This window comes from Triticum aestivum, chromosome 6D, assembly GCF_018294505.1.
Source record: "Triticum aestivum cultivar Chinese Spring chromosome 6D, IWGSC CS RefSeq v2.1, whole genome shotgun sequence".
Lineage (NCBI taxonomy): Eukaryota > Viridiplantae > Streptophyta > Magnoliopsida > Poales > Poaceae > Triticum > Triticum aestivum.
In genome coordinates, this window is record NC_057811.1 from 123,873,526 (window position 1) to 123,945,614 (window position 72,089).

At 46.6% G+C, this 72,089-nt stretch overlaps 2 protein-coding genes across 3 annotated transcripts; one reads left to right on the forward strand and one right to left on the reverse strand.

Moving 5' to 3' along the window:
- The first annotated feature begins 29,925 nt into the window (after positions 1–29,925).
- LOC123141323 (uncharacterized) lies at positions 29,926–30,932 on the forward strand. The gene is made up of 2 exons (XM_044560499.1): positions 29,926–30,049; positions 30,206–30,932. Exons 1-2 carry the CDS (start codon positions 30,028–30,030, stop codon positions 30,631–30,633), a joined length of 450 nt encoding a protein of 149 aa, XP_044416434.1. The 5' UTR covers positions 29,926–30,027; the 3' UTR covers positions 30,634–30,932.
- Positions 30,933–37,267: 6,335 nt separating this feature from the next.
- LOC123144036 (homeobox protein knotted-1-like 2) lies at positions 37,268–42,498 on the reverse strand. 2 transcript variants are annotated; one of them, XM_044563050.1, is made up of 6 exons: positions 42,106–42,498; positions 41,323–41,443; positions 38,302–38,492; positions 38,060–38,191; positions 37,842–37,978; positions 37,268–37,741 (listed from the first exon to the last, which is right to left on the reverse strand). In XM_044563050.1, the coding sequence occupies exons 1-6, from the start codon at positions 42,409–42,411 to the stop codon at positions 37,738–37,740; spliced, it is 891 nt and encodes a 296-aa protein (XP_044418985.1). In that variant the 5' UTR covers positions 42,412–42,498; the 3' UTR covers positions 37,268–37,737. The 2 variants fall into 2 exon arrangements, with proteins under 2 accessions (XP_044418985.1, XP_044418984.1); XM_044563049.1 differs by having other exon boundaries at positions 37,268–37,752.
- Between the last annotated feature and the right edge of the window lie 29,591 nt (positions 42,499–72,089).

Genomic DNA, 72,089 nt, shown 5'->3' on the forward strand with positions numbered 1-72,089 from the left:
TCTGCCGGTTTTGACACCGACATTGGTGCTTTCATTGAAAGTTCCATTGTCTCGTCGCTAGAAGGCTCGATGGATCTGTCAATCATCTACAAGAATGCTGCCCTGAGGGAGGTCTTTCTCCTCGGCCAGATCTTCGTATTCGGTGGCTTCGCACTGCGTGCCAACTCGCTTGGCCATCTAGAGCAGATCGACAGCTACGCCCCTGGTCATCAGGTCAGGTTTGGAAGCTTGAACTACGTTGCTGATATCCTCGGAGACTTGATCTTAGACGGATTCGAGCCCATGGCAGCCGCTCCCTGCCACCGGGATGAACATGACCTAAATCTGTCATCGGACCATACCCAGGAGATAGCGCCTGTAAGTGCTCCGGCCCTAGATCCGAAGCAGATTGCGCCATCCGAGGACGGGAAGCTCAAGCCCGCCACAGAAGCCGCGGACTCAGCGGCGTTGGAGCCGCACACAAACCCAACCTCGAGCGGGATCTGCATCACCGGAACCTCAGATTCGTCTCCGTCCATAGGTTCCGAACCACGTGCATCTGTGATACGTCTCCAACGTATCTATAATTTATGAAGTATTCATGCTATTATATTATCCATCTTGGATGTTTAATGGGCTTTACTATGCACTTTTATATTATTTTTGGGACTAACTTATTAACCCAGAGCCCAGTGCCAATTTCTGTTTTTCTCCTTGTTTCAGTGTTCCGCAGAAAAGGAATACCAAACGGAGTCCAAACGGAATGAAACCTTCGGGAGAGTTATTTTTGGAACGGAAGCAATCCAGAAGACTTGGAGTGTATGTAAGGGAAGCAACGAGGAAGGCACGACGCAGGGGGGCGCGCCCACCCCCCTGGGCGCGCCCTCCACCCTCGTGGGCCCCTCGTGGCTTCCCTGGCTGACTTCTTTCGCCTATATATGTCCATATACCCTAAAAACCTCGGGGAACATAATAGATCGGGAGTTCCGCCGCCGCAAGCCTCTGTAGCCACCAAAAACCAATCGGGACCCTGTTCCGGCACCCTGCCGGAGGGGGGATCCCTCACCGGTGGCCATCTTCATCATCCCGGCGCTCTCCATGACGAGGAGGGAGTAGTTCACCCTCAGGGCTGAGGGTATGTACCAGTAGCTATGTGTTTGATCTCTCTCTCTCTCTCTCGTGTTCTTGAGGTGATATGATCTTGATGTATCACGAGCTTTGCTACTATTTTTGGATCTTATGATGTTTCTCCCCCTCTACTCTCTTGTAATGGATTGAGTGTTCCCTTTGAAGTTATCTTATCGGATTGAGTCTTTAAGGATTTGAGAACACTTGATGTATGTCTTGCCGTGCTTATCTGTGGTGACAATGGGATATCACGTAACCCACTTGATGTATGTTTTGGTGATCAACTTGCGGGTTCCGCCCATGAACTTATGCATATGGGTTGGCACACGTTTTCGTTTGGACTCTCCCGTAGAAACTTTGGGGCACTCTTTGAAGTTCTTTGTGTTGGTTGAATAGATGAATCTGAGATTGTGTGATGCATATCATATAATCATACCCACGGATACTTGAGGTGACATTGGAGTATCTAGGTGACATTAGGGTTTTGGTTGATTTGTGTCTTAAGGTGTTATTCTAGTATGAACTCTATGATAGATCGAACGGAAAGAATAGCTTCGTGTTATTTTACTACGGACTCTTGAATAGATTGATCAGAAAGAATAACTTTGAGGTGGTTTCGTACCCTACCATAATCTCTTCGTTTGTTCTCCGCTATTAGTGACTTTGGAGTGACTCTTTGTTGCATGTTGAGGGATAGTTATATGATCCAATTATGTTATTATTGTTGAGAGAACTTGCACTAGTGAAAGTATGAACCCTAGGCCTTGTTTCCTAGCATTGCAATATCGTTTACGCTCACTTTTATCATTAGTTACCTTGCTGTTTTTATATTTTTCAGATTACAAAAACCTATATCTACCATCCATATTGCACTTGTATCACCATCTCTTCGCCGAACTAGTGCACCTATACAATTTACCATTGTATTGGGTGTGTTGGCGACACAAGAGACTCTTTGTTATTTGGTTGCAGGGTTGTTTGAGAGAGACCATCTTCAACCTACACCTCCCACGGATTGATAAACCTTAGGTCATCCACTTGAGGGAAATTTGCTACTATCCTACAAACCTCTACACTTGGAGGCCTGACAACGTCTACAAGAAGAAGGTTGCGTAGTAGACATCATGCTCTTTTCTGGCGCCGTTGCCGGGGAGGCTAGGTAAGCGGTACTCACACCCCGTCAACTAAGCTCTTTTCTAGCGCCGTTGCCGGGGAGGTGAGTGCTTGAAGGTATATCTTTAGATCTTGCAATCGAATCTTTTAGTTTCTTGTTTTATCACTAGTTAGTTTATAAAAGAAAACTACAAAAAAATGGAATTGAGTTTGCCTCCTATGCTTCATCTTTTTAATATCTTTCGTGAGTATGATGGAAAGGAAAATTGTGCCAAAGTGTGAAGAAGAATGCATTAAAATGTTTGGCACTAAATCTTTGAATGATGAGCATGATTGCAATGTTGTTAGTACGGACTCTTTGAATATCCATAGTACTAATGATGATTGCACTAGTCATAATGAAAATATCTCTTATAAGCATGTCGATTTTTGTGGAGTGCATAGAGTTTGCAAATACATAGCAAAAAGGGAAGATAGATTTTGTAAGAGGCACAAGTACTTAGAAACTAAATGGTTGCAAGAGAGGCTAAATGTTAGTGCTGAAAATTTAAAATATCTTAGCCATACTTGTGAACTTTGCAATGAACATGGTCATTTAAATATCAAATGCAACTTGTTTCATGATCGAATCGTGTCCAAAAATTGTGATGACTTGATTTCCCTTGCACATCATAATGAACTTAGTCTGCTTTTGGGTTATGAAGAATTGAAACGTCAAACTAAGTTTATTCCAGAATATAACCTCGAGAAATTCCTCGATATTGATCTAGAAGAAATTTATATGTATTGTGCGGTGAATTGCATTGAAAATCCTTATATTGCCAATTACATAAAGAAAAGAAAACAAATAGAAGATGAAGAGAATACTAATGAAACGGAAGAGACTTCCCAATATCCTCCTATTATTTCTTATGATGAATCAGGTAACGAGGAGGAGCTTTCTATTCAACCAATCTCATCAATAAGGAGCTCAAAAAAGAGGGATAAACCCGCACATGATGTGAAGAAGAAAAAGAAAAAACGGAGAAGCAAAGGTAAAAAGGAATCCCTCCCAAATGATGTTGCTCCTACTACTCATTGTGATGACGATAATTGCTATACTATTGGTGCTATCCATACTATTAATAATGAGAGTGATTATGCTTATGATATGAAAAGGCCCAAGCTTGGGGATGCTATGTTTGATGAGGATGACACATTTGAGAATATATTTGCTGAAATTAATGTTTGTCCCAAGCTTGGGGATGCTACGTTTAATGAAGATGATATTTTTAGCCTCCCAAGTTTTGATATGCAAAGTTGTTATGATGATAGCATGCCTTCTACCTATGATGATTATATTGATGAAAGTGGGTTTGGAAGAGTGTCAACTTTAGGAAGTAATGATCCCACTATTTTGGAGGATGTTGAATCTTATTGTGATGAATATGAAAGTGGATTTGGAGAGTTCATGACTTTATTTAGTGATGAGTCCACTATCTTGGAAGAGGTTTCACTCGATTATGATGAGAACAAAGTTGCTACTTATGATGATTATTGTGATGAAACTTATACTATAAAGAGTAGTGATGATTATATTTATAAAACTTGTCATGATTATGATTACCATTTTTCTGAACATTACTCTTTTAATGTGGAAACAATTTATAGTATTCAAGTCTCTTATGATACTCCCACTACTCCGAATGAGAAGAATTTTGCTTATGTGGAGGGTAGTAAAATTTCTATGCAAGTAGATCATGAAAAGAATGTTTTAGGTGCTGGTTATATTGTTGAATTCATTCATGATGCTACTGAAAATTATTATGAGGGAGGAATGTATGCTTGTAGGAATTGCAATAATATCAAGTTTCCTCTCTATGTGCTTAAAATCTTGAAGTTATGCTTGTTTTACCTTCCTATGCAAGTTGATTCTTGTTCCCATAAGTTGTTTGCTCACAAAATCCCTATGCATAGGAAGTGGGTTAGACTTAAATGTGCTAGTCATATTCTTTATGATGCTCTCTTTATGTTTCAATTCTTATCTTTTATGTGAGCATCATTGAAATCATCATGCCTAGCGAGGGGCGCTAAACGATAGCGCTTGTTGGGAGGCAACCCAATTTTATTTTAGTTTCTTGCTTTTTGGTTCTGTTTAGTATTAAATAATCCATCTAGACTCTGGTTAGATGTGGTTTTATGTTTTAATTAGTGTTTGTGCCAAGTAAGACCTACAGGATCTTCTTGGATGATAGTTATTCGATCTTGCTGAAAATTCCACAAACTTCCTGTTCACGAAAAAAATTGTTTAAAATCACCAGAACGTGATAAAATACTGATTCCACCTGCATCAGATCACTAATCAAATTATCTAGGCCGTCCTATTTTGGTAGAATTTTTTGAGTTCCAGAAGTTTCCGTTAGTTACAGATTACTATAGACTGTTCTGTTTTTGATAGATTCTGTTTTTTGTGCGTTGTTTGCTTATTTTATTTTATTTTTGACTGGGAACTGTAGGGGAAACCCCCACAGCATATCATCACTTTATTGAGTAAAAGGGTTACAGTACAAGTACAATTTTTTGCTTATTTTGATGAATCTATGGCTAGTAAAATAGTTTATAAACCATAGAAAAGTGGGAATACAGTAAATTTAACACCAATAAAAATAAAGAATGAGTTCATTACAGTACCTTGAAGTGGTGTTTTGTTTTCTTTCGCTAACGGAGCTCACGAGATCTTCTGTTAAGTTTTGTGTTGTGAAGTTTTCAAGTTTTGGGTAAAGATTCGATGGACTATGGAATAAGGAGTGGAAAGAGCCTAAGCTTGGGGATGCCCAAGGCACCCCAAGGTAATATTCAAGGACAACCAAGAGCCTAAGCTTGGGGATGCCCCGGATGGCATCCCCTCTTTCGTCTTCGTTCATCGGTAACTTTACTTGGAGCTATATTTTTATTCACCACATGATATGTGTTTTGCTTGGAGCGTCGTTTTATTTTTCTTTAGCTTTCCTTGCTGTTTGAATAAAATACCAAGATCTGAAATTCTTAAATGAGAGAGAGTCTTCACATAGCTACATAATTATTTAACTACTCATTGATCTTCACTTATATCTTTTTGGAGTAGTTTGTCATTTACTCGTGTGCTTCACTTATATCCTATGAGTAAATGGTTGAATGATTTGAATATAATAAATCTGAAATTATATATGTTTCATATGCTTATCCCATGGGGAGTAATGACTTCACATATAAGAAGTAGAGGTGGTAAATTTATTGAAGGTTAGCAAACATTGTATTGGTGACTTGAACAATTCATGAAAGAATATTGAAGGAAGAGAGATTTCACATATAAATATACTATCTTGGACATCTTCTATGATTGTCAGCCCCATTAATTAATTTCAAACCTGAGCAAATTAGTTGGAAGTTGGACAAGGAAGACAACATAATGAGCTATTCTTGGGTATATTTGTATAGAAGTTATATTGTTATGGATCCTCTAACATGTGGTGCTTGCTATTTAGAATCCTTTGCTAGCCAAAATGTCTGTACTAAGCGGGAATACTGCTTGTGCATCCAAATTCCTTGAACCAAGTATCTTCCATGAGTGTCCACCAAATCTACCTATATGCGGTATTTACCTGCCGTTCCAAGTAAATTTGCATGTGTCAAACTCTAAACCTTCAAATAATAATCTGTTTTGTATGCCCGAATCGCTCATGTAGCGACTAGGGGCTGTCAGTATCTTCCATGCTAGGTGGGTTATTCTCACAATGAGTGGACTCCGCTCATCATTCACGAGAGAATGGCTGGTAACTAGGATGCCTAGTCCTATGATCAAAAGATCAAAAACAAATTCGCAAATAATTTAAACAAAACTCCCCCGGGAATGTTGATAGTTGGACGGCACCCGTTGTTTTGGACAAGCCATGGAGTGTGAATGTTGGTGGAGGGGGAGTAAAAACTTTACCTTTCTGCGTGGGAACCGCCTATAATGTATGTAGTATGGAAGATATTGGGAACTCTTGGTCGTTATGTTGACAATGAAAGCATACCTCTCAAAATTATTTTCATCTCTGTTTTAGCTTCGAGCTCTGGCACCTCTGCAAATCCCTGCTTCCCTCTGCGAAGGGCCTATCTTTTACTTTTATGCAAGAGTCAGTAGTATTCCTTCTCATTCCAACCTACTCTTTAGTTGGCAAGCATCATGTGATGGAAAGATCTAAGCATATATGGACATTCAAATATATTTGAGCATGAATTATTATTGTTGACATTACCCTTGAGGCAAAAGGTTGGGAGGCGAAACATTAAGCCCCTATCTTTCTCTGTGTTCAATGAATACTATTTGTTCTAAAAATATGCTTTGAGTGGTAGCAATCATGGAAGACTAAATGATAGTTGAGTATGTGAAGTTTGCGGAATCAAAGCTCTGACATAGACTCTTCCTGAAAATAAGATGAATTGTAATTGTTTGATGACTAATAACACGGTTTGTTAGTTTTTCAAGAAAGTTTATGATCTATACTTTAACATGTGAATAGCTTGTTACTTGATCATGAAAAGTTCTATGAGTTGAGCTACTGTTATGACATATGATGATGCTAGAAAAGGCGATTGAAATTATCATTGATCAAACTTGTGCACCTGCTAGCATTCACACTTCATAAATTATTTCTTTTATCATTTACCTACTCGAGGACGAGCAGGAATTAAGCTTGGGGATGCTGATAAGTCTCCAACGTATCTATAATTTATGAAGTATTCATGCTATTATATTATCCATCTTGGATGTTTAATGGGCTTTACTATGCACTTTTATATTATTTTTGGGACTAACTTATTAACCTAGAGCCCAGTGCCAGTTTCTGTTTTTCTCCTTGTTTCAGTGTTTCGCAGAAAAGGAATATCAAACAGAGTCCAAACGGAATGAAACCTTCGGGAGAGTTATTTTTGGAATGGAAGCAATCCAGAAGACTTGGAGTGTACGTAAGCGAAGCAACGAGGAAGGCACGAGGCAGCGCGGTGCGCCCACCCCCCCGGGCGTGCCCTCCACCCTCGTGGGCCCCTCGTGGCTTCCCTGACCGACTTCTTTCGCCTATATATGTCATATACCCTAAAAACATCGGGGAACAAAATAGATCGGGAGTTCCGCCGCCGCAACCCTCTGTAGCCACCAAAAACCAATCGGGACCCTGTTCCGGCACCCTGCTGGAGGGGGGATCCCTCACCGGTGGCCATCTTTATCATCCCGGCGCTCTCCATGATGAGGAGGGAGTAGTTCACCCTCGGGGTTGAGGGTATGTACCAGTAGCTATGTGTTTGATCTCCCTCTCTCGTGTTCTTGAGGTGATATGATCTTGATGTATCGCGAGCTTTGCTACTATTGTTGGATCTTATGATGGTTCTCCCCCTCTACTCTCTTGTAATGATTGAGTTTTCCCTTTGAAGTTATCTTATCAGATTGAGTCTTTAAGGATTTGAGAACACTTGATGTATGTCTTGTCGTGCTTATCTGTGGTGACAATGGGATATCACGTGATCCACTTGATGTATGTTTTGGTGATCAACTTGCGGGTTCCGCCCGTGAACTTATGCATAGGGGTTGGCACATGTTTTCGTCTTGACTCTCCGGTAGAAACTTTGGGGCACTCTTTGAAGTACTTTGTGTTGGTTGAATAGATGAATCTGAGATTGTGTGATGCATATCGTATAATCATACCCACGGATACTTGAGGTGACATTGGAGTATCTAGGTGACATTAGGGTTTTGGTTGATTTGTGTCTTAAGGTGTTATTCTAGTACGAACTCTATGATAGATCGAACGGAAAGAATAGCTTCGTGTTATTTTACTATGGACTCTTGAATAGATTGATCAGAAAGAATAACTTTGAGGTGGTTTCGTACCCTACCATAATCTCTTTGTTTGTTCTCTGCTATTAGTGACTTTGGAGTGACTCTTTGTTGCATGTTGAGGGATAGTTATATGATCCAATTATGTTATTATTGTTGAGAGAACTTGCACTAGTGAAAGTATGAACCCTAGGCCTTGTTTCCTAGCATTGCAATACTGTTTACGCTCACTTTTATCATTAGTTACCTTGCTGTTTTTATATTTTCAGATTACAAAAACCTATATCTACCATCCATATTGCACTTGTATCACCATCTCTTCGCCGAACTAGTGCACCTATACAATTTACCATTGTATTGGGTGTGTTGGGGACACAAGAGACTCTTTGTTATTTGGTTGCAGGGTTGTTTGAGAGAGACCATCTTCAACCTACGCCTCCCACAGATTGATAAACCTTAGGTCATCCACTTGAGAGAAATTTTCTACTGTCCTACAAACCTCTGCACTTGGAGGCCCAACAACGTCTACAAGAAGAAGGTTGCGTAGTAGACATCAATCCGCGTCCGTAGAGCCTGATCAGGCGCCGATCGTCGAATTCAGCTCCGCGGACATCTTCCGGCACTCACCTTTTGGTGATGTGCTAAACTCATTAAATACCCTCTCCTTAGCAGGGACTCACAGCCGAAATATATCCGGTTTGAACTGGGGGCTGATGACGGGGAATTTCGCTTCCCACCCACCTCCCACTTAATAGCCACTATCGAAGACTTAACCGACATGCTCGATTACGGCTCTGAAGGCATCGACGGTACGGACGACGATGCCGAAGAGGAGCAGGACCAAAACCCGCCGTTTACCGGGCGCTGGACGGCCACCTCCTCATACGACGTATACACGGTGGATACACCCAAAGAGAATGACGGTGATAACGAGAAGGGTCCAGTCGAGGATAAACCTCCTGAGATACAGCCAAAGCACCAACATCAGCGGCGCCGCTCTAAATCACGCCGCGGAAAAGATAGCAATACCAGCACGAGAGAAAACAATACTCCGGACGATGCCGGGGACAAAGAAGACCCCGTCGAGCCAACTTCCGAACAGGACGATAGGGAAGATGGGCAAGTCAGCCCTGATGAACAGGCCATAAACGAAGACTCAGAGGACAGTAACTATCTTCCACTCTCCGAGGATGAGGTGAGCCTCGGCGACGAAGACTTTATCATGCCTGAGGAACCCGTCGAGCAGGAGCGCTTTAAGCGCCGGCAAATAGCCACTGCAAGGAGCCTGAAAAAGAAGCAGCAGCAGCAGCTTCAAGCTGATCAGGATCTGCTCAATGACAGGTGGACTAATGTCCTGGCAGCCGAGGAATACGGCCTCGAGCGCCCAATCAAAAGTTAACCGAAGCGCAAATTGTTACCTCAATTCGATGACGAGGTGCTGGAGCCCGTACCATCAGCGCGTAATGCGGCTGACCGACCACCACGTGGCCGGGACAAAGCAGCAACCCAAGCCAAACACCAGCCCATACCCCGCTGTAAAGGCAGGGACATAACAGCTCGGGGTTATACATATGACCTGCAGCAAGACCTGGACAATAGAGCAGGTCAGACCAGATCGATCAATGGATCGCGGGGGCGTGCCCCGACGCACGATGACGGCCATCTAGCCAGACGTGACAAACATAACCACGCCCGGGCCGAAAAACGGAGACGAACTCCATCCGAGCTACGTCGTGACTTAGCCCAATATAGAGGCGCTGCACACCCCCTTTGCTTCACTGATGAAGTAATGGAACACGAATTCCCAAAAGGGTTCAAACCCGTGAACATTGAATCATATGATGGGACAATAGACCCCGCGGTATGGATTGAGGACTTTCTTCTCCATATTCATATGGCCCGCGGTGATGATCTTCATGCCATCAAATACCTCAGGCTAAAACTCAAGGGACCAGCTCGGCACTGGTTGAACAGTCTGCCCGAAAACTCCATTGGCAGCTGGGAGGACTTGGAAGACGCCTTCCTCGACAACTTCCAAGGTACATATGTCCGACCTCCGGATGCCGATGACTTAAGTCACATAGTTCAACAGCCGGAGAGTCAGCCAGGAAATTCTAGACTAGGTTCTTAACTAAAAGAACCAAATCGTCGACTGTCTGGATGCCGAAGCCCTAGCGGTCTTTAAACATAGCATCCGCGACGAATGGCTCGCCCGACACCTCGGCCAAGAAAAGCCGAAGTCCATGGCAGCCCTCACGGCGCTTATGACCCGCTTTTGCGCGGGCTAAGATAGCTGGCTAGCCCGTAGCAATAACAGTACAAGCGAACCTGGCACTTCTAAAGCCAGAAATAGCAACGGCAAGCCCCGACGCTATAGACACAAGCGTCGAAGCAACGATGATAATACCGACGACACGGCGGTCAACGCCGGATTCAGTGGCTCCATGTCCGGCCAGCGGAAGAAGCCATATAAAAGAAACAATCCGGGCTCATCCAGCTTGGACCGCATACTCGATCGCCCATGTCAGATCCACGGCACCCCTGATAAACCAGCCAATCATACCAACAGAGACTGTTGGGTTTTTAAACAGGCCGGCAAGTTAAATGCCGAAAACAAGGAGAAGGGGTCGCAAAGTGAGAACGACGACGAGGAGTCCCGTCCACAGAACACAGGGGGACAGAAGAAGTTTCCCCCTCAGGTCAAATTGGTGAACATGATATATGCCACCCATATCCCCAAGAGGGAGCGCAAGCGCGCGCTCAGGGACGTCTATGCGATAGAGCCAGTCGCCCCAAAATTCAACCCATGGTCGTCCTGCCCGATCACTTTTGATCGCAGGGGCCATCCGACCAGCATCCGCCACGGCGGTTCAGCCGCACTGGTCCTTGACCCAGCAATCGATGGATTCCACCTCACGCGAGTCCTCATTGACGGGGGCAGCAGCCTCAATCTGCTCTATCAGGATACAGTGCGCAAAATGGGCATCGATCCATCAAGGATCAAGCCCACCAAAACTACCTTTAAAGGAGTCATACCAGGTGTAGAGGCCCGTTGTACGGGCTCAATCACACTGGAGGTTGTCTTCAGATCCCCGAACAACTTTCAAAGCAAAGAGTTGATCTTCGATATCGTCCCCTTCCGCAGTGGCTATCACGCACTACTCGGACGAACCGCATTTGATCGATTCAATGTGGTGCCACACTATGCTTATCTCACGCTCAAGATGCCCGGTCCACGCGGTGTCATAAAAGTTAATGGAAACACGAAACGCTCCCTCCGTACCGAGGAGCACACCGCGGCCCTGGCAGCGGAAGTACAGAGCGGCCTTACCAAGCAGAATCTTAATTCAGCGGCCAAGCTCCCGGACACTGTCAAACGAATCCGGACTACTCCGCAGCATAACAGTCCGGCTCGTCAGGAGTTAGACTAGCAATCCGGCCTCTGTCTCTGTCCCGGCCAAATGGCGGCATACGTACCACGCGTGCATAACCATGCACTTAAAATACCATGGGCATAGACGGCGGCATCACTAGATTGTGGTCCATAATACGACTCGACCTCCCCTGGACACACATACTTTCACCTTTTCTTTTTCATCCTTTTCAGGTTTCTTTTCCACAGGCCCTTCCTGACGGCCTGATCATCGGTCCTTTCAAAGGATAGATGTACCAAGACGACAAGAAGCATCGACGTATACGGGAATCTCCAGGTGGTCTTTTTGACGATCACCCTAACTGTTTTCAGGACCCGCACGCAGCTCTCCCTTGGTCGTGGCATGTTAAATAGCCACGTTGCTTATCGCACTACTTGTACAAATACGCTTTGACGTATTAATCAAACTATAATGGAAACAGTTTGCGGCCCAACTTCTGCGGCACTAGCTTACTACTTCATTTTTTCTTGATAATTTTATCAATTGCACCCGTACACTTTGATACGCCTTAATTCGCTAGGGGCTTCATTGCGCCCCATACTACGGCAACAAAGTCCGAACACTTTTTACAGTATAGTTCGGCACCCCCAATTTAGCATTATATGCATTGGCTCCGAATCATGTCTTTGGTCAATAGTTGGGTTGCCTGGCTCCTGTCCTTACTACCTTACGTTCCGCTATATCGGCTAGGGTAGTAAAGGAAGAACTACTGTGATTGTGTCCTGGTTTATCCGGATGAGCACCTCGGTAGAGAAAGCCGAAAACTGACTGTCATGATGCGGCGTGAGCCGGTCAGTTGTTCGGAGGTTACAAATCTTTTGCGATTTTTTCCGCATTATGCGACAAATCGGTCTTTACCCGATCAGGTGTTTACAGCACCCTAGTCCGGATTAAATGCTAACTAGGGGCTGCGCCTACATTTTTATTGTCAAACTCCTCTGGCTAAATGAGGGTGATAAAGCCACATAGTCCGATTGCCTGGTTCGTTGCGCTAAACACCTCCTTCAAGGACCAAATTCTTGGATCAAGAGTGCTTAGATTCCATCCCGAACACCCCCGTACTACCTACGTGGGAGCTGAAGCCGATGACTGGCCAACTCTCAGATTTAATAAAAACGGCCGCACAGGAGGTAAAATTTTAAATAAACAAACATTATATTACATAACGGCTTTGTTTCATCATACAAGACAAGATCACATGAATGTATTCATTCCAAGATAATGTCTTTTGAACACTGGCCCTCTACAATGCGAGATCCCTTGAGGACATCGTCAAAATACCGCTCCGGCATGCGGTGCTCCTTGCCAGCGGGCGGTCCCTCGGTCACGAGCTTGACAGTGTCCATCTTCGTGCACTGTATCTTGACACGGGCGAAGGCCATCCGCGCACCTTCGATGCAGGCCGACCGCTTGATGGCATCAAGCCGAGGGCAGGCATTGACCAGCCGCTTCACGAGGCCGAAGTAGCTGCTGGGTATGGCTTCGGCAGGCCACAAACGGATTATCAAATCCTTCATGGCCAGTTCGGTCACCCTATGCAGTTCGGTCAGCTATTTCAACTGATCGCTAAAGGGCACTGGATGCTCTGGCGCAAGGTATTGCGACCAGAACAGCTTTTCCGTTGAGCTCCCCTCTTCGGCTCGGAAGAATTCCGCAGCGTCAGAAACACTGCGAGGCAGATCCGCAAACACCCCTGGAGAACTCCAAATCCGGGTCAGTAAGAAGTATGTTTTCTCCACATACTTGCTCTACATAATGAAGGCCTTACCCGCCGCGATTTTTCTGACCTCTTGGATTTCCTGGAGGGTGCCCTGGGCTTCAACCCGGGCATCTTGTGCGCTTTGGTGAGCCCTGGCAAGTTCGGTCTCTTGATCCGCAATATTGCGCTCCAAGGGCTCGCATTTCGCCATGGCATCCTGGAGCTCCTGTTGGACCTCATCAACCCTGACCTCGTGTTTTTCATGGGCGGCTTGCTCCTTTGCCGCTTTCTTTTGGGCCTCGGCCAGCGCCTTCTTGGGGGTCTCCACCTCGGTCGCCGCTCCTACAAAGTATCATGGCGCTATGGTCAACATAAATTATTCATCCTTCTTGGATCTCCAAAAGGCCATTACATACCTTGATGGTCCTCCAGCTGCTTTTTCACACGACCGAGCTCTTCCTCGGTCCGCTCTAGACTCTGCTTCAGTCCGGAGACTTCGGCAATTGAGAGGTTGCAGCAAGCAACGACGCCTGCTTATTCACATAAGACATATCCGGTTAGTCTCTTGCGAAAATTACTTGATCCTCTATCCGGCTTTTCTTTCCGAACACCGGACAGAGTCTCAGGGGCTACTGTCTATACTATGACATTCCTTTTGCATAAATTGTGTTTCATACCTCAAAGCCCGTTAGAAGGCTTGTGCAGGCTTCGGTCAGTCTGCTCTTCGCAGACTGAATCCTCTCAATTACCGTACCCATGAGGGTACGGTGTTCCTCAACAATGGAAGCACTTCGTAGCGCTTCCAGTAGAGTATCCGGTGCCTCTGGATAGACAGAGGTCATCGGTGGAATTGGCGCACCTCCTTCTTTTGAAGGAGGCTGCTCGCCGGATTCCCGAGCCGTATAGGTCTCCGGGACCGTATTCGGCTGGGGGCCGAATTGGATATGGCCCCCATCGCCAGTCTCCATGGGGATTTGCTCCCCCATGTGTCCGGCGGCCAAGGTTTCACCTTCTGGCGCCGCCCTGACGGCCTTTTGCGTCTCTCCCTGGCCTGGGATCCTTCGGGACAACACCTCGGTGTCATCCATGGCCTTGGGAGAGGAGGCCGCCGGAAGGGACCCGCTGTCCATAACCTTCGGGTGCAACGAATTCCCCGAAGATGAGGATCACTCGAGGTCGGAACGAGCCGGACTGCAAGTGCATGATTCAACATGTTAAAATTATGAAGTAAAGAGGCTGGATATATATGAAAGCGTCAGGGCCTTTGAGTACTCACGATTCGGCCAGGGGCTTATCTCAGGGGCGCCATTCCGAGCTGCTATCGATGTCCCACGCGGAGTTATCCGTGAGGGAGACCTACCCCCTCTTGGACGCCTCTGCCTCCAGATGTGTGGAGGCCGCCCTTCTCTTCCTTCCACCCTCAGGGGGGAGTTGCTTTCTTCCTCCTCCTCCTCCTCCTCGTCGTCGGTGGCGGGTGAGGAATGGGTTTCGGCGTCTTCGGACGTCATGTCCGAAGTGCCCTTACGACGGAGGCCGCTTCTGGTCTCCTTGGCCTTCTTCTCCGGCGCCTGGTAGGGCGCTGGAACCAGCATCTTCGTCAGACGCGGGCGAGGGAGTCCTGGACTAAGGGGTCCTCAGGCATCCGGCCTGTTATCCATGGGCCGGACTGATGGGCTGTGAAGATACGAAGGCCGAAGACAATACCCGTGTCCGGATTGGACTCTACTTGGCGTGGAAGGCAAGCTAGGCGACCTATTATGAAGATTCCCTCCTATGTAACCGACCTCATGTAACCCTAGATCTCTCCGGTGTCTATATAAACCAGAGAGCATAGTCCGGATAGGACAGATTCATTACCATATACTCATAGGCTAGACTTCTAGGGTTTAGCCATTACGATCTCGTGGTAGATCAACTCTTGTAACACTCATATTCATAAAGATCAATCAAGCAGGAAGTAGAGTATTACCTCCATAGAGAGGGCCCGAACCTGGGTAAACATTGTGTCCCACATCTCCTGTTACCATCAATCCTAGACGCACAGTTCGGGACCCCCTACCCGAGATCTGCCGGTTTTGACACCGACAGCGGGATAGATGGATCTTCGGGCAGCGGAGCCGGACACTGAATCCGCTTCGCCTTCTTCGTCCAGCCCTGAAAAAATAAGATGGGGAAGCTCAGACATTCTCCTTGAGTATATAAGTAAAGGATACACCTTGAAATAGAAAAACTTACCGGACTGGCGGGATGGGCCAGGTCGTGCCCACGGTCCTCGGTCGTCGCCGTCCACATCTCGTTGGCCTTAAAGAGCACCTTCCAGATGTCTTCATGCGTAGTGCCGAAGAACTGTTGCAAGGTCTGGTGCTCGGCCGGATCGAACTCCCACAAATGCCAAGTCCGGCTTTGGCATGGAAGGATCCGGCGAACAAGCATCACCTGGATCACATTGACGAGCTTGATGTTCTTGTCTACCATGCTCCTGATGCACGCCTGAAGCTATCAGCCCATCCGACGAAGACCAGTCCAGGCCCTTCTCTAGCCAGGAGGTGAGCCTCATCGGGGCTCCGGACTGGAATTCGGGAGCCGCGGCCCAGGTGGCGTCGCGAGGCCCTGTGACGTACAACCACTGCTGTTGCCACCCTTTGACGGTCTCCACGAAGGTACCCTTGGGCCATGAGACGTTGGGCATTTTGCTCACCATGGCACCTCCGCACTCCGCGTGTTGGCCGCCCACCACCTTCGGCTTCACATTGAAGATCTTTAACCACAATCCGAAGTGGGGTGGGATGCGGAGGAAGGCCTCGCACACAACAATGAACGCCGAGATGTTCAGGAAGGAGTTGGGGGCCAGATCGTGGAAATCCAGCCCGTAGTAGAACATAAGTCCGCGGACGAATGGGTGGAGAGGAAATCCCAACCCACGGACGAAGTGGGGGATGAACACTGCCCTCTCATGGGGCTCTGGGGTGGGGACAATATGCCCCTTAGCCGGAAGCCGGCGAGCGATTTCCTTGGCCAAGTACCCGGCTTCCCGGAGCTTCGTGATGTCCTTCTCCTTAACGGAGGAAACCATCCACTTGCCCTGCGCTCCATATCCGTGTTGGGGAACATAGCAGAAATTCAAAATTTTCTACGCATCACCAAGATCAATCTATGGAGTTTACTAGCAACGAGAGGGAAGGAGTGCATCTACATACCCTTGTAGATCGCGAGCGGAAGCGTTCAAGAGAACGGGGTTGATGGAGTCGTACTCGTCGTGATCCAAATCACCGATGATCCTAGCGCCGAATGGACGGCACCTCCGCGTTCAACACACGTACGGAGCAGCGATGTCTCCTCCTTCTTGATCCAGCAAGGGGGGAGGAGAGGTTGATGGAGATCCAGTAGCACGACGGCGTGGTGGTGGAAGTAGCGGGATTCCAACAGGGCTTCGCCAAGCGCTGCGGGAGGAGGGAGATGTGTCACGGGAGGGAGAGGGAGGCGCCAGGGCTTAGGTGTTGCTGCCCTCCCTCGCCCCCACTATATATAGGGCCAAGGGAGAGGGGGCGCAGCCTTGGCCCTTCCTCTAAGGAAGGGTGCGGCCAGGGAGGAGTCCATCCTCCCCAAGGCACCTCGGAGGTGCCTTCCCCCTTTAGGACTCTCCCTTTCCCTTATCTCTTGGCGCATGGGCCTCTTGGGGCTGGTGCCCTTGGCCCATATAGGCCAAGGCGCACACCCCTACAGCCCATGTGGCCCCCCGGGGCTGGTGGACCCCCGGACCCCTTTCGGCACTCCCGGTACAATACCGATAATGCGCAAAACTTTTCCGGCGACCAAAATAAGACTTCCCATATATAAATCTTTACCTCCGGACCATTCCGGAACTCCTCGTGACGTCCGGGATCTCATCCGGGACTCCGAACAACTTTCGGGTTACCGCATACTAATATCTCTACAACCCTAGCGTCACCAAACCTTAAGTGTGTAGACCCTACGGGTTCGGGAGACACGCAGACATGACCGAGACGACTCTCCGGTCAATAACCAATAGCGGGATCTAGATACCCATGTTGGCTCCCACATGCTCCTCGATGATCTCATCGGATGAACCACAATGTCGAGGATTCAATCAATCCCGTATACAATTCCCTTTGTCAACCGGTATAGTACTTGCCCGAGATTCAATCGTCGGTATCCCGATACCTTGTTCAATCTCGTTACCGGCAAGTCTCTTTACTCGTTCTGTAACACATCATCCCATGATCAACTCCTTGGTCACATTGTGCACATTATGATGATGTCCTACCGAGTGGGCCCAGAGATACCTCTCCGTTTACACGGAGTGACAAATCCCAGTCTCGATTCGTGCCAACCCAACAGACACTTTCGGAGATACCTGTAGTGCACCTTTATAGCCACCCAGTTACGTTGTGACGTTTGGTACACCCAAAGCATTCCTACGGTATCCGGGAGTTGCACAATCTCATGGTCTAAGGAAATGATACTTGACATTAGAAAAGCTCTTAGCAAACGAACTACACGATCTTGTGCTAGGCTTAGGATTGGGTCTTGTCCATCACATCATTCTCCTAATGATGTGATCCCGTTATCAACGACATCCAATGTCCATGGTCAGGAAACCGTAACCATCTATTGATCAACGAGCTAGTCAACTAGAGGCTTACTAGGGACATGGTGTTGTCTATGTATCCACACATGTATCTGAGTTTCCTATCAATACAATTCTAGCATGGATAATAAACGATTATCATGAACAAGGAAATATAATAATAACCAATTTATTATTGCCTCTAGGGCATATTTCCAACAATCTAGACATGGTCGGAGTGCTTTTTTGAAGCGGAGAGGATGAGAGCTTGGGCGCTGGAGCTTGAGAATGGGTGGGCAGAGAGAAGGAGGGCGTGGGTGAAAGGGGGTGAATCCTTATCTCTTATAAAGGCGGCGAATCTCAAGCGCCTCCCCACTCGCCTTAAAACTCGCCTATTCCCCAAGGGTCGTGCAGACGGTGCGGTTGGATTACCCACGCCCGTATTGATGAGAATCCCGTAATAAGGGGACACGATCTCTGCTTTGACAAGACGTGCCAATGAAACCGCATCTCAAAACGTGGAGCGGCAGGCTAAAAAATGGTTCGAAATAATGACCGGGTGGTGATGTGGTGTCACACTACAAAAGTTGTCAGTGGATTGGACTCGTGTTTTATTATACTCTCTGTGGTTGTGTGTGGAACTTGTTTTGCAGGGCCGGACACGTTCTTTGTGTTCGAAGGCTGTTTTGGAGTATTCGGAGAAGGAACCCGCCTTGCAATGCCGAAGACAATCTGCGCGCCGGACACCTCGTCATTGAAGCCTGGTTCAGGGGCTACTGAGGGAGTCCTAGATTAGGGGTCCTCGGGCATCCGGCCTGTTGGACATGGGCCGGACTGATGGGCTATGAAGATACAAGACTGAAGACTCTCACCCGTGTCCGGATGGGACTCTCCTTGGCGTGGATGGCAAGCCTGGCGTTCGGATATGAAGATTCCTTTCTCTGTAACCGACTTTGTACAACCCTAGTCCCCTCTGGTGTCTATATAAACCGGAGGGTTTAGTCTGTAGAGGCAATCACAATCATAATCATACAGGCTAGACTTCTAGGGTTTTAGCCATTACGATCTCGTGGTAGACCAACTCTTGTAATACTCATATTCATCAAGATCAATCAAGCAGGAAGTAGGGCATTACCTCCATAGAGAGGGCCCGAACCTGGGTAAACATCGTGCCCCCTGTCTCCTGTTACCATCGGCCTTAGACGCACAGTTCGGGACCCCCTACCCGAGATCCGTCGGTTTTGACACCGACACCCATATCCTCGGCACGTGTACATGCGCACGGGACCTCGTGTCCACGGGCCTTAGACCCCATGCGCATGACCCCCCTACAGAACAGCAGCCCCGCTTCATGTTTCGGTCATATCTCCCACTTCCGAACTCCGATTTGGGTGTTCTTTGGCTCGTTGGAAAGCTAGCAACGTGCCCGAGCTGCTTGCTACTTCTTGAGCTTGCGTTGGTTTTTTTCCTTGAAGAGGAAAGGGTGATGCAGCAAAGTAGACATAAGTATTTCCCTCAGTTTTGAGAACCAAGGTATCAATCCAGTAGGAGACAATGCATAAATCACTGAATACCTGCACAAACAATCAAACAACTTGCAACCAACGCGATAAAGGGGTTGTCAATCCCTTCACGATTACTTGCAAAAGTGAGATCTGATAGAGATAGATAAACTGTAAATTAAATATTTTTGGTATTTTGATTTATAGATCGGAAAGTAAAAGATTGCAAAAATAGTAGATCAGAAACTAATATGATGGAAAATAGACTCGGGGGCCATAGGTTTCACTAGAGGCTTCTCTCAAGATAGCAAATAATATGGTGGGTGAACAAATTACTGCCGAGCAATTGATAGAAAAGCGCAAAGTTATGACGATATCTAAGGCAATGATCATGAATATAGGCATCATGTTCGTGTCAAGTAGACCGAAACGATTCTGCATATACTACTATTACTCCACACATCGACCGACTCCTACCTGCATCTAGAGTGTTAAGTTCATGAAGAACAGAGTAACGCATTAAGTAAGATGACATGATGTAGAGGAATTAACTCAAGCAATATGATGAAAACCCCATCTTTTTATCCTCGATGGCAACAATACAATACGTGCCTTGCTGCCCCTACTGTGACTAGGAAAGGACATCGCAAGATTGAACCCAAAGCTAAGCACTTCTCCCATTGCAAGAAAAATCAATCTAGTTGGCCAAACTAAATCGATAGTTCAAAGAGAATTATAAAGATATCAAATCATGCATAAAAGAATTCAGAGGAGATTCAAATAATATTTATAGATAAGCTGATCATAAATCCACAATTCCTTGGATCTCGGCAAACACACCGCAAAAAGGTATTACATCGAATAGATCTCCAAGAACATCGAGGAGAACATGGTATTGAGAATCAAAGAGAGAGAAGAAGCCATCTAGCTACTATCTATGGAACCATAGGTCTGTGGTAAACTACTCACGCTTCATCGGAAGGGCAATGGTGTTGATGTAGAAGCCCTCCGTAATCAAATCCCCCTCCGGCAGGGTGCCAGAAAAGGTCCCTAGATGGGATCTCACGGGTATAGAAGGTTGCGGTGGTGGAAAAGTGTTTTCGTAGATGCTTCTGATGGTTTGGGAATATATGTGAATATATAGGAGGAAGATCTAGGTCAGGGGGTCACCGAGGGGCCCACAAGGTAGGGCACGTGCCCTACCCCCCTCGATGCGCCCTCCACCCTTGTGGCCGCCTCGTGGCTCTTCTGACTTGCACTCCAAGTCTCCTGGGTGTCTTCTGGTCTAAGAAAAATCATCGCGAAGGTTTTATTCCTTTTCTGTGAAACTCAAAAACAAAGAAAAAACAGAAACTAGCACTGGGCTCTAGGTTAATAGGTTAGTCCCAAAAATAATATAAAATAGCATATTAATGCATATAAAACATCTAAAACAGATAATATAATAGCATGGAACAATCAAAAATTATAGATACTTTGGAGACGTATCACTGCTCATCTTGGTTTTACCATCATTTGACTCCATCATATTATGTGCATTTTCACATCTTTGCATCGGCCCTCCGCCATAACTTCCGCACCACCACATAGAAACTTCCGCAAACTAACCCATTTTGGTTCTTATTGCACTAGTGGTTGTTTGAGTTGTGATTTGAGTCTCCTAAGGTGCTTCGGCTACTTAGGACGGTTACATCTTCATCAACCACCATACACTTGTATCCCTCCATCGACTACATCCACCACGACATTCGACCATCCATCCTTTGAGACCATCTTCAACCGGAAGCAAGGCTGGGTACCCCCGACTTCTTGAAAGGTTAAGTGTGACGAAGGTATTCATTCCGTCATAAGCTTTTCCTTACTTGCCATTACATCTTGATAGCCCCACCATCTTTGCGCATACCTGCATACCTATTGAGACTAGCTATCCGAGTATTGCCGGGCTTCGCGAAAACTTGTGCACCATAGGGATACGATATCATATTGTTGCATCATTGGATATATCATAGAGTGAAATTGCTTGCTCATGTGCATATCTTGTGATACTTGTCTCATATTTGTGGTTGAGGCTCAATAAGAATAGTGGAAAGGAAGAGAAGAGCAAAAAAAGACAAAAAAGCTTTTAAGCAAGAAAAGAAAGATCATAAGCTTATAAGCAAAAGAGAGTTGAGCATGAAAAGAGATACTTGTGCATGAGGATACATGGAATAGGAGACATTTTTCTTGCATGCATATAGGTTGGTGCCAATTGGTGAATCGTGCCCGGGTGTGCAATCAAGCTAGTGCTCTCCTAGTGTTTGTGCAACATGAGCTTAGTCTTCGTTAGGCAATTTTGTATTGCTCACCCCTATAGTTTCACAAGCCCCATTATCCCACCGTGTGTGTTTCTTTATTGCCCTCCTCTATATTTGTGTTCACTTGCTTTGCATTTTGAGTCCTTTGGATTTATTTCAACATTTACAATATCTTGGACTTCAATTTGCATGAATTTGTGCCACTTGTCCTAACCAAGCCACTCAATAAGCTTTACTTTGTAGGTGTGAGTGAACAAGTCCGTTACCAATTCCACTATTCTTTCATTTCACATTGAGTGATACGGGATACATCCTCAACTTTGGGAAATGATAGCTTGGTATTGTTTATCTCATTTCCTACTCACCTTTGCTCGAGTCTTGTGATGGATAGGCAAAGCACATCATCTCCGGTCTACAACCCCGACAAGGAGTTCGATGCCATGAAGAACTTCATCAACGCCAAGATGGACAAGCACATGGAGGAGCTCAAGGTCCTCATCAACAACCGCAAGCGGTCTTCATCATCTTCGAGAAGACGCTCAAGTCCAAAGACTCCCGCGCTACCATCTCCGGAAAGTACACACAAGCATCGACATCGACAAGACCATGAAGAGCGACCTTCTGGATGAGAGTTGGCTTCTCTGCCACCCACGTGCACACGGGGCCTCGTGCACACGGCCTCCTACACCCCTGTGCGCACGGGCCATACAGAACAGCGACGAAGACCCCAAGACTACGTCTTCTTCGACTATGATGGCATCTTCACCAAGTGACTTCAAGGCATCTTCGCCTTCGGATGTACGACATCTTCTCCTACTCCACGAGCTCAAGTCCACTACCTCCACGAGCTACTTCGACTTCGACGACAACGATGAGATTGCATTCTTTGGGACTCATGACCCCGAAGAGTACCTCGAGTGGGAGCGCAAGATGGATGACTACATCAAGTCCCCTCCGAAGATCAAGTGAAGTGCGCCACAAGTACCTTCCACGACTATGCATCGACATGGTGGTTTCACACACCTTTGAAGAACTTCAACATGAGTTGGCCCAAGACGAAGAAAGCGATGCGGCGAGAATTTGTGTCTTCCACCTACATGAAACATCTTCTTCGCCAATTGGTGAACACCATACTGGAGGAAATATGCCCTAGAGGCAATAATAAAGTTGTTATTTATATTTCCTTATATCATGATAAATGTTTATTATTTATGCTAGAATTGTATTAACCGGAAACTTAGTACATGTGGGAATACATAGACAAACAGAGTGTCACTAGTATGCCTCTACTTGACTAGCTCGTTGAATCAAAGATGGTTAAGTTTCCTAGCCATAGACATGAGTTGTCATTTGATTAACGGGATCACATCATTAGAGAATGATGTGATTGACTTGACCCATTCCGTTAGCTTAGCACTTGATCATTTAGTATGTTGCTATTGCTTTCTTCATGACTTATACATGTTCCTATGACTATGAGATTATGCAACTCCCGAATACCGGAGGAACACCTTGTGTGCTATCAAACATCACAACGTAAGTGGGTGATTATAAAGATGCTCTACAGGTGTCTCCGAAGGTGTTTGTTGGGTTGGCATAGATCGAGATTAGGATTTGTCACTCCGAGTATCGGAGAGGTATCTCTGGGCCCTCTCGGTAATGCACATAACTATAGGCCATGCAAGCAATGTAACTAATGAGTTAGTTGCGGGATGATGCATTATGGAACGAGTAAAGAGACTTGTCGGTAACGAGATTGAACTAGGTATTGAGATACCGACGATCAAATCTCGGGAAAGTAACATACAAATGACAAAGGAAACAACGTATGTTGTTATGCGGTTTGACCGATAAAGATTTACGTAGAATATGTAGGAGCCAATATGAGCATCCAGGTTCCGCTATTGGTTATTGACCGGAGATGAGTCTCGGTCATGTCTACATAGTTCTCGAACCCGTAGGGTCCGCACGCTTAACGTTTGGTGACGATCGGTATTATGAGTTTATGTGTTTTGATGTACCGAAGGTTCTTTGGAGTCCCGGATGACATCAGGGACATGACGAGGAGTCTCAAAATGTTCGAGACATAAAGATCGATATATTGGAAGGCTATATTCGGACATCAGAAAGGTTCTGAGTGATTCGGGTATTTATCGGAGTACCGGAGAGTTACGGGAATTCACCGGGGAGTATATGGGCCTTATTGGGCTTTAGGGGAGAGAGAGAGGGGCTGCCTAGGGCAGGCCGCGCCCCGCCCCCAAGGCCTAGTCCGAATTGGACTAGGGGGAGGGGCGGCGCCCCCTCCTTCCTTCTCTTCTCTCTTCCCCTTCCTTCTCTCCTACTCCTACTACTTGGAAGGGGGGAATCCTACTCCCGGTGGGAGTAGGACTCCCTAGGGCGCGCCATAGTAGAGGGCCGGCCCTCCCCCTCCTCCACTCCTTTATATACGGGGGAAGGGGGCACCCCATAGACACACAAGTTGATCATTGATCTCTTAGCCGTGTGCGGTGCCCCCCTCCACCATAATCCACCTCGGTCATATCGTCGTAGTACTTAGGCGAAGCCCTGCGCTGGTAACTTCATCATCACCGACATCACGCCGTCATGCTGACGAAGCTCTCCCTCGAAGCTCTACTGGATCGTGAGTTCGTGGGACGTCACCGAGCTGAACGTGTGCATATCGCGGAGGTGTCGTACGTTCGGTACTAGGATCGGTCGATCGTGAAGACGTACGACTACATCATCCGCGTTGTCATAACGCTTCCGCTTTCAGTCTACGAGGGTACGTGGACAACACTCTCCCCTCTCATTGCTATGCATCACCATGATCTTGTGTGTGCGTAGGATTTTTTTTGAAATTACTACGTTCCCCAACACATACAAGGATCCAAGTCCCTCGACGAGTACTTCAAGAACATGAAGGAATCCTTGCGATGAGTCGGTGTGAATGACCCCATTTGGATGAAGTTCCACTTCACGATGGGATTGAACAACGACATCGTCAAGACTATCTTCCTCAACAACTACGAGTCCCACGACGACCTCTACATTGGTGCTCTCAAGGCGGAGCAAGAACTCAATAAGGCCCCTGCTCGACCCCAAGCTCACTTCACGATGACCACACTCCCAGACAGCGAGCATGAGGCTAGTACCACCGAGATGTCCAAGCCCGATGAGCTCCAAGATGATGCTTCCAAGTTCGACTCCACCACCATCCCTCTTTGTGGCATTGACGATGCCGAGTCTACCACGACTCTTTTCAAGACGGTGCGGCGACGACTACGACTACGACTACGGAGCAACTCAAGGATCAAGATTTGGAGGCGAGTTACACAATGATGAGCAAGGATGGTGCTTCCATCTTTGGAGGCGGGAGTGATGATGTGCCATCTTCGGCCTTCATCCATGGCCACGGTGATGAGATGGTTTAGCATGGGATTGTCCCTTCGACCAAGGAGGCGTACAATGATGAGTTGAGCGACTTGTGCCACCATATTGAGAGTGAGAGTGACTTCACCACTAGCCCCATATATGATGAGTTGCCCCAATTCCCATGTGAGGAGAGCCACCACCACCACCACTTGAGCGATTTGATTGACTCCACCATATGTGAGTTTGAGTGCACCTACCTTGAGAGAGTGAGTGAGCCGCCACCATATAGAGAGAGTGAGGTAGTTGATAGGGCATGTGAGGCCATTTCGATCTCTGATGACTTAACCTCTACCTCTGTTGTGTCTTCTCATTTGGTGCCAGATCCCATATATGATGACACGCCGATCCTCGATGACTTCGTCCTTCCTATGGACAAGACGATGGCCATGGTGGACTATGATGCACCCCCCCCCCACATGGTTCCATCACGATGACGATGACCACGAGTTGGTCCTTGCCACCTCACCTACACCACATGAGTGGAATGACATAGGTAACATAGGTGAAGGTGATGCTCTTGTCCCACTAGTGGACATTCTGGAAATTGATTGCTTGCATGATGTTGATCAACCTATTACCATGCTTCATGCTAGTATGATTTCCCCATGCGATGATTTACCCATTTATGATGAGTTTGATGATTGCCATGTGGAGTCTATTAGTTGTGATGCCATGTTACATAGGATTTCTTGTCATAACTATCTTGGTCACATCATGTTCGACAATCCGCTTGACTTGTCATGTGCTATGCATGAGATCAATCATATGTCTTATTTGCAATCTCATCGTAGTGACTATGCATATGCCATTAAAATGAACCCAATTTGTATATATGGCATAGATGACAATCCTATAGTTATTGGCATTTGTTTTTCTTGTGATGATATTGATATGCTCCCTTTGCATCATTTATCTCATATGCCATGCCATGGCCACCTAGCTTCGGACATGCATTTTTGCCATGTTTTCTTCATATTATGCTTCCACTATTGCTCTTGAGGAGACCCCCATAGTTTCGTCATACTATTAGGAGATTTTTCTACATCCTATGAATTGCATGATTCCCATGATTGTGTACACCATATGCACCCCATGAATACAAATGCTATTATTTTGCCACACACTTGCTATAGTTAGCGTCCTAATCATGTTGAACACAATAACTATCATTGCATGATGGATGACATGTTTTCTCTACTGTGCCTCAAATTTCTTTGAGCGATGTTTATCTTGTGCTAACACTAATATGCACATACACATTATGATGGATGATGTGTACATTTACCACACACACACTTTGTTTTGTTTGCCTATTTGTTGTGTAGGTACACACACTTACTCGTCAACCTCGCAAGAGCACGAGTTGACGAAACGATTTCTAGAGAGCAATGAAGATTTGGTTGGATTTTCATTCCCACCGCTCCCTTCGCGTAAAGACTTCGCGCATCTCTTCTACATGGCCCTCACATGGTTATGGGTTATATATCACTTCTCACTTTATGCCCATGTTGCCATGTTCACTTTGCATGATATGCCCATTTCTATGCCTTTGCCATGCATTTGTGACCCATAGTTTCTATCTCACATGACACTTGATTCTAGTACTTCTATGGGTATTTGCAAGCTTGGTGGAGATATTGCTTGTTATTGCCATGTTTGCTTTGTGCCCAATGCCTGTGATGATCCTTTGATCATATCTTGTGTTCATGCTTGTCATATGTCATGTGCAGCGACTATGCCTACTATTTGCACACATGACATGATTGCCATGATTACCTCTAGTATGTTGTATCTTCGCACTACTAACTTGCATGACTTGATTACCTCACACATATTGCACAAGTGCTATCTCATTTGTGTTGAGTGTCAGCCTATCTTCACCACACCCCATGCACATTATGTTTGGATTGTCTTGCCCCATGTGTTTAGATATCTCACTATATTTGGTGTTGTGAATGATTCATATGCCTACCATAGACCTTTTGTTGAGCACTTTGTGCATGCTTACTATGACCTGAAGGTATATGCGTGTTCACTTGTCACACATATTAGCATCTTTACCTCACCTTTGCATGATTGTTTCCATGATGATTTTACATGTGCTCAATCTATGTGCTTACATGCCTTGACACAATCATTTGTCACACCATATGCTATACTTGATGACGACACTTGTTGGGTGAATCACCTCTTGAATGCTTGGTTTTGCACTAACGCTAACCACATTTATTTTTCCAAGTGTTTGTTGCCCTTGCTCCTTTTGAAGGAATCACAAGATGGTGCGACATTAGAGAGTGCTCATTTCGAGCTTCAAGATGATGAGTGCTTGGTGATCGTCCACTTTCACACGGCGACATCATCTCTTTCCCATGGTGATTTGCTTTTTGATCCGAGGACGGATCTTTCCCAAGGGGGGGGGGGAAGATGGGGAGCATCCTACGGACATCACCATGTCAAGAGTTCCATTGCTAAGAGACACGCCCAACTCCTACTTCTATCATAGTAAGGTGAATTCCATGCTTAATGCATGTCCTCTTAGTTCCCTTGAGGATGGTATACTACTTGACCGTCCTACCATGTGCCCATATAGGTTTGAGCCTAATGATGAACGCGCCATGGAGGAGGTCATCCACAAGCGAGCGCTTACACCATCCACGAGAGAAGCCTAGAAACAAAGAAGGGACCGTCAAGGAGAATGTGAGGTTCCACCTGCACCGACGGGAGTCCACGAGAAGACATGCTGCAAGCTTCAGGACACCCCGTGCGCACGGGCCCCTAGACCCCGTGCACACGGGAACCCCGTGCCCATGGTACAAGCCCGTGCGCACGGGCTAAGGCGTTAGGTCGCTGGACACCCCGTGCGCACGGGCTCCATTTACCCCGTGTGCACGGGGCCTCCTGCGTGTGGCTGTTGGGCTTTGCCCATGTATCCTCATTTCGTCCCTCCTTATCCCTTCATGCCTTGGACCTATATATACTCCTCCTCCATTTAGGGATAGCTAAGAATAGATCTAGACATTAGAGCTTAGCTCATGTATCTCCCCTTGTGGGATTCCTCTTAAGAGAGAGAAGACTCAATTGGAGTTCAAGGCCTCCATTGGAGAAGGTCCTTAGGGACTCAAGACCCCCTTGTGGGAAGGATCTATCTAGATCATCAAGACCTCATCTCCTTCATAGGGTTTGGGATGAACTTTACCATGTATCTTGTTTCCATTTGATTGTTCTTGTACCTTGTGAACCTCATGTGTTTGTTGATCTAGTGGATGTGTGATTGGACTTATTCTTGAGTGTTCCTCTTGTGATTTCCCCTTTATGTTCTTTGCGTTCTTCATGTTCTTCGGGGAATTCCCCTTCAATTCGTGAAAGATCTCCACTTAGGGTATCCACCCTACAACATCATGTGTCTTTGACCTTCTATAGTCTTCGCTGACTTGATGTGGCGCTCTTTAAACTACAAATCTATGTACCAACCGCTTTAAAGACCCGGCGAAAATCCCTTGACATGAGAGAAAGCACACGCTACAACATCATGTGTCTTTGACCTTCTATAGTCTTCGTTGACTTGATGTGGCGCTCTTTAAACTACAAATCTATGTACCAACCGCTTTAAAGACCCGGCGAAAATCCCTTGACATGAGAGAAAGCACACGCTACAACATCATGTGTCTTTGACCTTCTATAGTCTTCGTTGACTTGATGTGGCGCTCTTTAAACTACAAATCTATGTACCAACCGCTTTAAAGACCCGGCGAAAATCCCTTGACATGAGAGAAAGCACACGCGATAGATAGGACATCAAGGAGGGTAGTGAAGGGAGCGCGGTCGGCCGGCAAATTTGCAGGGGCACGCAGGTGCCGGGGCATGCACCTGCCAAGACCTGCTCGGTCGCTTGATTGCCTCACGATTTGCGAAGTAGTTGTATACCGCACGAGGGCACAGTAAGCTTGAAACTTATGGTTTTTTATCCGAAACTTACGAATCTCTCACTCGCTTTTATCAAGTTTCATAGATATTTTTTTTTTGGTCGTAGGCAAAAAAAGTATAATTTTATTCTTTGTGTGTACTAAGTTTCAAGAGTTGAAACTTAACATTTATTTTTAAAATTTATCAAAATGTGTTTTAAACGGGTCTTATTTGAAATCCCTCGTCACGAGAAACACCAATATGAAAACAAAACTTAGTTTGAACTTTTTGTTCAAAAGATATAAAATTTGTAATTCGGAAGCAAAAATAAAAACACGCCTGATGGACTGCGTGCCGTGAGACCTGCGTGCTATACATCCTCTCCCGCAGTCAGCCGAGCAACTCCATGTAAAGAGTGGAGATGGAGCCGCAGGACGTGATGAGTGAATGTATAGGAAAAGCGCTAGAGATTTTTGTATGTCTGAACCAATGGCTATGATCGCTCCAAGCTTGATCCGATGGCCAGAAACGCGCAGGCCGGGAGCCAATACGAGGACCACATGCAGCTCAACCAGGGAGCAACCGGAGGTTCTATTCCCAGCTCTCCATGCAGCCTCGAAGGTTTAAAGAGTAGGTAGCACTGCTGCTAAAAGGAAATGGCTGATTTTCGTTTTCTGCCGTTTCCTTTTGGATCCCAGCTCTCCGGGATCAGAAGAGCACTTTCGGGGCTTGGAGTCTTGGACGCTTGGTGAGCTACTTTGATGTATGGTCGGCGATGCGTAATTTTTTTTTCTTCTGGCTGCGTGTTCCTTGCCGTGGCGAACCGGCCATTCTGTCGTAGGGTCGGTCAGAAGTTTACACGTTTGCCTATTGCGTGTCGCTCGCACGCGGCAAGGCGAAGCTGCGTGATGGTACGTGTTGTCCATGTGTGCTATCTGCCGCCATTTGTCCACTCACATATGTCGGTTCGGTCCATCTGTATAAGTAACCTGGCACTCTGCGTGGACTCCTTAGCTTGCGCGAGAGAGTAAAGCAGTAGGTCGTGTCACCTACACCCGTAGGTCTGCGTAGCCTTTAATTCGTCGTCACCGGTGATCTGCGAGGTTTTGTGCGTCGTCATCGATGGATTCTCGTGCGAAAATCGGTACGCCGTTCCGTTCCCCGCCGTTCGTCCGTGCGTACATACAGTGCGCTGTGCAACAGAGAATGTCTGCTTGCATTTCCTACTAGTAGTAGTTTATATAATACTGTATTATGGTATTAGTTTGTTTGACGAGTAGCCGACCGGTTCAATGTGTAGGGCAAGCAGGCGTCGTGGTCCAGATCCCGCGCCGCCTCATGCTGGCCGAGGTCCTCCGGCAGGTCGGCGGCTCGCCGGCGGCGTACGCGACGCAGTGGCTGTCGGACGGGTACCTGAGCACCGTGCAGGCCACGGTCCCCCTGCGGTGCCACCCTTGGTGCAGGACCGTGCTGCGGGTGGCCGGGGCCGTGGCCCAGGGCGCCGCCGACGCGCTCATCCGCCTGATGAGGAGCAGGCACGGCGTGCAGATCGACGACGCGAACTGGTCCCCGGCGGCGAGCAGGGCACCGCGCCGTGCCGATCCGCGCCGGTTCACCGGGAGGGCGGCCGCTGTGAATGTTGGAGCGTACGGTGGATTCGCTTCGCAGTGGTGCCGTTCGTACGACGCAGCTCGTCTCGGTTGGGGTGTTGGCGTGTCCGTGTGGTGATGTGTGGTCGTGTGCGATGTTTTGGAAGATTTTTATGAATGAAAAATAGTATGAATAATGTTAGTGTCGTATTTTTTTTTCATGAATAGTGTTTGATATATATGTGATTTGGTTGTAAACGTCGTGATGCTTCTGTCTGTTTTATAACGGCCTGCATTTTCTTTCACCTTAATGATTTCTTAGTTTAGACGGAAGAACGCTGTTACTTTTTTTTGCGACAAAAAGAATGCTGTTACTTAGGGGTTGCAGTGAATCGAGAGGTTTAGTTTTTTTTTCTTAGGCCAACACACTTTTTTTTAGGGAACACACTTTATTAAGCTTCAATGAGTGAAAAGGGACAATGTGTGTCCCGGGGGCTCTAAAACCCACAAGTACCGACCGGCTAGGTTCATTAGACAAGATTATGAGAATCGGTATTTTAGTCTCTGCTGTCATGATAGGGATTACTACATGTATCTACATGTATTTTAGTTCTAGATACATTCATTTCGAATTTCAAACGAAGGGAGTACAGGATAATAGGAGTATATGCGCTTGCGCTTGCTCTGGACGCCAGAATGGAGGAATCCGACGATTCTACTTCGCTTCTTCGCAATGGACCAGAGTCGACAAGAAGCTTGGTACTTGGGAGGTCTAGTTTGGTCGGTTTTGACGGTGGAGAATCAAGGAATCCGACGATTCTACTTCGCTTCTTCGCAATGGACCAGAGTCAACAGCAAGAAGCTTGGTGCTTGGAGGTCTAGTTTGGTCGGTTTTGACGCTGCAAAATATTTAGTGTTAGAGATATATCTGGGATACATGTATTTGATAGTTTAGGATTTGTAATCTGTCTCCTACCTTATCTTCAGGGAGAGGCGTCTTGTCCTTCAAATCTTGTACTTAATATATACTCGCCCTCGAGGCTCAATAATATATCCATCATATCCCGCAACAATCCCTCTCTCTCTCCCTTCTAATATAATATGGTATCTATCGCAAGTTGATCCTAAACCCTAGCCGCCGCCGCTTCCGCACCCGCGCGCCGCCCCCGGGGCGGTCGGCCTCCATGACCGCCGCCGGGGGCCGGGCCGCCCGTACCTAGGGTTCGTCCGCCGGTCGTGTTGACCGGCTGCCCTAGAGAGTCTTTTCCCCGAGCCTTGCTCCGGGGTTTTCTCTCTCCCACCGGTCATCTTGATCGTGCGGTTTTTTTTTGGTTTTCCGATCTATTTTTGATCGGTTTGCGTCGCCCACCGCTGCCGTCGACCTGGAGCGCCTCTACTCCGACCCCGACGCGCCCAGCCGGCTTCTCCTCCGACCCGGCGGCCACGTGCGCCGAGGCGGCCCGTCAGGGCCAGCCGCCGTCCGCGTATCGGTCCGTTCGTCGCCCTGCGCCGGCCGTCATCGCCCTGGTCCAACCGGGACACCTGCATCGCCCCGACCCGGCGGCCTCGCGCTATGCGACGGCCAATCATAGCCGTCGCTTGCGCGCCGGCCCGCCCATCGATCCACATCACCCGCCTCCGCCGTGTCTGCATGGCGGCCCGGCAGTCTACCTCGCCGGCCTCGTCCTCGGTTGCGTCGGGACGGCTGCGTCAGGCTCGTCGGCTGCCTCAACTCGGGCGCCACTGCTCCGTTGGTCGCTCGGGCCTCGCTGCCCGGGCGCCGGCGTTGCTTTGGCAGCCCGGGTGCCGGTGCTGACAAGCTTGTCCGCACGACGTCCGTCGTCGCTGGCTTCATCTCGGACTCGGCCGCCACCACGCCTCCACTGAGCGGCGTCCCCGACCTCGCGCGCGATTGGCTTGATCACCCGCTCGCCGCCGCGATCCGCCTCATCTACGCTGCGCGACCGATCTGGCCCGTCGGTTACGCGCGCCTCCGCGGATCCTGTGAAGATCGTCCCCGAGTTCAGCGCGCCTCTCCATCGATCGAGCATCGGGCTGCCGCTGCGTCGCCCCGTCGGGCCGCCGCGCCGCCGCCCCGTGGTTCTCCTCGTGGCTGCATCGACTTGTGCGTTGCCGCTGCGTCGCCCCTTCGGGCCGTAGTGTCACGATACGCAGTCCCCGCTGCCGCCCCGAGGCCGTCCCCGCGGCTGCACTGACTCGCGAACTGCCATTGCGTCGCCCCTTCGGGCCGCAGCGTCGCGGCCAGCGGTCCCCGCCGTCGCCTCGAACCGCCTGCCGCCGCTGCGTCGCCCCTTCGGGCAGTAGCGCCGCGGTCCGCTCCGCCGACACCGCGTGTCGACCTCCCGTGATATGCGTCGCGCTGTCTTCCTTGGCGCGGGAACGCCACCGTCCGCACCGGTCTTCTTCACGCTATAAGGGTTCTTCGCCTACTTCGAGCACCGCCGCCGCACTCCTAACCTAGCCGTTGCCGCCGCTCTTCTTTGGCCTCCGCCGCTACCTTCCTAGCCGCCGCCATCCGTCCACCCCCTTCGTCTTCGTCCAAGCACCAGCCCGTCGGCAGCGTCGCCGTCATCTACCCCGACCACTTCGTCTACTCCGACCACCGTTGGTGACATCGGCCCCGCGCCGATGGACGCCGCAATCGTCGTCAAGTTCTTCTCTGCTGGCCCCTCCGACTTCTCCGACATGGCGTACAGCTCTGAAAGGATCGAGAAGAGGTGTCTAGATGGGGTGGTGAATAGACTCTAATCAAGAAAAGTTGCAGTTTTTAATCTCTTAAGTTGAAGTGGAGTATTAGCACAAGTTTGAACATTCACAATACATATCAAGCAAGCATGCAAGCATACAAAGAGTATATGAGCAGCGGAAAGTAAAGCATGCAAGTTGCAAGAATGTAAAGAGAAGGGATTGGAGTGTGCAAACGCAATTTGAAGACACGGAGATTTTTTATCCGTGGTTCCGATAGGTGGTGCTATCGTACATCCACGTTGATGGAGACTTCAACCCACGAAGGGTAACGGTTGCGCGAGTCCACGGAGGGCTCCACCCACGAAGGGTCCACGAAGAAGCAACCTTGTCTATCCCACCATGGCCGTCACCCACGAAGGACTTGCCTCACTAGGGTAGATCTTCACGAAGTAGGCGATCTCCTTGCCCTTACAAACTCCTTGGTTCAACTCCACAATCTTGTCGGAGGCTCCCATGTGACACCTAGCCAATCTAGTAGACACCACTCTCCAAGAAGTAACAAATGGTGTGTTGATGATGAACTCCTTGCTCTTGTGCTTCAAATGATAGTCTCCCCAACACTCAACTCTCTCTCATAGGATTGGATTTGGTAGAAAAAAGATTTGAGTGGAAAGCAACTTGGGAAAGGCTAGAGATCAAGATTTATGTGGTTGGAATGGAATATCTTGACCTCAACACAAGTGTAGGTGGTTCTCTCTCAGAAAATATGTATTGGAAGTGTAGGCATGTTCTGATGGCTCTCTCCACGAATGAAGAGTGTGTGGAGGGGTATATATAGCCTCCACACAAAATTTAACCGTTACACACAAATCACCAAACTCGGTGGGACCGATTCAGAGAACTCGGTCAGACCGAATTGGTTCATAATGTGACCGTTAGGTGTTTCGGTGGGACCGACATGTCAACTCGGTGGGACCGATATCATTAGGGTTAGGGCATAACGTAATCTCGGTGAGACCGATTACACAAACTCGGTGGGACCGATTTTGGTAATAGTCAAACAGAGAGTTGGTCAGGCAAACTCGGTGGGACCGATTCGCTCATCTCGGTTAGACCAAAACGTTACGAAGGGGTGACAGAGAGTTTGCATTGCGAACTCGGTGGGACCGATCGCATATCTCGGTGAGACCGAGGTTATTGCAATAGGCAACAGAGAGTTTGCAATCCCATCTCGGTGAGACCGAGATCCCTATCGGTGAGACCGAAAAGACTAGGGTTTGTGGCAGTGGCTATGTCAAGTGAACTCGGTGGCGCCGGATAGAAAGAATCGGTGGGGCCGAGATTGACTTTTGGTTTGAGACATATTTGAAAGTGAGGAAGTGGTTGAGGGCTTTGGAGCATATCACTAAGCACTTTGATCAAGCAAGCCATTAAGCAACACCTCGTCCCTTCTTAATAGTATTGGCTTCCCTATGGACTCAATGTGATCTTGGATCACTAAAATAGAAAATGTAGAGTCCTGAGCTTTGAGCTTGAGCCAATCCTTTGTCTTTATCACTTTGAAGGGGTTCCACATCCTCTAGTCCATGCCACTCCATTGTTGAACTTATCTGAAACATACTAGGTAGAAACATTAGTCCAACAAGAGATATGTTGACATTAATTACCAAAACCACCTAGGGAGCACTTGTGCTTTCAAGCTCGTGCAGGTCCCTCGTCTACGCATGCCCGGTGCTGGCAACACCGATGCGTGCCTTCATCCACGACGTGTCCCCGGGCCTGGCAAGCCTGGTCGGCGCTTCGTCAACTTCGTCTCCGTCCGTCTACGCATGCCCGGTGCTAGCAACACCGACGCGTGCCTTCATCTACGACGTGTCCCCGGGTTTGGCAAACCCGGCGCGACGCTTCGTCAACACCGTCTTCTTCCCGGTGCACCACTACTTCGGTACCGCTGCGCCTATAACTAACACGGCGCCTCCTTGCGCTCGCGGCTCCACGGCGACTTCCTCGACACCGGCCACCCCGACTCGACATCGACCATGGCATTATTTGCACGGCTACCTCGACACGGCTACACCACCCACGCTCTCGGCTACCTCGACAACGGCACAAAGGGCTATCATCCGCTTGAGCAACTCGTCGGCTTCCTCTACAGTCAACGCGTCCGCGACGCGACACCGTCCACGACGCTCCCGCTACGACTGCGGGGTGATGTCAGCCCGTCGGCTGCTACTCTCTCCAGTCTGACCGTCCGCGATGCTCCTGTTGTTCGCAACGCTACAGCTACGACTGCCGGGGGGTGTTAGAGATATATTTGGGATACATGTATTTGGTAGTCTAGGATTTGTAATCCATCTCCTACCTTATCTCCAGGAGAGGCGTCTTGCCCTCCAAGTCTTGTACTCAATATATACTCGCCCTCGAGGCTCAATAATACATCCATCATATCCCGCAACAATCCATCTCTCTTCCTTCTAACATTTAGAACTGGCAATAGCCAGCAAACCTTGTGGCGGTGATGGCGTTCCCTCCGCCGGGGATGATGGGTCTGGAGGCGGATCGTTCTGGCGGCGCCTAGGAGCGATGGATCACGGGATCCCGAGCTGAGGTTCGTCGCAGGAGGTTCCCGTGGCGACGATCTGGCGGCGGGGGTGCGCTCGCCGCTGCTTTTCGGTTGCCGCCAGGAGATCATGGCGCTGGTTCCCGTGGCCTTTCAGGTCATGCCCTGGCGTGAGCCGGAGCGACGAGGCAGGGGTGAGTGGCGCGTCCGTGCATACGGTATCGCTGTTGCTTTCTCCTCTGCTGTTCTAACCTGCGGTGTGGGGGCCTGTTGGTATTGCTTCAATAATGGAGACGGTCCTAGAGTTCTTCTAGCGTCAAGAAGGCGTTTTGCTTGACGTCTCTAGCTTGCTGGATCAGAGGGATTCGGTCATGTGCATCCCTATTTCATCCCGTGTGGTTTCAAGAAGGTGTGACGTGAAGTTTTGTTGTATGTTGACATTATGGGACATGTCTGTATTTCGATTTTTATGGTGAAAACAGTAGCGGAGAAGGTCATGGTGGCTAAGGTCTGAGGCCTAGTAACGATGGACCGAGTCTTGCTGGCGATGAAGACTTTGTGTGGTGTTTCGTGACTAGTAGCAGCGACATCGGTAAGTGGAGGCGGCGGCACAGGAGGAGCACAGTGTCTTTGCTTTCAAGGTGAAAACCCAAGGTCTGGCCTCAATTGGTTGTGCCTGCAGTGGTCTTGTTGAAGGCATTGTTGTTTAAGAGCGCGGATTTCTCCAAGATGAAAACCTAAGATCTATGATCGGACGACGACGGCGCTTGTGCACTGTTTTCTTTTTGTGACGTCGTTTGTGGAGAATTTAAACTTCGGGTGTTGTCTTGATGGTGGTTTGTGCTGCTGTTACAAGGAATTGATCACTGTAGCAGGGTCTTCTATTTTTTTTCTTCACTTTTTGTTTTTGGCCTGTGTGCATTTCTAATGCCTTACATTGCGTTGTCGTAGAAACTGGGTGTAATCGATATCTCAGTGATATTAATACATTCTTTGTAAAAAAAAAAAAAACAAGCCAGCAAACCTGCCCTGAGAGCATGGCATTTGCAAAGGTTTTTAATGGCAAGTTCTTTAAACAGAGATTGCAGTTTTAGCTTGCGTTGTAGCTTGTCTGGCCGTATCTGCTGCCTCCCAGAACCCAGGAAAGTGCTCCGTTTGACAATCCAAACACAAACATATTGTTTTAACCAGTGGCTACATATTCAGTTTGGTTAATCAAAACAAGACAACTCAATCTACAAAACTAGTACTCCCTTCGTTCCAAAATTGATGACCCAACTTTGTACTAACTTTAGTACAAAGTTGAGTCATCTATTTTGGAACGAAGGGAGTACATATTAACATATATGACTCTTATTTACACGTATATCACCTTAAGGCAGAACGTATGAACCACTGAGCAGAGCCAACACATTCGCAGGTACATATGCAAGTTATCATCCGTATATATGAGCTTACAAATACTACTGCATAACTTAGTCGTGCAAGTTATCATCCGTATATATGAGCTTACAAATACTACTGCATAACTTAGCCTTCCACACTTCCAATACATCCCAAACAAAACGGTTTCGTTCCAGACCATGCCACACCGTACATCACACCAACAGAACACCCCATCCGTGTTTGTCTAACATAATGTTACAAGATGAATCGAATATACAAGTACATACACCAGCACAATGCTCCCTTCCGTTCCTCGGTTATACAACACAGGCTTACACAAATTACATTAGCAAAACACTCACACTGTACGTCCGGAGTCGCTACCACCTTTGGTCAACTATTATTGATACCTTCTTTGCCTTTGAACTTGCTTGCGAACGGGTCGTCTTCGTATCTAGTTGCCCCACCAGAAAGAAAGAGGAGAGAGAGGGAGAGGATATACTGCAGCAATCTTCATGATAAAAGTATAGTTTACATCTAGTTTGTTTCATCTGGGACCCGGTCTACCACGATTGCTCCGTGCCGTCATTACCTGTAACGTTTCTTTTTTTACATGCATAAAGGGAAGCCATAAACAAGAATGTGCAAGGTTGTCAAGGATAAGGAAAAATACGACTTTTCCCGTATGCTACCTTTTCTTCTTGGTCTTTTCGCTAGAGGAAGCTGTGTTGCTGCTGTGCCAGTTCCTTTTGCGTTGGTTGATGAACCAATTGTTAATCTGCTTCAGTTGTAACCCCGTCTCCTGCACCAGGCGAGCCTTGTCGTCTTCCTGGATGGGTCAGGCAGGAATTGTTCGTCATGGACAGAAACCAATAGCAAGATGAAGCTTGGAAATGGTAGTGTCACGTACGGTAGGGTACGGCCACTTGGAATGAGCTTGCCACCAGGCTTTCAATGTAGCTGCAGTATCCCCGGGAAGTTTACCAGCTCTCCTCTTGCGCATGATCTCCTCCCTGATATCAACCAGCTTTTCTTTGTACCCCTAGAGGTAGGAAGTTTTTGTTAGTCAATGAATGTTTCCGTCAAACATGTTGGTCACTCTTCAGCCATGAATGATGCAATGAAGCACTTTGTAGGCTGCAATGTTATTACCTGTTTAAGCTCACTCTTCAGCTCATGTCGAACACGTTCAATCAAAGACCGTTCACCCTCAGTCAATATCAGGGGACCAAAGCCCATACCATCTGATCCATCGCTTCCATCAAACATGTTGGTCTCACTATCCACTTGGTTATCTTCATCATCAGACATAGTCGCCCCAGTGCCTTCACCAGGAGATGCCCCTGCAGGATCAATCCACAGAAGCACAACTCAGTTTTCCATTTATTCTATTTCTGATAATCAACACTTTCTTTAGGTTATCCTCAAAAAACATGTGTTCTAATAGTAAAACATAGAAACATCTGAAAGACTAAACCATCTTAAGAAATGTGCAGATTAAGTTCCAAAGCGAAAAATTAAGGTATGCAAAGTGAATTCCTTGTCAGTATTTTATATACAATAGTCTGCCCTGTGGCTGAAGCTGTGATTGATAAAAATTGTTGCTGAAGCCTCGAACATGACCATAAAATTATGGCATCTGTGGCCCACAAAAGCACACAAAACGGAAAGCCGAAAAACGTACAAGCATAGGTCAAATTTAAGCTATGGGGAAAAAAAGACTTTGGCAGGCAGACCGGAGCATCCTAATCATTCATTCATCACAACAGATTAAAAGTTCCCACCCAAATATGCTCGATACTTAATGCATGTTAAACAAATCCAGACTAACTGTTGATATCTATTTCATGAATGGGTCTTGATTTCATAAATAACTTCAGTAAATTAAGTAATGTGGCTTCCACATGTGCACTAGCTAGTATACCTAAGAAGATACTCCCTTTATATTTTGTACTGTAAGGACAAAGCATTTATATTGTAATTGTAAGGACAAAGATTATCCTGCCTATTTTTACAATAATAAGATGTTCATGTTAATTTACTGCTGTTTTCGTTGTTTCCCTCATTTATCAACCTTTCCTTCCCCTTAATTACAAGGGCCGATTCACTAGTAATTCCTCTGCAAATTCCAAGGCGTTTTATAATTTGAAATGCACGGCGTAAGTATAATACCATATGGTCAGATCTGTGGTCATGAATGGTACTTTTGAGTGTCAAACTTAATGTTATTTTGGCAGTTGTAAAGAGGTGAGGCGGGGAGGGGGGGAAGGGGTCTCTTTTTCTCTTTAATTTTGCTGCAAGTTGCCTGCATAAAGTTCAGCTGGCACAGCAAAATGATTTATTTGTTGGGCCAGTACCACATCTGATGAATTCAATATCACCCTGTTGTGTAGGTGGAGGTGGAATTTAGCGAAAAGTGAAGGGATGTGGCAAGAGATTATGAGAAAGAATTAAAAAAATACAATCTAGGATTTGACAGGTTGCTAGAAGTGCTGCTGATACAGCATGTTGGGCTGATTTGGTAAACGTCATATCTTGGTATCTGCTTAGCGGAGTTATGAAAATATAAAAGGCAGACTGGCTTCCGGGAAGATATACTTGGCGCAGCTCTAGGCTTCTGAGCCAAAACAATCCTGACCTGTTTGCAGTCAGTAATGATCTTGGGTGCAGTGTCAGGCAAAGGGCAGATAGAGGGTGGCAATGTAACTTTAGGAGATGGTTGGGGGGAGATTTGCAAGGACAGGCTGCAGTACTGCGAACTGAGCTCAGGGTGGCTCTGAACAAAAACGCATTTGTACCCTGCTGGACATGGATGCGAGCGGACGGCGTCCGTGAAGCAAAAATTGCACTAATCTTCATTACTTCAATAACCGTGTTAGTGCAAACTTTCTGTCCGCAGACGGTCGCGGACATGCGGATGCCGTCCGCTTGCATCCCTAGGGCCAAGCTGGCAAGTTCACTGTTTATACGCACATATCAGATTATGGTCCTGATTGATCATTAAGCATCTTTGAAAAGCCAAAATTCCAGAAAAGATTAAAATTTGGTTCTGGCTGATCTGGCATAATCCCATAGTAACCAAGGACAACATGGTAAAAAGGCCATGGGCAGGAACCCTCTGCGTGGCTTTTGTCCTCAACATAGAGCATTCACCGCTTGTACTTTGGCTGGCCTGCTGCTAAATACATGTGGTGTTTGGAGCAGATGGATTGATGTAGGGGCAGGCCTGGTGTTTCTCAAAGTATTTTTGGTGGATACCCAGGAATCTTCCTGCCAATCAGAAGGTCCAGATTGTTGGCCTTGCAGCATTATGCTGGGATATGTGCAGCTTAGATGCTGAGCTTGTTTTAAAATAAAAAAATTAATTAGATCACCTGCGGAAATAATTTGCTACTCGTGCAGTTGTGATATTTCCTGTTGTATTGGGCAGGTCTTCAAAATGCCGATGATCGAGCAGCCCTGGAAATGGGGGCAGTGGCACTGCAACTTGAAGCGCCTGCCCTGCATGATGATGGTGCGCATGAAGCTGGAGGTGAAACCCTGCATATTACTCATCCTGGGCCTGCTGAAGGAGATGGTCCAACTGTTGATCCTTCTCACGGTGCACTTGATGACCGAGAGTGTTTTGATGGATGCTCGCTCTTGCTGTTCATGATCCTGAAAGTTGCTGGTTGGCTTAGGTGTTAGGCATCTTTTGTACGCGGTGTTGGCTGGAGTGACGCTTTTGCAGCCCTTGGTGCTGTATGCCTCTCTGGCTGTAAATCTAGATCGAACCTCTAGTGCTGCTAGTGTTAGGGCGGTAGCTGAACTGCTTTTGTTTTCTGTTTTTGCACTGGATCAGTGCACCTTTATTGGTACGATAGTGGAACCCGGTCCTTTCTTGGATCGTAAGGAATATAAGTATAATAACATACAACGGAAGCTCATAAGCATCAAAGGTAGGCCTATGATAGTTGGAAATTCCTTAAATCAGTTAATCCTATCGCTCAAAGTTTACAGTGTGAAACCTTTTTAAATTTTAATTATGTTATCCGCCTGATATCCATTTTTCTTCCACTTTTCACTAGCCACCACGCTTTTTGGTTTCCACATTATAAATAACTACATACTATATACTGGAGAATTTCTGCTACTCTGCTCAAGCAATATACACAGATAAAAGCTTTCATTTACCTGTTAGACTTTGTAAGGATTGTTCAAGCTCCCAACAACCCATCACTGCTTCCATTGCATGAACACGTACATGCTGCTGGAGTTGTTCTTTAAATGAACAGAGAAGCAATACATAATGTGTCTGCAAGCCAATGAAGGATAATTAGAAACCATAAGAAGGATTGTACACAGAAAAAAACATTATGCTAGATGTAAGCAACATATTCATTTCTTAGAAGATATACAAGTTTCAGAAAAGTAAAGGAAATTCTAGTTATGCGACATACAAGCATTTTAGATGATCAGTAGCCGTAAGGGCACTACAAAAGAAGACCGAAGTAAAGACAGAAATGGGCAATTCATACAGGCGAGCAGGTAAACTAGTATGACATTTCAGGTGTGCCAAATAAGCTGTTAATACCACAAAAAGGCCCACCAATGACCCATGGCGTATCTTAACTGCTTCAACAAGTATATGGTGCCACTATATCGATGAACCTTAGTCTAAGATATATGCTGTATCTGCTTTGGTTTCATGTCTCATTCATACAAACAAATCCATAAGGCTATTTGGTAGTGTTGTTAAAATAACCAGCAACCACTAGTCAGATCGACCCTCCAATTCACCATAAGGAGCACATCACAAATCCATCACTAGCCCTAATCAAAACCTACACAAATTTTATCCCAATTTCTCTCTATTCCGAATTCCAATTGTTCACACGAAGCATATATAGAAGACATGTACGGCACCCAGTGGCAACGCAGGAAAAAAATAGGCAGCGGCGTGAAGGCCATAGATACCATGAAGAGGTCGAGCTCCTCGCCTCCGGAGGGCCCGCCCGCGGCGGCGGCGGCGGCGAGCGGGGGCGGGCGGGCCGCGATCTGCGCGTCGATGCGGGGGAGCTGGTCGACGGGGGTGGCGACGCGGAGGCAGGCGACGTGGGCCTCCAGGAGCCGCTCGTACAGCGGGTGGGCCGCGATGGCCGCCTTCTCCCTCTCCCCGCCGCCGCCGCCGGGGGAGAAGCTAGGGTTTGGCGACGAGGCAGCGGCCGCGGCGGCCGCCGCCGCGTCCATCGCGAGCCCGTGGTCCGGGTAGTGGAACGACATCGAGCCCTCCGTCGCCGCGTCGTCGGGTGGCGAGGGGGAGGGGGGCGGGCGGGGGCGGGGGCGGAGGCGCTCGGGGGGAGGGGAGGCGCAACGACCTCGGCGGTTGTGGGTTTTGGTTGGTGGGGGTGGGAGGGACGGGCGGAGTGGATGACGGATGGCAGGGTGGGTTGGCGTCCTTGTCGCGGCTGACGACTGTCCGCGAGCGAGCGAGACGACGAGCTCGTCAAAGTATGTGAGGTGTGGACTGCAGAGACGTGCCCCCTACGGCGTCGATACCGACGAGGAGATACAGCTGCTGGCCGGCGTGGAGACCAAATTACTAGTATTAAAAAATCTATGAAAATAAAAACAACTTTATGTAAGTAAGAGCAACTCTAGCAGACCCCGCATTCCGCTGGCCCGCAAAACGCGTTTGCAGTTCGCGCAAAATCGCTTTTGCGGGCCGGCACAGATGCAGACCCACAAACGAATCCGTAAAAAAAATATTCGCGGAATATGCTTTTTTACGGGTCGGCTATGCGGGTTCTGCTCAGGCACCAGCGCAACGACCCTCAAACAGAAAAACTGTAAATCTAGAATTTGACATAGGATTTCACCAACAAGTTCAAATTCAAATGACATAAACAGTTTGCGGGTAAATAAAAGCGAAGTTCATTACGCAAAAGAGGGCATGCAAAGGTTTGCGCCCATGTCCGGCATCATCTTGGGGGTCGATCTTCACTCCGCGCCATGGAGTCCATCTTGAAGTTCATCGGCGCCACCGTAGCCACCTCCGTCGCTTGTTCCAACTCCCGCATCGAAATCATCCACATTGACACCATATGGTGCAGAGAAAACATCACCGGAACTAGAACACGGACCGGCCAAGGCAACGATTCTCCTCTTCAAGATCTCTCTCCTTGCCATATCATGCCATGTTTTGGTGACGTCGTCCATGTCATTGCGGTTCATTGACATGATCTTGTTCTCTTCGGCGAGCAACAATGACATCGATTTGTTTTCAGAGGCGCGTGCTTTTCTCTCCTCAATGGCAGCTTTGCGGAGCCCCTCTTCCTTGAGCATTTGCCATTTTTCTTACTTCTCTTTGGCCTTCTTCTCGGCCAACTCTTTCTTGATCTCCAACGACTTCAACAACATCAACTCGTTTGATTGCACCATGGCATCAATCTTCTCCCTCAAGCTCGATGCTTCTTGCTCTCTTTTCATCTTCTCTTTAGTCTTCTTGTCGCCATCGGGCTTGTGCAAATTTCTTGGGCCATCCTCATCTTCATCCATGTTTGTAAGTGAGCCTCTCTTTGGTGGGGATTCCTTGTCGATCAACTTCCACTTTTCGCACTTTTGGAGCAACTCCCAACAATGCTCTAATTTAAAGAATCTGCATTCCGAAGCTTCCATGTCCTTGTATCTATGTTGAGCAATCTTGTCCTACACAATGTGAAAAAAGTGATGCAATCATTTGTCTTGATACATTATGATGATGCACAACTTGAACAAAGGCAAAACAAACTCACATAGTCGGACTCCACGGTGCCACTTGGAGGTGCATTGCGTACTTGCTCCAAGCAAGCTGCCCAACGGCTGCACATAGGTTTGATATTCTCGCAACGACCTTGAAGCGACCGAAATGTGCGTGGAGTCCTATTGGGATAGTTTTTCATAATGCGGAAGTATTGATCTTCGATCCTTTGCCAATATCTCTTGGTGGTTTGAGAAGTACCCGTGCATGCATCAAGAGACACCGCACTCCATGCTTTGATCAAAGCTTGATCTTCCAAGATCGTGTAGTTCTTCGATCTTTGGCTTTTCTCAGTTTTTGCTTGTGATTGCTCAAACGCTTCCGCTTCGATCTCCTCCAATTCGTCCGCACAACCATGATCATCGGCGCCGCCCTCCGTTTCATTGTAGTCGAATGGTTCGAAAGGGGCTTGCTCAATGTCAACCGCGTTCGTGTCCAACAAGTTCACGAACTCGGTTGTTGCATTGTTCGAACCACCGCTATAGCGAACGATAACAAGTCACGAGCTATCGAGAATAATGGCGAAAAATGAAAGGGAATCGCCAAGACCGAAGAGATATACCTTCCGGCCATTTCGTTGAACACCTCGCTCGCGGGGGGAGCGGCACCATTGAACGGCATCGCCGGAGCACCTCCTTGTGGGGGGATGGAGTGAGAGGTTGAAGAAGGTGGCTTCTTTGAAGCCGGAACCTTCCTCCGCTTTGCGCCCACGGCCTTGCCGGCCTTCTCCGCCGCCGGCCGGGATCGCATTGCTGCGTTGGCGCCCGGAGCGCGGGCCATCGCGGCGGGGGCAGCCGGATTCCCGCCCTGCACGATCACGTTGCCCTGCCGCTTGCGGGAAGGCGCGACGTGGGCTTGGGCGATGGCGGCGGGGCCAACATGGCCGGCGACGAGATCCGCCCGAGGGAAAGGGGCGTGCGCGACCTCGACGATGACGGGGGACAGCATGGGGTCGTCCATTGCGGCGAGGGACGTCCGGGGAGGAGCAGCCAGAGCTTGCGGAGGGGAAGCAATGGTGGCGGAGGGTGCGGGAAGCGGGAAGGGCGCGCGGAAATGTCCCTCCCGCCAAATCTCGCGCGGGATAGGGGTTGAGCTCGGGTCGGCCTCCCAGCCCGTGAAGATAGAGGTTGGGGGAGAAGATTTGCCGCGCCCCGCAAAAAAATTTGCGGGCCGGGGCGGGATGTGGGGTCTGATCGTGCAGATTTTCTGGCCCCGACCCGCAATTTGGCGGTTATTTTGCGGGCCGGGGCGTTTTGCGGGGTCTGCTAGAGTTGCTCTAAGGGCAACTCCAACGCGATCCAAACGGACGACGCTGTTGTCCGCTTTTTGTCCGTTTGGGTCGGCCGCTTGCTCGGCGTCCGCCCCGTTTGAGATTTGAGTCAGTAGTGCGCCCAACGCGCCGAGCCATTTTATGTCTGCACGCAAATTTTTAAAAAGGCCCGCGGCCATAGTTCATGCCAGCGGCCAAGTCGCCCGAAGTTCATGTCGGCACCATGCCAGCGCTAGCATACAAATGCCAGCTTCAAAAAACACCACACAGTTCGGCTGGCGCACTTGCCAGCACACAAAAAAGGGGCGGGAGTTCGACCACGCCATCACGGCCGTGGTCATGCCAGCACACTAGCCGGCATAAAAGAAGGATGGCGCTCGCCGCCATAGGTCACTCGTCGTCGAACTTGAGCATGTCGGCCTGCATCTTCTCGAACTACGGCCTCTTCCTTGGCGACACGATGTTGAGATCCACTTTCATGATCTCCACCCCCGTCATCATGCTAGCGAGAGCCACTTCTTTTCGCCTTGGTCTTGGCATTGGCGGCCTCGATCTCTAGCATCTTGGCTTGCTTCTCGGCCTCCATCTCAAGCATCCTCGTTTGCTTCTCCGCCTCCATCTCAAGCCTCCTCCTTTGGGTCTTCATGAAGGCGTTCATTTGTTCTTCCTTATCTTGCCGGCGCTTCTCCTCCCTTGAGTCCTTCTTGGTCATCATGTCCTTCACGGTTGCGATCAAGGCGTTCGATGGCGCATCCCACTTGTCCTCCTTCTTGGAGTTGGTCTTCCCCCGTGGCCGTGGCTTCTCGCCATCCCCAACCTCCTCCATGGCCTTCTTCCCCCCACGTGACATGAGGGCGACATATTGCGTCTTGAACTTCCCCTCGTCTTTGATGACCCTCCAAAATGGGAGAGGTTGAAGGACTTTCCATCGTGTTGGACCTTGAATGCCTCCAAAGCTTGGAATGCCTACAAATGAATTGCATGCAAGCATATTGGCAAATGGATATGGAAATGGAAATGGACATGCAAGCATAAACGGAATGGCACAATGTGACGCCCGGATAATTAGGCTACAGTAATCCCACGTTAACGATGCCACGTCACCACGGTTACTGTTGTTAATCTCGCGTTAGTTCAGAACTGATTCGAAATTCAAATTCAAAAAATAGGCAAAACAACAAAAGTTTTCAAATATTAAAACTAAATTGTTTGGGTTGTGTCAAATAATGCATAGGTAATTATGGTGGAGAAACAACATTTTTATAAAATAATTAATTACTCTAAAGTGATTAGAACTGCAGCAAAACAATTAAGTGAATACCTTTTTCGATTAATAAAATTCTAAACTAATTTATTTCAGGGTAAAACATTTATGGCAGTGGGTGGTTCTCAATCATCAATTTAGGAGTGTTACCTTTTTTTCTAAGCTAAAGACAATGTGTATCTAAAATAAAACAGAACCGAAAAATAAAAATAAAAAGAAGAAAAGGAAAAAAAAGAAAGAAAGGAAAAGACCCCCCCACTGGGCCACGGCCCAGCAGGCCTCCAGGCCGCACGGCCGGCTCACCAGGCCCAATCGGCCACCCCCACTCCCTTATCCTCTCTCGCCCGAAACCCTAACCCCCCCACTGCTCCCACTCGCCCCCACTCCCTCTCCCTCTCCCTCGTCCCACTCCTCCTCTGCCCCCCGATCTGGATCGAGGGAAACGGCTCCCCGACCCCGTTGCCGCGACCTTTCACCGTCACCTCGTCAACCGCCGTCGCAAGGAGAACCACCTCGCCGCCCGGATCGACCGCGCCCGCCGTCGCCGAAGCTACATCGTCTGACGCCATCGTCGCGGTCCTCTCCGACGCCGGCGCTCCCCGTCACCGTCGCCGGAGGCGTCCTCGCCAGTCTGCCTCCTCCTCCTCCTCGGCCTGCACCTCGTCACCACGTCGCCGTCGTCTCCGTCTCCTCCCCGCGCCCCACTGCCCCGATCCCTGCATCCCGCAGTGAGCCCCGGTTCCTCCCTTCCCCTTTCTGTCGTCGGCGCCGTTCCCCCCCGCCGCGCCCAGCGCGTGCGTGGCCGCGATCCCCCGCGCCCTCGTCCACCACCGCCTGGACGCCCCGCCCCTGACCTCACTCGCCTCGCCACCACTGCCTGTAGCTACTGCTGCTCCGTGGCCATGCGTCGTCTGCCACGGCGGCCCCCTCCACTACCCGCGCCACCCTGCTCCGGCTGCGGCCACGGCCGTCGATGCCCACGGGGCCGCTGCCCTTCATCCCAACGCCAGCCGCCGCCTCTTCGGTGACTCGCCAGAGGCCCGTCCGCCCCATCGTGGCCGCCGCTCCCCAACCGCGCCCGTTCGGGCTGGCGCCCGCACGCCCCGCGCCCGCTATGGCCTCTGTGCCTATGACATGGGGGCCCACACTCCAGAACGTTTAATAACAAAAAAAAGAATTTAAATAATAATAATAAGTAAAAATATTAATTAATTAATTAAGTAAATTAATTAACTTAGTTAATTATGTCTAATTAATCAAATAACTAAACTAATTAAACTGTTAGTTAATTAATTAATCAGTCAATGACAGTGGGGCCCACTCCTAATTAATCCTGATTAGGTTAATTAATATGTTTAACTAATATGTGTCACTGACCAGTGGGACCCCTGGTCAGGTTGACCAGTCAACCCCTGTTGACTGTTGACGTCAGCATGACATCATGCTGATGTCATAAATCCAATTTCGAATTAAATTAAATAATTAATTAAATTCCACAAATTAATAAATTCTTTTGAAAATTATATCTTTTAATCCGTAACTCGGATGAAAAAACTTTGTACATGAAAGTCGCTCAGAACGACGAGACGAATCCGAATACATAGCCCGTTCATCCGCCACACATCCCTAGCATAGCAAACACGCAACCTTTTTCCCCTCCGGTTCATCTGTTCGAAAACGTCAAACACCGGGAATACTTTCCCGGATGTTTCCCCCTTCGCCAATAGCACCTACTACTACGTTAGGTCACCTCTAGCACCTCGTAATGCCATGTTGCACTTTATGATGCTTGATTGCTTTGTTATTTATTGTGTTCCCCCTCCGTTACTTCTTTCCGATAGACCCCGAGACTGCCGGCGACCCCCAGTTCGACTACGGTGTTGACGACCCTTCCTTCTTGCCAGAGCAACCAGGCAAGCCCCCCCTTTGATCACCAGATATCGCCTATTCTTCTCTATACTGCTTGCATTAGAGTAGTGTAGCATGTTACTGATTTCGGTTAATCCTATTATGTTGCATAGCCTGTCATTGTTGCTACAGTTGTTACCCTTACCTGCTATCCTACTGCTTAGTATAGGATGCTAGTGTTCCATCAGTGGCCCTACACTCTTGTCCGTCTGCCATGCTATACTACTGGGTCGTGATCACTTCGGAAGGTGATCACGGGTATATACTATATACTTTATATACATGACACATGTGGTGACTAAAGTCGGGTCGGCTCGTTGAGTACCCGCAAGTGATTCTGATGAGGGGGCTGAAAGGACAGGTGGCTCCATCCCGGTAGAGGTGGGCCTGGGTTCCTGATGGCCTCCGACTGTTACTTTGTGGCGGAGCGACAGGGCAGGTTGAGACCTCCTAGGAGAGAGGTGGGCCTGGCCCTGGTCGGCGTTCGCGAATACTTAACACGCTTAACGAGATCTTGGTATTTGATCTGAGTCTGGCCATTTGGTCTATACGCACTAACCAACTACGCGGGAACAGTTATGGGCACTCGGCGTCGTGGTATCAGCCGAAGCTCTTCTTGACGTCAGCGACTGAGTGGCGCGCGCCGCATTGGACCGTAAGCTCGCGCTTGTATTAAGGGGGCTAGGTCTGCTTCCGGCCGCGTATGCAACATGCAGGTGTGCAATGGGCGATGGGCCCAGACCCCTGCGCGCATAGGGTTTAGACCGGCGTGCTGACCTCTCTGTTGAGCCTAGGTGGGGCTGCGACGTGTTGATCTTCCGAGGCCGGGCATGACCCAGGAAAGTGTGTCCGGCCAAATGGGATCGAGCGTGTTGGGTTATGTGGTGCACCCCTGCAGGGAATTTTATCTATTCGAATAGCAGTGTCCCTCGATAAAAGGACGACCCGGAGTTGTACCTTGACCTTATGACAACTAGAACCGGATACTTAATAAAACACACCCTTCCAAGTGCCAGATACAACCCGGTGATCGGTCTCTAACAGGGCGACGAGGAGGGGATCGCTGGGTAGGATTATGCTATGTGATGCTACTTGGTGAACTTACCATCTACTCTCTTCTACATGCTGCAAGATGGAGGTGGCCAGAAGCGTAGTCTTCGACAGGATTAGCTATCCCCCTCTTATTCTGGCATTCTGCAGTTCAGTCCACTGATATGGCCCTTTACACATATACCCATGCATATGTAGTGTAGCTCCTTGCTTGCGAGTACTTTGGATGAGTACTCACGGTTGCTTTTCTCCCTCTTTTCCCCTTTCTATACCTGGTTGTTGCAACCAGATGCTGGAGTCCAGGAGCTAGAGATCCCGAGGATGATTCTATGTGGAGTTCGGCTTCGAGGAGTAGTTAGGAGGTCCCAGGCAGGAGGCCTTGCCTTTTCGATCGTTGCTACTTTTGTGCTAGCCTTCGTAAGGCAATATTGTTTAACTTATGTGTGTACTCGGATATTATTGCTTCCGCTGACTCTTGTGTTTTCGAGCTTATGTATTCGAGCCTTCGAGGCCCCTGGCTTGTAATTTAAAGCTTGTTGTATTTTAATTTGTGTCTAGAGTTGTGTTGTGATATCTTCCCGTGAGTCCTCGATCTTGATCGTACACATTTGCGTGTATGATTAGTGTACGATTGAATCGGGGGCGTCACAAGTTGGTATCAGAGCCAACTGCCTGTAGGAATCCCCCTTTCCAACTCCTTGGCCGAAGTCGAGTCTAGTCATTGAAAAACTTTTACTAACATGGCTGTGTGGCTTACGGGCCCACGTCGCCATTGGGTGGTATTAGGATCTTTTACTCCTTGTCTATACTCTAGGACTCTGATCTCTCTTCTATTCGGGTTAAGTGAATTTTGCTAAATCTAACATTAGGATCTCGTTATCACTTTCACCCGGAGAGCCCCTTATTACTGATGATCGTCTGCTACACGTGAAGACCCTGAAGATACTCTCCGCTGATAACCCAAGAACTTGTGTTCATCGCTTTTGCAATTCCCTTTCATCGATAAACTCCTATGGATAACCACGTATGCTCGCCATTCATACAATATTTCCCAGTTGATCTTGTTATTACAAGATACCCCGAAATTCTCTCTGTTGTTCCGAGAATCCTTTGAGCTTACTGCCTTGCTGTTCTTTGCCACATGAATACCACTATGGATAATTTCTAGCACTCACCGGATATTTGCTCATCCCCAGTTGATTCATGTATTTCACAAAAGTCTTCAAAATACTATTTGAACTTCCGAAATCCGGAGTAGCCTATTGCTCTTGAAATTCTTACTTGCTTGCATTATGGTTAATCCCATAAGTCTATAATCTTATTGGCATCTCTTGTCATTATCATTTTGAGTCCGTTGATTCAATTTGTTGCGAATGCTCGCAATCCTCAATCAGATCCTAGAATTCATCCTTCCGGCTCAGGCGTCATTTTAAACGTGAGCTGGATCTCGACCAATCAATTTGCCATCGATTGTACCCCTAAGCCTACTCAACTTATCCATCCTTGATCAGAGTGTTGCTTCTGATCCCCTGATTTGGAAATCATAATTCTTTTGCATTTGAACTTTGAATTACTCAGTTGTTTTTATAGTCCGATGCCCTTTCATTCCTTCTTCCTCTGATAGAGTACTGATACTCGCATCAGCTCCGTTGTAGACTACAAGACCCCTTGTTGGGTTATTATCCGACAGTGTCCTTCATATTCAATAACCTTGTGATCATTTCCATGGATATATAATTCCTTTGGTAATTTGTATCCTCTGCTTGATAACCATACTCTACTTTTGAGCTGGTGATTTTACTCTTGAAGTTTGAGGTATATGTTTCTAAGATGCCCCGATGGATTGAACCTATACCTTCCCTAAAAACCGTATGAACCCGAAGGTTTTCACAAGCCATACCCTTCTGGTATTTTACCAGATAATTTTCTACCATACAACTTCATCGAATGCAAGAAATGAATGAAAGGTTATGCATTGGAGAAGTGGGAGTCGACCTTGAACTTTGTGTTCATGCCCATGGACACGATGTAGATCTTATCATTAAAAGCTTATCTTAAATTAATTATTCCCTTGGTATAAGTTCATCTTATATCTGGGATCTGGCCTTTTGCAATCGTGGTTCCGACCATGTTCTCCTTTAAATACCATTTCTCGTACAAGTTGAGCACTTGTCTTCTGTAGAGCAATACCCCCGTCCAACCTCTACTTTGGTCTGCCGTCGAGTATTACCCCCCTGGTATCTCGAGAATGCCAAGGAACTACTTAACTTCTTATGAGTTCTTCATCAACTAATATTCTTGTCGATTCCATTTTTCCAACGGGTTCTGAGTTGTTAGAACCCCTCAAGGACACCGATAAGTGAATCAATTCCGCACTCCGATTCAATAACTCTAAGTAATTTTTGCTGCTTATGAGTTTAATAATCCTTCAAGTCATTCCTAGCCTGCTCGGCTATGTCATTATCGTGCCGATTTTTAACTGTGCTACCTGGAGCTTCCCAGCGCACAAATTTCGACAGTGAGCTAATCTTGCGTCGATCTTCCTCGTCATATCACTTCTCCTTGAACAGCAAACTTGATTTCGAGTTTGTGTCCTACTCGTGGTTCTAATAACCTTTCGCTTTCATCATTCCTTTGACTTGATGTCATCGTCGATCAATTACATCTTCTTGAAAACCTCTTGACAAATTTGTCGTGATCATTGTCAACAATTTGACTTCTCCCAAGTTGTGTGTCGAAATTCGGGATGAGAAATACCATCCTTGCCCCTCGATGAATTGTGTTATCATCGACAACATTCTTGCCTCCCCACAACACAAACTTGTTCATATTTTGTGTTGTATCTTGATTTCCCTGCTATCCAACTTATGTTATGTTCTACCGTGGAGTATTACCATCTTTGATGTCAAGAATGTCGTGAGCATTACTCCACCTCTTAAGAATTCTTGGTACAGTGATACTTCTCACCATCACCATTCTTTCTTGGTCCCCATGTTGTTTCTAAACGAAATACCGACAAATGGTCTGTGATGTGTAAATTCTAAACTTCTAGCAACCCTATTGCTTTGAAGTTATTGGTCTATAGTTTCATTCTACGTCTATGGCTTAATGAATCATCATTCGAACATTGATCGTACTACCTAGCACATATTTCAGGTGCACATTTCAACCAATGTTTAACCGTGTATGTTTTCCTCGAGCATACATCATTAAGTCATTCGACCTAGCAAATGTTATCTCCTTGTTCACATGATTGTGGAAACCCATCTTTTTGGAAATCTCGAGGAATGGTCACTGAACCATCAGCCACCTCCCCCTCCTCTCTTTGGCTTAATGATGAACTCTTGTTTCAGAACTCGCTTCCATAGTTCATTTCCCGAGAATCTTACAATGTCATCTCGTCAATTGGTGTTGCGCCTTTTCTTCTCAGGCATCCCGAGTCTGAGGTATCCCGACACCGATTAGATCTGAACCTCGGTCAGATATGATGGTGGGAACATATTTCCCAGTGTTATAGCATTGGTCTTTATATGACCCGGTAAGGTGATATCGTGCTTAGCACACCTGGCCAGAGGAACTATTGTTATAGTTTCCCTTTTAGCAAGGTTAACCATTCTTCCATGAGGAAATTGTAAGAATTATTCTACAAGTTATTCCTGATGCATCCATTGAGTATCCAAAGTCCGACCCTTGCTTGAAGACCATGTCAATGCTATCCCGAAGCATGTCTGTGGTACTCCGATTTCCGACAAGAACATTTGAAGCCCAATGCTAAATGTTTTCTTGCTCAATTATCCAAACACCGTTGTATGGGTAATGTCATGAAATTTCTCTCCCCTTACCTAAAGAGTTTTCTACATTATATCCTGTCATGGATATCATGCTCTGCTTATCCTTGGGAAGGATATACCCTTGAAATATGTGTTTAAACACATTTTCCTTTCCATTGTTCTACTTAAACCTGATAATCATATTTTCCTTTCCATTGTTTGGTTTAGCCTTTCTTGTGATCTTTATGACCTAAGCAGTAATATTCTCCTGCTATTGTAAACACCTCAGTGTACAATTCTGTCAGAAAGACCCTGTTACTTTTGATTGATGACATTCCGGTAACCACCGATGGACGAGAACTTTGCCTATTGGTCTGCCTCGTTCAACGAGCAGGAAGATGGTTCTCTTCGTCCCTCGCCCTTGGTACCAACGTTGTTGCCGACATAACTGACAGGCTATCCGCTGACATGTGTTGCCTACATGGTCATACAAGACGTCACCGCCCTTCCTACTTTTAACACACATGGTGGGCCCATAACCCACAGTTCCACAGGATCGAAACCTGGCTCTCCTGTATACCCCTGTTGCTAAAGTTATTTCTCGCGTTTGGCTTCGTATGTAAATCGCGAGCCAAATTCCTAGTGATCCATTCCGATATCAGACGCAATACTTATTCTCGTTGCTCTGGACCCCTTTCACACTTTGTTTCAGGCATCGAACGATTGCCTGCCCGCTCGAAACTTCCCATGATACCTTCTTACCTTGCTCTCGATATTTTTGTAAGTTTCAATTCGAGAGTTACTTTCGCCACCTTCCTCGATGTTATCGACCAGATAGTCGACCTTGCAGAGTTCTGTTCTCCTTGTATGCCCACCCTTTATTCTTTCGTAAGTACGATGGAGTTCCAGAAGAAAGGACGCCGACTTCATCATGATGACCTGAAGCAGAGAAATGAAGACATCAATGTATTGGACCGGCCTCTTCGAGAAGAGCAAGCCCTGATAAGAAGAACCGCTAGATTTGTTACCAAACCTTTCCCCTTTTCACTACCTCTTAAATCTCGGGACGAGATTTCTTGTAGTGGTGGAGAATTGTGACGCCCGGATAATTAGGCTACAATAATCTCACGTTAACGATGCCACGTCACCACGATTACTGTTGTTAATCTCGCGTTAGTTCAAAACTGATTCGAAATTCAAATTCAAAAATAGGCAAAACAACAAAAGTTTTCAAATATTAAAACTAAATTGTTTGGGTTGTGTCAAATAATGCATAGGTAATTATGGTGGAGAAACAACATTTTTATAAAATAATTAATTACTCTAAATTGATTAGAACTGCAGCAAAACAATTAAGTGAATACCTTTTTCGATAATAAAATTCTAAACTAATTTATTTCGGGGTAAAACATTTATGGCAGTGGGTGGTTCTCAAACATCAATTTAGGAGTGCTATCATTTTTTTCTAAGCTAAAAACAATGTGTATCTAAAATAAAACAGAACAGAAAAATAAAAATAAAAAGAAGAAAAGGAAACAAAAAAAGAAAGAAAGGAAAAGACCCCCCCACTGGGCCACGACCCAGTAGGCCTCCAGGCCGCACGGCCGGCTCACCAGGCCCAATCGGCCACCCCCACTCCCTTATCCTCTCTCGCCCGAAACCCTAAACCCCCACTGCTCCCACTCGCCCCCACTCCCTCTCCCTCGTCCCACTCCTCCTCTGCCCCCCCGATCTGGATCGAGGGAAACGGCTCCCCGACCCCGTTGCCGCGACCTTTCGTCGTCGCCTCGCCAATCGCCGTCGCAAGGTGAACCACCCCGCCGCCCGGATCGACCGCGCCCGCCGTCGCCGAAGCTACATCGTCTGACGCCATCGCCGCGGTCCTCTCCGACGCCGGCGCTCCCCGTCACCGTCGCCGGAGGCGTCCTCGCCGGTCTGCCTCCTCCTCCTCGCCGGCCTGCACCTCGTCACCACGTCGCCGTCGTCTCCGTCTCCTCCCCGCGCCCCACTGCCCCGATCCCTGCATCCCGCAGTGAGCCCCGGTTCCTCCCTTCCCCTTTCTGTCGCCGGCGCCGTTCCCCCCGCCACGCCCAGCGCGTGCGTGGTTGCGCTCCCGCGCGCCCTCGTCCACCACTGCCTGGACGCCCCGCCCCTGACCTCAGTCGCCTCGCCACCACTGCCTGCAGCTACTGCTGCTCCGTGGCCATGAGCCGTCTGCCATGGCGGCCCCCTCCACTACCCGCGCCGCCCTGCTCCGGCTGCGGCCACGACCGTCGGTGCCCACGGGGCCGCTGCCCTTCATCCCAACGCCAGCCGCCGCCTCTTCGGTGACTCGCCGGAGCCCCGTCCGCCCCATCGTGGTCGCCGCTCCCCAACCGCGCCCGTTCGGGCTGGCGCCCGCACGCCCCACGCCCGCTATGGCCCCTGTGCGTATGACATGGGGGCCCACACTCCAGAACGTTTAATAATAAAAAATAATTTAAATAATAATAATAAGTAAAAATATTAATTAATTAATTAATTGAGTAAATTAATTAACTTAATTAATTATGTCTAATTAATCAAATAACTAAACTAATTAAACTGTTAGTTAATTAGAATCAGTCAATGACAGTGGGGCCCACCCCTAATTTATCCTGATTAGGTTAATTAATATGTTTAATTAATATGTGTCACTGACCAGTGGGACCCCCTGGTCAGGTTGACGAGTCAACCCCTGTTGACTGTTGATGTCAGCATGACATCATGCTGATGTCATAAATCCAATTTCGAATTAAATTAAATAATTAATTAAATTCCAGAAATTAATAAATTCTTTTGAAAATCATATCTTTTAATCCCTAACTCGGATGGAAAAACTTTGTACATGAAAGTTGCTCAGAACGACGTGACGAATCCAAATACATAGCCCGTTCATCCGCCACACATCCCTAGCATAGCAAACACGTAACTTTTTCCCCTCCGGTTCATCTGTTCGAAAACGTCAAACACCGGGAATACTTTCCCAGATGTTTCCCCCCTTCGCCAGTAGCACCTACTACTACGTTAGGTCACCTCTAGCACCTCGTAATGCCATGTTGCACTTTATGATGCTTGATTGCTCTGTTATTTATTGTGTTCCCCCTCCGTTACTTCTTTCTGGTAGACCCCGAGACTGCCGGCGACCCCCAGTTCGACTACGGTGTTGACAACCCTTCCTTCTTGCCAGAGAAACCAGATATCGCGTATTCTTCTCTATACTGCTTGCATTAGAGTAGTGTAGCATGTTACTGATTTCGGTTAATCCTATTATGTTGCATAGCCTGTCATTGTTGCTACAGTTGTTACCCTTACCTGCTATCCTACTGCTTAGTATAGGATGCTAGTGTTCCATCAGTGGCCCTACACTCTTGTCCGTCTGCCATTCTATACTACTGGGCCATGATCACTTCGGAAGGTGATCACGGGTATATACTATATACTTTATATACATGTGGTGACTAAAGTCGGGTTGGCTCGTTGAGTACCCGCAAGTGATTTTGATGAGGGGGCTGAAAGGACAGGTGGCTCCATCCCTGTAGAGGTGGGCCTGGGTTCCTGACGGCCTCCGACTGTTACTTCGTGGCGGAGCGACAGGGCAGGTTGAGACCCCTAGGAGAGAGGTGGGCCTGGCCTTGGTCGGCGTTAGCGAATACTTAACACGCTTAACGAGATCTTGGTATTTGATCTGAGTCTGGCCATTTGGTCTATACGCACTAACCAACTACGCGGGAACAGTTATGGGCACTCGGCGTCGTGGTATCAACCGAAGCTCTTCTTGACGTCAGCGACTGAGTGGCGCGCGCCGCATTGGACCGTAAGCTCGCGCTTGTATTAAGGGGGCTAGGTCTGCTTCCGGCCGCGTACGCAACGTGCAGGTGTGCAATGGACGATGGGCCCAGACCCCTGCGCGCATAGGGTTTAGACCGGCGTGCTGACCTCTCTATTGAGCCTAGGTGGGGCTGCGACGTGTTGATCTTCGAGGCCGGGCATGACCCAGGAAAGTGTCCGGCCAAATGGGATCGAGCGTGTTGGGTTATGTGGTGCACCCCTGCAGGGAAGTTTATCTATTCGAATAGCCGTGTCCCTCGGTAAAAGGACGACCCGGAGTTGTACCTTGACCTTATGACAACTAGAACCGGATACTTAATAAAACACACCCGGTGATCGCTCTCTAATAGGGCGACGAGGAGGGGATCGCCGGGTAGGATTATGCTATGCGATGCTACTTGGTGAACTTACCATCTACTCTCTTCTACATGCTGCAAGATGGAGGTGGCCAGAAGCGTAGTCTTCGACAGGATTAGCTATCCCCCTCTTATTCTGGCATTCTGCAGTTCAGTCCACCGATATGGCCATTTACACATAAACCCATGCATATGTAGTGTAGCTCCTTGCTTGCGAGTACTTTGGATGAGTACTCACGGTTGCTTTTCTCCCTCTTTTCCCCTTTCTATACCTGGTTGTCGCAACCAGATGCTGGAGTCCAGGAGCTAGAGATCCCGAGGATGATTCTACGTGGAGTTCGGCTTCGAGGAGTAGTTAGGAGGTCCCAGGCAGGAGGCCTTGCCTTTTCGATCATTGCTACTTTTGTGCTAGCCTTCTTAAGGCAATCTTGTTTAACTTATGTCTGTACTCAGATATTATTGCTTCCGCTGACTCTTGTGTTTTCGAGCTTATGTATTCGAGCCTTCGAGGCCCCTGGCTTGTAATTTAAAGCTTGTTGTATTTTAATTTGTGTCTAGAGTTGTGTTGTGATATCTTCCCATGAGTCCTCGATCTTGATCATACACATTTGCGTGTATGATTAGTGTACGATTGAATCGGGGGCATCACACACAAAGAGGGGCGCTTGCTAGCATACCATGTCTTGCATGCCGATGCTGCTCACGGGGCATGCCTTGATGCTCTCAAGAGTGACACAAAACTTGTTGCACTCTTGTTGGATCACCTTCCAACGCTTCGAAATGGACACCCACCCGCGTGCTTTGCATTTGGTATGGCAGAAACTTCTTGCGCTCATGGAACTCACAATGGACACGAATCCAAAAGGTTTATGCCTTTTGTTCAACGCTGGTCTCGGGGTCTTGCCCAATGTACCTCCAACACTCACAAAGGAGCTTGTCCTTGGCCACTGTGTATGCCTTCGTCCGCCTGCTCTTGCGCTTCGTCTTCCCCCCGACGGCTTGGTTGGCAAGCTCGTCCTCAAACAAAGGCTCCCCTTCGATGTCCAACTCATCCTCTTCCTCGAGTTCGTAGTCCTCCGAAAACTCATGGTCGAGCGTGAAGCCATCCAGGTCCAGCCCGACCTGATCATGCATGAAGCCGACCTGATCTTGATCAAAGGTGGACGGCGTGAACGCCCCTCGGCCGTCCTGGCTTTGTGTCTTGTTGGGATCGGAACCAGTCCCAGCGGCCGCCGCACCACCCTCGAAAATGATGTTCTACATGTAGTAGTCGTCGCCGGAGGCCGGCATTCCGTCGAACAGGTTGCGTGCGCCCGACAGCACATCGGTTGGCATGTGCCGTGCGCGTTTCCTCGCTCCTCCGGATGACGAGCCATCGACCATCGGTGTGGCATTGAGGTCGATGGGAGCGGGCGCGGGCATGGAAGGCGTCACCACACTCACCTCGGGGGAGCGTTCCCCTGAGAGTTAGGAGGCTTGCGGGTAGACATGGAAGTCGCGCATCGGCTGTGTCACCGACGCGTGGGGCGACTCGGGCAGCACCATCTGAGGAAACACAGATGAGCCAGTGCTGGCCGGGAAACGACGGCGTTGACGAGGTCATGCTGGCCAGGGTTTAACCCTAGGTACATCAGTGCCTCCCTCGTTGTCGCCGCAACGCGGGCGTTGCTGGCCTCCCGCTGCACGGCGGCGGCGATGGCGGCCGCCGCGATGGCTTCCTCCCTAGCGTCCGTCGCATGCCTCCAGCCCTTTCTCTTTGCTGACTCACTTGCCCGCTCCTCGGGCGTTAGCTTCTTCTTCAGCTTGGGCGCGGCGATGGTCTTGCGGGGGGGGGGGGCGAGGCTTGCCTTTGCCGGAGGGGGTGGTCGTGATGCCGGACGAGGCGAGGGAGGCGAGACTGGCGGCAGCATCGAGGTCGTCGTCCATGGCAAGCGGCGGGAGCACGCGCGGGCGGGAGAGTTTTGGGGAAAGTGGAGGGTAATGGTGGAGGCTGCCACCGACTCGCGGGCCAGGGGAGTAGTTGGCGCGCATGGCACGCGTCTGCCTCGTGTCCACGCTGACGCAAATAAGGCTCAAAAATGGGCCAGGAATGGGTCGGCAGGTGGACGAAAAGCGGACGCACGTCTGTTTGGGTCGGCGCGTTGGGCTGAATTTTCTATCCGCAGTGACCCAAACGGACGCATGCAGACGAAATGGGTCGCCGCGTTGGATTTGCTCTTAAAAAGTCCCAAAAATTCATTGAAAAAAACACCTTTGGGGCCTCTTTGATTCCCAGGATTCTGAAAACGTTGGAGTAGGAAAAACATAGGATTGAAATGTCATGTTCATCTCAGTTCTACAGGATTTTTGGTTATTTGATTGCATCGTAGGAAAACAAAGGATTCTTTCAAAGAGGTTTGAGTGGATGCTAGAAATTCTATGGGAAGTAGTACAAAGAAATCTTTAGAAAAAAATTCCTGTAGGATTCAATCCCATGAATCAAACAATCAACATAGAAAAAAAATTCTACTGATTCGAATCCTCCAAAATTTCTATGAAAATCCTTTAATTCAAAGGAGCCCTTACTAGATTGAAGTAAATTCAGACAACCATGAGATCATTTCGGCACTTCAGGAAGGGAGTTCATCCTCTGTTGCTAGTGCCATTTTTTATGACTGTTACTTTATGTCACTGGACTTCCCTCGTCATCTATGTACATTGCTTTAGGAAGAATAATAAAGTAGCCCTTGAACTAGTTAGAGTAGTTAAATTTAATCCTCCTGGTGCTTGGTTGGATGTAGCCCCAGTTGTCTTATCCCTTTGATTATTTCTGATGCTACAATTGTAGCTAATTAATAAAGGAGGTATTGAAGTCAAGAAAATCCATCAAAAATAAACACCTTTAGAAGTTTTAGAACTTGTATGTGTATTTTCCGAATCGATAAAAATCTAACATCGGATTTTAAGTATTTCGGGACGAATGCTGTAATAACCGTTGGATCGTTTGCATAAATATTGACCAGGAGGAATGGCCACGTCACATTTTGCGATAGTTCGATGTCCTGACTTTTCAGAGCAAACATTTTTGCTCCGGTCTCTCTCGCTCTCATCTAATGTGTTCCACGCCTCAACCACCCACTGCATCCCACCCCAATCCTCTTCTCTCTCTAATGCAGAAGAGAGCATGGGAGTTGGCGAGGTGTTGCGACCCGCGTCTGATGAATCTCATGTATTTCCGATGATTTTTCCATGAGGAGGACGGGGAAGGGAGGAGGCAGTGCTGGTGGCCATGGTGATCCAGCGTTGGGACCGGTGTTAGCGGCGACGAGGGAGAAGGATGACGGCGGAGGCTGCGGTGAAGACAAGGACGACAACGAGTTGTGGTGGGGGCTGCCTTTCTAGAAGTAGCTCCCTCCACCTCCCTCCACGCGTGCGTCACCGATGGTCGAGGACTAGGCCGCAACGCTCTAGGTTCGCGTCGACCGGCTCGAGCGAGATGCCGCCGACTGCTACTGGCTACTCTCCACGCTCCTCACTGCCACGACAATGACCAGGAGGAGAACTGAAAGCACAGGTTTACTCCCAGAGGGGGGGTGCATGGGAGATTTTTTGAAATTCGTCAAACTCTGATGAATTTGACGAAGATCAAAGTGACGAAATAGAAACGCAAGGCAACTAATTCATCACAGTAGTGGAAAGCATGCATACAGGATACATACAGATGAAGAACATGCAATCATACATCATTCAAGCATGAGGAAGATGAACTGAAGAGATGAAAAGCAGCATGATGAAATTATTTAGTTCAATTTTTTCAGAGGATAGATCACAAATTCTTCAACAGCGGAATAACGTAAAGGTAAGAGTGAGGAATTTAAAACCAGGTAGGCTCGGTGAAGACACGACTATTTGGTAGACCAGTTCCAATTGTTGTATTAGTTGTAGGTCTGGTTGAGACAACTGAGATGAACTCAGAGAACACTTAGTCCTCAATGTATTCCTCTTGAGCCAAGGTCACTTGGACCTCGTCCAATCACTCGTGGTAAGTCTTCAAGGTAGACTTCCAAAACCTTCACAAACTAATTCATCGGCACACCACAATGACTCTTGGGTCCTTAGAACATGACGCCTAACCGTCAGGAAGAATGACAATCTTCAAAGGTAACAGGCGTCGGATCACACAGACCAATCTCTTCAATGATGCTCAATCACTTTGGCTCTGGTTGGGTTATTCCTTACATAGGATTCTCTCAAAGTCATTAGAGGATGGGTTGCTCTCAAATGACAAGTGTCAAGTTCTCTCTAGAATAGCCAACGAACAAGTGGTTGTGGTGGGGCGGCTATTTATGGCTAAGGGGCAACCAAACATGAATTGTCATAAATGCCCTTCTCAGACATGACCGTTGTCAGGATAAGGATCCACCCGACAGCTGGCACGCGGCGCAGCAACGATCAGAAATTTAACTCTCACTTTCGTTGGGGCACTCAGTTTCCTCACTATAGGTAGATCGCACTGGCGAAATCCTAACCCCTTAGCCTGACCAAATTCGTCATTGACCAGATGAACTTTGTCGCTATTGCTAGCAAATTCGTCGGCTGTTCTGAAGATTTCCAAAGGCTTCACTCGAAGCGTCTTGTGTATGTATAGGTTTAAGCATCACTTTTGAAAAAAATGTGAAGTATGATTCATCTAGACCCCCTTTAACAGTATAGTTTTTCCTATGACTCAAAATAAGAAGAAGGAAACCATGAAAACAAAAGTCTTCAAGCTTCAAAGTCTTCAGTCTTCACATCAATTTCTTCAAAGGCCGTACCAATTTCATCACCAAATTCTTCACTTGAAGAAATATTTTTTTAGGGATCATCTTCCATGGGTTAAACCAAATCTTCAGGGACTATAACTCCTGTGTACACTCACAAACACATTAGTCCCTCAACCCATTTGTCTTCAATACTCCAAAACCACTAAGGGGCACTTCATGCACTTACAATCTCCCCCCTTTTGGTGCTTGATGACAAATTGGTTAAGTTTTCAACGTGAGTAAATAATGGGAGTGTAAGTACTGAGTATGAAGAAATCGGTTACAAGTGATGGCCCACAAGTATAGGGGACCTATCGTAGTCCTTTCGATAAGTATGAGTGTCGAACCCAACGAGGAGCAGAAGGAAATGACAAGTGGTTTTTAGCAAGGTATTCTCTGCAAGCACTGAAATTATCGGTAACAGATAGTTTTGTGATAAGACAAATCGTAACGGGTAACAAGTAATAAAAGTAAATAAGGTGCAGCAAGGTGGCCCAATCCCTTTTGGAGAGAAGGACAAGCCTGGACGAACTCTTATAGAAAGCAAAGCACTCCTGAGGACACGTGGAAATTGTTGTCAAGTTAGTTTTCATTATGCTCATATGATTCGCGTTCGTTACTTTGATAATTTGATATGTGGGTGGACCGGTGCTTGGGTGCTGCCCTTCCTTGGACAAGCCTCCCACTTATGATTAACCCCTCTCGCAAGCATCTGCAACTACGAAAGAAGAATGAAGGTAAACCTAACCATAGCATGAAACATATGGATCCAAATCAGCCCCTTACGAAGCAACGCATAAACTAGGGTTTAAGCTTCTGTCACTCTAGCAACCCATCATCTGCTTATTACTTCCCAATGCCTTCCCCTAGGCCCAAATAATGGTGAAGTGTCATGTAGTCGACGTTCACATAACAACGCTAGAGGAAAGACAACATACATCTCATCAAAATATCGAACGAATACCAAATTCACATGATTACTTATAAAAAGACTTCTCCCATGTCCTCAGGAACAAACGTAACTACTCACAAAGCATATTCATGTTCATAATCAGAGGAGCATTAATTATCATTAAGGATCTGAACATATGATCTTCCATCGAATAAACCAACTAGCATCAACTACAAGGAGTAATCAACACTACTAGCAACCCATAGGTACCAATCTGAGGTTTTGGGACCAAGATCGAATACAAGAGATGAACTAGGGTTTGAGAGGAGATGGTGCTGGTGAAGATGTTGATGGAGATTGACCCCCTCTCGATGAGAGGATCATTGGTGATGACGATGGCTTTGATCTCCCCCTCCCAGAGGGATGTTTCCTTGGTAGAACAACTCCGCCAGAGCCGTAGATTGGTTCTGCCCAGGTTCCGCCTCGAGACGGCCGCGCTTCGTCCCAAAAGCTTCCTTCTATTTTTTGTAGGTCAAAACACACCATATAGCAGAATATGGGCGTCGGAGGCCTGATAGGGGGCCCACAAGGACGGGGGGCGCGCCCTCCACCCTTGTGGATGGATGGTGGCCCCCCTCTGGTACTTTCTTTGCCCAATATTTTTTATATATTCCAAAAATATTCTCCGTGAAGTTTCAGGACTTTTGGAGTTGTGCAGAATAGGTCTCTAATCTTTGCTCCTTTTCCAGTCCAGAATTCCAGCTGCCGGCATTCTCCCTCTTCATGTAAACCTTGTAAAATAAGAGAGAAGATGCATAAGTATTGTGATATAATGTGTAATAATATCCCATAAGGCAATAAATATCAATATAAAAGCATGATGCAAAATGGACATATCAACTCCCCCAAGCTTAGACCTCGCTTGTTCTCAAGCAAAAGCCGATATTGATAAATATGTCCACATGTTTAGAGATAGAGGTGTCGATAAAATAAAATACGGACATGAGGGCATCATGGTCATCTTTGGAACAACAACATATATTGTCATATAATTTCTTATGCTAAAGTAACAATTCATTCACAAGATAAAGTATGAATCGGAAACTTTATTGAAAACTAACAAACTATGATCTCAATCATTGAAGCAATTGCAATTTATCATAACATCAGAAAGAGTCAATTCAAGAGCTTTTCAGCAAGTCCACATACTCAACTATCATTTAATCTTCCACAATTGCTAACACTCACGCGATGCTTATGGGGTACAAAGTTTCAATCAGACACAGAGAAAGATAGGGGCTTATAGTTTTGCCTCCCGACCTTTTACCTCAATGGTAATGTCAACAGTAATACTTTATGATAACCTACATCCGAGTGGATATATATATATTCGGATCTCTCCAACACATAGTGCTTGCCAAAGGAAAAAGTGTAAAAAGGAAAGGTGAAGATCACCATGACTCTTGTATAAGGGTAGGAGATAAAAGTAAAAGATAGGCCCTTCGTAGAGGGAAGCAGAGGTTGTCATGCGCTTTTATGGTTGAATGCACAAAATCTTAGTGCAGAAGAACGTCACTTTATATTGTTGCTTGTGATAAAGACCTTTATTATGCATTTTGTCGCTTTTATTTCTTCCGTATCACAAGTTTGTATAAAGCTTATTTTCTTCACACTAATAGATCATGCATATTTAGAGAGCAATTTTTATTGCTTGCACCGATGACAACTTACTTGAAGGATCTTACTCAATCCATAGGTAGGTATGGTGGACTCTCATGGCAAAACTGGGTTTAGGGATGTTTGGAAGCACAAGTAGTATCTCTACTTGGTGCAAAGAATTTGGCTAGCATGAGAGGGAAAGGCAAGCTCAACATGTTGGATGACCCATGACAATATAACTTCTATTCGGGTATAAGAAAACATAACCCATTATGTTGTCTTCCTTGTCCAACATCAACCTTTTAGCATGTCATATTTTAATGAGTGCTCACAATTACAAAAGATGTCCAAGATAGTATATTTATATGTGAAGCCTCTCTTTCTTTATTACTTCCTATTAAATGCAACAATGACCAAAACTATGTTTGTCAACTCTCAATAAATTTTATTCATCATACTCTTTATATGTGAAGTCATTACTTTCCATCAGATCAATATATGATCTTTTTATTTCCTTTTATTCTTTCTTTTATCTTATTCCCTCAAGATCATACAAAGAAAGCAAAGCCCTCAACTCAAACTACTCTTTATTATATATCTCACAGACTCGATTACATAGATAGAGATCAAAACAAAACTCAAAGCTAAATCATACTAAAACTTTATTCTACTAGATCAAGATATAACCAAAAGGATCGAACTAAGAAAAACGATAAAGATAAAGGTGTGATGGTGATACGATACCGGGGCACCTCTCCCAACCTTGGCAATTGCCAAGGGGAGTGCCCATACCCATGTATTTATGTCTATTTCTTCGGAGGTGGTGATGATGGAGTTGTTGATGAAGTAGGTTTTTTGTCCATCTTCCAAGGCATAGGCTCACCATCATAGAAAGATGAGCGGGTCTCCGGGATCCTCGAATCTGCAGCCAAACTCATCCTCTTGAATCTATATTCATACTCACAGTTTTGGTTTTGCAGGTCATAGATCTGGGCTTGGAGATGCTCGATTTTCTCATGAAGCCTGAAGATGGCCTCCTCAATGCTCTTGGGATCCAGCTTGTGCTTGTTGGTGAACTCCGCGATCATCATGTGATTGGCGTTGAGTCCATGTTCCACCATCTCTTGGCACTTGAAAACTTGCTGCTCCATTGCTTCGAGTTTTGTCTCCACGCTTCTAGTCTTCTTCGGCCCCTCAACATCACGGATGTGCAGCACCCCCTCACGCATCTCAATGGCTTGAGGGTGTGGCAACACCTCTGCAAGGTAGGGGTTGATGACCTTCTCGAAAAACTTGTCCTCGGGGGCGCTTGGAGACGTCATGGTAATCTAGATCTGTCAGAAAAATAGCTCGAGACAAGAACAAGAGATATTGTCGTGGTACGGTGGTCAAAACCTTCGGGAGATTATATAATGAATTTTTACCGACCATAAGAAGTATCGTGCAAGAAAATGGAGTCCGGAGGGCACACGAGGTGACCACAAGGACGGGGGTGCACCCAGGGGGTAGGGCGCGCCCTCCACCCTTGTGGTGGCCTCATGTCTCTTTCGGACTACTTTTAATTTTCCTAATTTTTTAAATATTCCAAAACAGAGAAAAATTGCTACTGGAAAGTTTTGGAGTCGGTTTACTTACCGTACCACATACCTATTCCTTTTCGGAGTCTGAAACGTTTTGGAAAGTGTCCCTTATGTACTCCTCCGGTGTTATGGTATTAATTATATTGGTCTCAACATTTATGGGAGTACCTGAGATATAATGTTTGATTCTTTGACCGTTTACCACCTTCGGTTTTGTGCCTTCGGCGTTGTTGATTTTTATGGCACCGGAACGATAGACCTCCTCGATGATGTAAGGACCTTCCCATTTAGAGAGAAGGTTTCCTGCAAAAAATCTTAAACAAGAGTTGTATAGCAAAACATGATCACCTACATTAAACTCACGCTTTTGTATCCTCTTGTCATGCTATCGTTTAACTTTTTCTTTAAACAACTTGGCATTCTCATAGGCTTGGGTTCTCCATTCATCAAGTGAGCTAATGTCAAATAACCACTTCTCACTGGCAAGTTTGAAATCATAGTTGAGCTCCTTAATAGCCCAATATGCCTTATGTTCTAGTTCAAGAGGTAAATGACATGCTTTCTCGTAAACCATTTTATATGGATACATACCCATAGGATTCTTATAAGCAGTTCTATAAGCCCACAAAGCATCAAGTTTCTTAGACCAATTCTTTCAAGATTTATTAACAGTCTTTTGCAAAATCAATTTAATCTCTCTATTGCTCAATTCTACTTGACCACTAGACTGAGGATGATATGGAGATGCAATTCTATGGTTAACTTCATACTTAGCAAGCATTTTGTGGAAAGCACCATGAATAAAATGTGAACCACCGCCAGTCATTAAATATCTAGGGACTCCAAACCTCGGGAAAATAACTTCTTTAAGCATCTTAATAGAAGTGTTATGATCAGCACTACTAGTTGGAATAGCTTCTACCCACTTAGTAACATAATCAACAACAACTAAAATATGTGTATACCCATTAGAGGAAGGAAAAGGTCCCATATAATCAAAGCCCCGAACATCAAATGGTTCAATAACAAGTGAATAATTCATAGGCATTTCCTGACGTCTACTAATATTACCAATCCTTTGGCATTCATCACAAGACAAGACAAACTTACGAGCATCCTTGAAGAGAGTGCGCCAATAGAAACCAGATTGCAATACCTTGTGTGCAGTTCTATCTCCAGCGTGGTGTCCTCCGTAAGACTCGGAGTGGCACTTGCGTTGGATCTGTTCCTGTTCATGCTCACATACACAACATCTAATAACACCATCTACTCCTTCTTTATAAAGGCGTGGATCATCCCAAAAGTTATGTCTCAAATCATAGAAAAACCTTTTCTTTTGCTGGTATGTGAAACTAGGTGGTATGAATTTAGCGACAATATAATTAGCATAACAGCATACCATGGAGTATTACGAGAAGCATTTATGACAGCTAATTGTTCATCAGGAAAGCTATCATGAATAGGTAGTGGGTCATCAAGAAAATTTTCTAACCTAGACAAGTTGTCTGCAACGGGGTTCTCAGCTCCCTTTCTATCAATAATATGCAAATCAAATTCTTATAGCAAGAGAACCCATCTAATAAGTCTAGGTTTAGCATCTTTCTTTTCCATGAGATATTTAATAGCAGCATGATCAGTGTGAACAGTTACTTTGGAATCAACAATATAAGGTCTGAACTTATCACAAGCAAATACAACTGCTAAAAATTCTTTTTAATTGGTAGCATAGTTTCTCTGAGCACTGTCTAGAGTTTTACTAGCATAATGAATAACATTTAATTTCTTATCAACTCTTTGTCCTAGAACAGCACCAACAACATAATCACTAGCATCACACATGATTTCAAAAGGCAAGTTCCAATCAGGCGATTGAACAATAGGTGCAGAAATCAAGGCTTTCTTAAGTACTTCAAATGCTTCGACACAATCATCATCAAAAACAAAAGGAACATCTTTTTGCAAGAGATTAGTGAGAGGCCTACAAATTTTAGAGAAGTCTTTAATAAACCTCCTATAGGAACCAGCATGACCAAGGAAACTTCTTATACCTTGGATATCTTTAGGACACGCTATGTTTTCAATGGCATCTACTTTAGCTTTATCAACTTCAATACCTCTTTCAGATATTTTATGCCCCAGGACAATGCCTTCATTAACTATAAAGTGGCACTTTTCCCAATTCAAGACGAGATTAGTTTCTTCACATCTCTGCCAAACTCGATCAAGGTTGCTTAAGCAATCATCAAAAGAAGTTCCGTAAATAGAGAAATCATCCATGAAAACCTCAACAATCTTTTCACAAAAAACAGAGAATATAGCGGCCATACATCTTTGAAAGGTAGCAGGTGCATTACATAAACCAAAAGGCATACGTCTATAAGCAATGGTACCGAACGAGCAAGTAAAAGTGGTTTTCTCTTGATCATCTTTTGACACAGGTATTTGAGAGAAACAAGAATAACCATCTAGAAAGCAAAAGTGAGTATGTTTGGATAGTTTTTCTAGCATTTGATCAATAAAATATGTAATGATCTTTTCTAGTAGCTTTATTTAATTTGTGAAAATCAATTACCATTCTATAACCTGTAACAATTCTTTGTGGAATCAATTCATTCTTATCATTAGGAACAACAGTAATACCTCCTTTCTTAGGGACACAATGAACGGGGCTTTAGTATTTCATTTCTTACCACTTCTTTCATCTTAGGATTTAACCGTCGTTGATTATCAACAACTGGTTTAGCATCTTTCTCCAATTTTATTTTGTGCTGACGTAGAGTGGGACTAATGCCCTTAAGATCATCAAGAGTATATCCAATAGCGGCACGGTGCTTCTTCAGAGTTTTCAATAATTTCTTTTCTTCATGCTTTGAAAGGTTAGCACTAATAATAACAGGATATATCTTCTTTTCATCAAGATAAACATATTTCAAAGTATCGAGTAATTGTTTAAACTCAAACACGGGATCACCCTTGGGGGGGGGGAGGATCCCCGAGGATTTCAACAGGAAAATTGTGTTTCAAAATAGGCCCTTGATTAAAAAATACTTCATCTATTTATCTTCTTTCGTTCATAGACAAATCATTTTCATGGTCTAGCAAATATTGTTCTAAAGGATCAGCATGAGGCATGACAATAGAAGCAAGACCAATAATTTCATCCTTACTAGGCAACTCTTTATCATGAGGTTGTTTACGAAATTTAGAGAAATTAAAATCATGAGACATATCCCCTAAACCAACAATGACAATATCTTTCTCGCAGTCTATCTTAGCATTAACAGTATTCAAGAAAGGTCTACCAAATATAATGGGACAAAAATTATCTCGTGGGGAACCAAGAACTGAAAATCAATAGGGTATTTAATTTTTCCACACAAGACTTCAACATCTCTAACAATCCCAATTGGTGATATAGTATCTCTATTGGCAGGCTTAATAGTAACATCAATATCTTCTATCTCAGCAGGTGCAATATCATTCGTAATTTCTCGGTACAAGCTATAAGGAATTGCACTCACACTAACACCCACATCACATAAGCCATGATAACAATGATCTCCTATTTTAACAGAAACAACAGGCATGCCAACAACGAGTCTATGTTTATCTTTCATATCGGGTTTAGCAATTCTAGCAGCTTCATCGCAGAAAGAAATAACATGCCCATCAATATTATCAACCAAGAGATCTTTAACCATAGCAATACTAGGTTCAACTTTAATTTGCTCAGGGGGTGTAGGTGTCCTAGTATAACTCTTACGAACTACAGTTGAAGCTTTAACATGATCCTTTATTCTAATAGGGAAAGGTGGTTCTCAATATAAGCAGTAGGAACAATAGGATCAACATTATAAGTAATAGTTTCTTCTTCAACTTTAATAGGTTCAACTACTTTAACTTCAATGGGAGGATGATATTTAAACCACTTCTCCTTAGGGAGATCAACATGAGTAGCAAAAGATTCACAGAAAGAAGCTAACATCTCAGAGTGAAGTCCATATTTAGTGCTAAAATCACGAAAAGCATCGGTATCCATAAAAGATTTAACACAATCAAACTTAAGGTTTATACCTGACCCTTTACCTTCAACGAGTTGCCAATCTTCAGAGTTGCGTTTAATTCTTTCCAATAAATCCCATTTGAATTCAATATCCTTCTTCATATAGGAACCAGTACAAGAAGTATCGAGCATGGATCGATCATTTTGAGAAAGCCGAGCATAAATTTTTTGAATAATAATTTCTCTTGAGAGATCATGATTGGGGCATGAATATAACATTGACTCGAGCCTCCCCCAATCTTGAGCGATACTTCCTCCTTCACGAGGCCAAAAATTATATATATATATATATATAATTCCGATCACATTGAACTAGATGCATAGGATAATTTTTTGATGAAATTCCAATTTCAATCATTTGTAGTTCCATGATCCAATATCATCCAATAGCCTATACCATGTCAATGCCTTTCCCTTCAAAGATAAAGGGAAGACCTTCTTCTTGACAACATCCTCGGGCATACCTGCAAGCTTAAATAATCCACAAACTTCATCCACATAGATTAGGTGCATATCGGGATAGAAATAGAAACGCAAGGCAACTAATTCATCACAGTAGTGGAAAGCATGCATACAGGATACATACAGATGAAGAACGTGCAATCATACAACATTCAAGCATGAGGAAGATGAACTGAAGAGATGAAAAGCAACATGATGAAATTCTTTAGTTCAACTTTTTCAGAGGATAGATCACAAATTCTTCAACAACGGAATTATGTAAAGGTAAGAGTGAGGAATTTAAAACCAGGTAGGCTCGATGAAGACACAACGGTTTGGTAGACCAGTTCCAATTGTTGTATTAATTGTATGTCTGGTTGAGACAACTAAGATGAACTCAGAGAACACTTAGTCCTCAATGTATTCCTCTTGAGACAGGGTCACTTGGACCTCGTCCAATCACTCGTGGTAAGTCTTCAAGCTAGACTTCCAAAACCTTCACAGACTTATTCATCGGCACACCACAATGCCTCTTGGGTGCTTAGAACATGACGCCTAACCGTCAGGAAGAATGATAGTCTTCAAAGGTAACAGGCGTCGGATCACACAGACCAATCTCTTCAATGATGCTCAATCACTTTGGCTCTGGTTGGGTTTTTCCTCACATAGGATTCTCTCAAGTCGTCAGAGGATGGGTTGCGCCCAAATGACAAGGGTCAAGTTCTCTCTCGAGTAGCCAACGAACAAAGTGGTTGTGGGAGGGCGGCTATTTATGGCCAAGGGGCAACCAAAAATGAATAGTCATAAATGCCCTTCTCAGACATGACCGTTGTCAGTATAAGGATCCACCGACAGCTGGCACGCGGCGCAGCAATGCTCGGAAATTGAACTCTCAATTTTGTTGGGGCACTCAATTTCCTCACGATAGGTAGATCGCACTAGCGAAATCCTTACACCTTAGCCTGACCAAATTCGTCAGCGACCAAATGAACTTCGTCGCTATTGCTAGCAAATTCGTCGGCTGTTCTGAAGATTTCCAAAGGCTTCACTCGAAGCGGCTTGTGTATGTATAGGTTTGAGCATCACTTTGAAAAAATGTGAAGTATGATTCACCTAGACCCCCTTTAATAGTACGGTTTTTCCTATGACTCAAAATAAGAAGAAAGAAACTATGAAAACAAAAGTCTTCAAGCTTCAAAGTCTTCACATCAATTTCTTCAAAGGCCGTACCAATTTCATCAATTGAAGAAATATTTTTTAGGGGTCGTCTTCCATGGAT

What these genes read in the sequence shown, in the direction of transcription:
- LOC123141323 (XM_044560499.1), top strand. Translation starts at nt 30,028, where the DNA reads ATGGATTCTCGTGCGAAAATCG. An exon ending in GGATTCTCGTGCGAAAATCG is followed by an intron (nt 30,050 to 30,205) that starts GTACGCCGTTCC and finishes TTCAATGTGTAG; the next exon opens with GGCAAGCAGGCGTCGTGGTC.
- LOC123144036 (XM_044563049.1), bottom strand. Translation starts at nt 42,411, where the DNA reads ATGTCGTTCCACTACCCGGACCACGGGCTCGCGATGGACGCGGCGGCG. An exon ending in AGGAGCTCGACCTCTTCATG is followed by an intron (nt 41,444 to 42,105) that starts GTATCTATGGCC and finishes ATTGGCTTGCAG; the next exon opens with ACACATTATGTATTGCTTCT. An exon ending in ATCCTTACAAAGTCTAACAG is followed by an intron (nt 38,493 to 41,322) that starts GTAAATGAAAGC and finishes TTGATCCTGCAG; the next exon opens with GGGCATCTCCTGGTGAAGGC.